General features: G+C 43.3%; 2 protein-coding genes across 2 annotated transcripts in view; both read right to left on the bottom strand.

Annotated features, from left to right (window-relative positions):
* Positions 1 to 33,937: 33,937 nt before the first annotated feature.
* Positions 33,938 to 55,033, bottom strand: FTCD (formimidoyltransferase cyclodeaminase). The gene is made up of 14 exons (XM_063430047.1): positions 54,769 to 55,033; positions 51,952 to 52,135; positions 48,501 to 48,629; positions 47,476 to 47,564; positions 46,720 to 46,899; positions 45,795 to 45,932; positions 45,524 to 45,655; positions 44,269 to 44,330; positions 42,776 to 42,905; positions 42,083 to 42,244; positions 41,824 to 41,867; positions 39,559 to 39,697; positions 38,898 to 38,993; positions 33,938 to 34,071 (listed from the first exon to the last, which is right to left on the bottom strand). The coding sequence occupies exons 1-14, from the start codon at positions 55,021 to 55,023 to the stop codon at positions 33,988 to 33,990; spliced, it is 1,824 nt and encodes a 607-aa protein (XP_063286117.1). The 5' UTR covers positions 55,024 to 55,033; the 3' UTR covers positions 33,938 to 33,987.
* A 13,607-nt stretch (positions 55,034 to 68,640) lies between these two features.
* Positions 68,641 to 72,089, bottom strand: part of LSS (lanosterol synthase) — a 24,648-nt gene continuing 21,199 nt past the window's right edge. The window contains exon 22 of the mRNA XM_063430043.1: positions 68,641 to 69,553. Within this exon, the coding sequence (XP_063286113.1) occupies positions 69,416 to 69,553 (138 nt within the window). The 3' untranslated portion in view covers positions 68,641 to 69,415. The remainder of the gene's footprint in view (positions 69,554 to 72,089) is intronic.

The raw sequence follows: 72,089 nt of genomic DNA, 5'->3' as shown, positions 1-72,089 counted from the left end.
TATTATGATTGTGATTATTTTATGTTATTTTGGTCCCTGAGGAAGTTCCATTCGGAACGAAACGCGTAGGACCGATTCTTTCTTTTATTTAACCCTATGCTTATGGTGATTGTTAACCTTTTTACAAAATAAAATTGCTGATTTTTTACCTTCATCCACTGGAGTCCTGTATTACATCTGCCATTTTGGAGTGAAGAGTGGGACAAATAGCCCCCCAACAACTTCGGGGGAGGCACCTTACAAGCGCTATATTCATCGCTATCTTGTGAGTGCACTTATGTGTGGCGCATAACTGATTGTATCTACTGTATTGCACCATATTTTTTTTATGTTCACTTTTTAAATTTGTCCAGCCGCATCCCATACATTTGTTTTGGTTTTCTATATATTGTTAAAAGGTCGTCCCTAGGGTTGCGATCTTGGGAGGCTGTTTTTTTTATTCTAAGCTAAGTATTATTTATACTTAATATTAACTACTTTTATTTGACACTGTGGTGATATATTGTTTGTATTGTACACTGGATGAATCTGAGTGCTATTTGGAAAACTTGAGTGTTCAGTTCCAGGCTATTCGGGGATGTAGTGCTTGTGGGAGTTCCTATCTGTTTTATGTTTATTTTGGGGTACATCCATGTTGGACCTCGAGTGCCTGGGAGATAATTAGTTTAAGCCAAAGCAAACTCACTTGTCTCCCAGACACAGAGACGCCTGGGTGGGTTTATTGCTGTATGAATAGGGACCCCATGCTGGGGGTCGTGTATATAAACAGGCAACGTGGTCTAAATAAAAACAGTTTTTTGTACCCTTCATCAAGTCTCGACTGATGTTTGGGAGAGCGCTATATTCACAAGAACCTTGCGGGAATTCAGGAGTTCTTTAGACGAATGTGCCATTCTGAGTACAGGCGGTTCGTTACACCACTAGGGCCCCACATGATAAAACTTCATGTACTTCGCTGACTGTTTGTTACAAGGCAGGTATCTTAGGCAAGCATGCAAACTCCCTCTATGATCTCAGCTAATAATAAAGTCCCAGTGTTACAGCAGGCACAGAAATTTCCGCTCTGCCAGCCCAAGGCCGTAGCATGAGCCCGAATCTTGTGCCCTCAGATCTAGTTCTCCTCCAAGCCAATATCAGAAGTCCCAAAGAAGACTGTCCCACCGAGTGTTGGGCGGCGATGTGATAGTTTGTCTCCTCAAGGCTCGAAGTCCAGGTAAGCAGCTGTGGAGATCGGTCCTGCCAGCCGGGTATGGGTGAGGGTTTTTTTTTTTTTTTTTTTTTATTCTTTATTTTTATTGTGCTAGAGTGGACAAGTCTTCTTGCACCGTCTCAATAACGAGTGCAAGAACATGCATTCAACACAATGAAGCAAAATACATACAATATGAACCTTCATAATCTAACACTTGCTTCGTTTCGCTGGTTCAGCACATTTTTTGTAATACATTATAAAACATATATGCTAAACGTTTCAGGGATATGTGATTGTACATCATGGAAGTTGGTCTGTCTATGCCTATAGGCCTGGTAACATTTGAAGGAACTAGTGATGAACGTTTAACAGTTGGGGGACTGTACTGCAACCTATTATTATGCCCGAAAGAGCAACCGGCAGACATGGCCACGCTGCCGAACGTGTTTTCGCGACATGTTGCCAGTGTGGCGTGATAGTGCATACAGCACTGTTGTAAATGAGGATACTTATAGGGGTAACCTGTCCGACCTCCTTAGTGAAATAAGTTAAGTGTTTGTGGCCCAGCGCTCTTATATGTAGTGTGGTTTCGTATGTAACTTCTCTTGTGATGTGAGTGTTGTACGTTGTACCTATTGGCTTATGTATTCGTTCGGCTCGGCGGTATTACCCCGTGTATGTGTCTGCTAGGTGTGTGGCTAATATTTATGAGCTATGTCAGTATCTGGAGTTCGTAGTAGCATTGTTGTGGGTGTCTTGGCCTTCCGCCATGTAAGTGTCGCTGTGCGATGTTAAGTGTCGCTGTACCTACATTGCCTGTTGTTGCCCAGGTTTGGTACCGCCGTGAGGTATACCCCGGTGGCCTGAGTATACATTTACTGCCAAGCTCGTTAAGGACGTCCCGGCTATAAGTCATATACCCCGGGGACACATGGGGTATGCAGAGTTGGGGCATAGTCATCACAGGGGGTGGGCTAACATGCCTTTAAGGCTACGGATTATGCATCGTAAAATCTGAAATAAACAATAGTGGCCTGAGACTCATTCTACTACGTAGGTGGTGCTTAAGCTAGGTTAGCCTTCCATTTTTCAGGCCAATGCTAGGGCTTATAGTGAAAGCAGATTAACAGTCTACTAATGTGAGGTTACTTTGAAAAACAAAAAGACAAACGGATTAACATAGCTTGAAAGAGAAGAATAAAACTAAAAGAAAAAGAAAAATTGTGGTGCTAAAAAGTGTCATTTGTGTGGCTATATTGCCAGTAGTGTTCAAACCGTTCATGTTGCCACTTTACGGCCTGGCGTGTTTTTAGAAGTGTGCCCCTGGGTTGAAGGCCTCTCCCGGGGGATAAACTCCGGGGCATTCATGGCATCTCTTCCTAGTGTGATTGTGCGGCCTGTTGGGCACGGCGTGGTTGTAAGCGAGTCTGTGGGTAAGTTGAGCAGGCCCAATATCGCCACCGCTTCTTGCATGTCCCTGATAATGTGTTTGGCTTCTCCTTTGTCAACGTGTATGGTGTGGCTGGGTCCCCAGCGGTATCTGATTTGATGAAGCCGAAGTAGGGCCGTGAATGCGTTCATAGATCTTCTCCACGCTAATGTCCCGCCAGAGAGGTCTGCAAAGAAGGAGAGGGTCATCCCCTCGAAGTGGTAGGTGGTTTGGTTTCTAGTGGCGTCCTGCACCGCTCTCTTGTCGTTGGCGGACTGAAATTGGACTATTAGGTCCCTCGGGGCAGTCGGCGGGGCCTTCAGAGGTTTTGGTGTGCGGAAGAGGCCCTCCAGGGTGATTGCTTTTGCCGCTTTGGGGGTCAGTAACTCTGCGAGGAGCCGTCTAACAAAGTGCGGGAGTTCTACGTCTGGCATAGAGTCGGTGACACCCCGGAGCTTTAAATTCTTTCTGCGGTTCTTGTCTTCCTGTGCTGAGATTTGTTGCTCATGCTGCCAGGATTTTTGCTGTAGCGCCCGGACTGCCGCTTGGAGGTCCGCTAGCTGGGTGGTGTGATCCGTGGAGGAGGCTTCCACCGCTTTCAGCCTCGTCGTTAGGCCCTGAATGTCACCTCTAATGAGGGCCACCTCGGCCGCAAGTTTCTCGTGGTGGGTCGCCATTAGGTCCCCGATCGCCTCCATGGTTACTGGAGTAGGGGTTTTCTTGTGAGTTGGCGCCTGTGTGGTCACTGGGGCAGGCTTAGCCACCACCGAGGTACTCCCTTCGTCGTCTGAGGAGCCCTCAGTGAAGTCGGAGCAGCCGCCATGTAAGTACGCCATCTTGGCCTCCGCCGCCTCGTGCGCTTGCCGCCACAGTTCCCCGATATCCCTGTTTTGGCGAGGGCTAGAGGTTTTTTTTTTTTAAAATATATCTTTTTTGAATTATATCTTTATGCATACTAGTGTCTTGGTATGACTATTTTCTATGTGCTTGTAGATATTAGTTTTAGATTAAACCTTCTCTTTATTCCTTGGCAGACATTCCCCTCCTTGGGGAAGGGACCTCTAGGTCCTCCTTCTCCCCCCCCCCCCCCCCTCCCCTCTTTGCAGGGGATGGGGGGACCTTGTATATTTTTGTATATATTTTGTATTTACATTTACTTTCTAAAACTTGTTTTGATGTAGGTGTTAGGCTTTTGGAATAGAAGACCTCATTTGTTCTTCTATGTGTCTGGTTGTGTAAAGCCTCTTATAATTACCTCTGCAAGCAACACTGAATTTTAGACCATGTTTGTTACTTTTTATTTATTTTAATTTATTTTGTATTATATTTAGTTTTATTTATTGTTTTGTATGTGCTTTGTTTAGATTATTTATTCACTCTCTGCTTACATCAGCATTCTTGAATAGAGTTATTTCTACCATTAAAGGGACACTATAGTCACCTGAACAACTTCAGCTTAATGAGGTTGTTCAGGTGAGTGCTACAGCTCCCTGCAGCCTTTTTCTTGTAAGCACTGTATTTTCTGAGAAAATGCAGTGTCTACATTGGAAGCTTGGAACACCTCTTGTTGCAGTCAATCAGACGGCCACCAGAGGGACTTCCGAGTTCAGAGGCCCTAAAAAGGCCTCACGTCCAGGGGTGGACTGACAGCCTTCTGGGCCCACAGACAAAATAAGGTCCAGGGCCCTTCGAAGACAAAATATTAAAGTAGCACTATAATATTAGAGTAGAGCCGGGCTCCCTCGGTTCTGGGGAATTCTCCTTCCTCTGCCGACGTCAGATTTGAATGCGCATTCGCGGCAAGAGCCACGCACGCATTCAAACCGCCCATAGGAAAGCATTACTAAATGCTTTCCTATGGACGTCCAGCTTGTCTTCTCACTGTGATTTTCACAGTGAGAATCGCGGAAGCACCTCTAACGAACTGTCAGTGAGACCGCCACTAGAAGCTGGATTAACCCTTAGTGAAACATAGCAGTTTCTCTGAAACTGCTATGTTTTCAGCTGCAGGGTTAAAACTAGAAGAACCTGGCACCCAGACCACTTCATTGAGCTGAAGTGGTCTGGGTGCCTATAGTGGTCCTTTAAGGACTAAGTAAATGTTAAAAAGAATTTTAAAGTAAGTAGTCAAACCGTTTGAGAACAGTTTGACAACTTACCTGGGGTCTGCTGGGACATGAGGCTGTAGTAGGACATAGGAGCAGTGGTGTGTGTGAGTGGTGCAGTGTGTGTGAAAGGTTCAGTGTGTGTGTGGGGGGGGGGGAGTGTAGTGAGTGAATGTGTAGGGTGGGTGTGTGTTTTGGCAGTGTATGTGTGTATGGGGGGCAGTGTGTGAATGTGTATGGTGTGGGGGCAGTGTGTGTATGGGGAGGGCAGTGTGTGGGGGCAATGTATGTATGTGTATGGTGTGTGTGGGGGCAGTGTATGTGTGGGCGGGCCGTGTGTGTGTATGGTGTATATATAGGTGGGCAGTGTGTGTGTATATATATATATATATATGGGTGGGCAGTGTGTGTGTGTATACATGGTTGGGCAGTGTGTGTGTGTATATATGGGTGGGCAGTGTATGTGTATATATGGGTGGGCAGTGTATGTGTATATATGGGTGGGCAATGTGTGTGTACATATGGGTGGGCAATGTGTGTGTACATATGGGTGGGCAGTGTATGCAGTGTGTGTGCATATATGGGTGGGTAGTGTATGCAGTGTGTGTATATGTGTGGGCAGCGTATGCAGTCGGTGTGTATATAACGGTGGGCAGTGTATGTAGTGTGTGTGTATATATTGGTGGGCAGTGTATGTAGTGTGTGTGTGTATATATCAATGGGTGGGCAGTGTCTGCAGTGTGTGTGTGTATATATATGGGTGGGCAGTGTGTGCGTGTATATATGCGTGGGCAGTGTATGCGTATATATATGTGGGCAGTGTATGTATATGGATGGGCAGTATATATATAGGTGGGAAGTGTATATATATAATATATATACCGTATATACTCGAGTATAAGACGAGTTTTTCAGCACATTTTTTGTGCTGAAAAACACTCACTCGTCTTATACTCGAGTCAGTTGTCTGTATTATGGCAATTTTCATTGCCATAATACAGACAAGGACCGGGGGCTGTCAGGAAGCTGTAACTTACCTTCACCGCAGCTCCTGTCAGCTCCCTTCTCTCTCCTCCGTCCGTGCAGCTCCCAGGTCAGCTTCCTCTGCAACTCTCGCGAGAGCTGCGGGGTCAGAGCGTTGCCACGGGTTACCGTGGCAACGCTCCGCGCGGCCGCGAGAGTTGCAGAGGAAGCTGACCTGGGAGCTGCACGGACGGAGGAGAGAGAAGGGAGCTGACAGGAGCTGCGGTGAAGGTAAGTTACAGCTACTTGACAGCCCCCCTCCTACAGTCCATCCACTGGACCACCAGGGAGTGAGAGCCCCCCTCCCTGGCCAGCTAACAAGCAGGGAGGGGGGACGAAAAAATAAATTTAAAAAATAATATTAAAAAAAAATAATAATAATAAAAAATAAATAATAACAACATTAAAAAATAAATATATAACACAGTAATAATTAAATAATAATGATTAATAAAATGCCCACCCCCACCAATGCTCTGCACTCACACACACACACACTGCACTCACACACACTGCATTCATACATACACACATACACACGGCACTCATACACACACTGCACTGCATTCATTATATACACACTGCACTCATATACACACACACTGCACTGCATTCATTATAAACACACTGCATACACACTGCCCTCATACACACACACTGCACTCATATACACACTGCACTCATATACACACACTGCACTCCATTCATTATATACACACTGCATTCATACACACACTGCACTCATATACACACACTGCACTGCATTCATTATATATACACACACACTGCACTCATACACACACACTGCACTCATATACACACTGCACTCATATACACACACTGCACTCCATTCATTATATACACACTGCATTCATACATACACACTGCACTAATACATACACACTGCATTCATTATATACACACTGCACTCACACACTGCACTCATATACACACACTGCACTGCACTCATACACACACTGCACTGCATTCATTATACACACACTGCACTCATATACACGCACTGCACTCATATACACGCACTGCACTCCATTCATTATATACACACTGCATACACACACAGCATTCATATACACACTGCATTCATACACACACACACACACACACACTGCATTCATTATAAACACACACTGTAAATAAATATTCAGTTAATATAACTTTTTTAGGATCTAATTTTATTTAGAAATTTACCAGTAGCTGCTGCATTTTCCACCCTAGTCTTATACTCGAGTCAATAAGTTTTCCCAGTTTTTTTGGGTAAAATCAGGGGCCTCGGCTTATATTCGGGTCGGCTTATACTCGAGTATATACGGTATATATGGGTGGGCAGTGTATATGTATATGGGTGGGCAGTGTATATGTATATGGGTGGGCAGTGTATGTATATGGGTGGGCAGTATATATGTATATATGGGTGGGCAGTGTGTGTATATGGGTGGGCAGTGTGTGTATATGGGTGGGCAGTGTATGTGTATGGGTGGGCAGTGTATGTGTATGGGGGGCAGTGTATGGGGGGGCAGTGTGTGTATGGGGGGGCAGTGTGTGTATGTGGGGGCAGTGTGTGTATGGGGGGAAGTGTGTGTATGTGGGGGCAGTGTGTGTATGGGGGGAAGTGTGTGTATATATGGTTGGGCAGTGTATGTATATGGGTGGGCAGTGTATGTATATGGGTGGGCAGTGTATGTATATGGGTGGGCAGTGTTTGTATGGGGGGGGCAGTGTGTGTATGGGGGGGCAGTGTGTGTATGGGGGGCAGTGTGTTTATGGGGGGGCAGTGTGTTTATGGGGGGGCGTGTGTTTATGGGGGGCAGTGTGTGTATGGGGGGGCAGTGTGTGTATGGGGGGGCAGTGTGTGTATATGGGGGGCAGTGTGTGTATGGGGGGGCAGTGTGTAAAAAAATTATCAATAAGGGGGGGACCTGCTGTCCCCTCCCGGCCCCACCCCTGTGCGGCGGGTGGGGGCCCTAAAATTAAAAATAAGGGGGGGACCTGCTGCCCCCCCCCCCCGGACCCCACCCCTGTGCGGCGGGTGGGGGCCCTAAAATAAAAAATAAGAGGGGGACCTACTGCCCCCCCCGGCCCCCACCCCTGTGCGGCGGGTGGGGGCCCTAAAATTATCAATAAGGGGGGGGACCTACTGTCCCCCCCCCCCAGCCCCCACCCTTGTGCGGCGGGTGGGGGCCCTAAAATTAAAAATAAGGGGGGGACCTACTGCCCCCCCGGCCCCCACCCCTGTGCGGCGGGTGGGGGCCCTAAAATTATCAATAAGGGGGGGGACCTACTGCCCCCCCTGGCCCCCACCCCTGTGCGGCGGGTGGGGGCCCTAAAACTATCAATAAGGGGGGGACCTACTGTCCCCCTCGGCCCCTACCCCTGAGCGGCGGGTGGGGGCCCTAAAATTATCAATAAGGGGGGGGGGACCTACTGTCCCCCCCGGCCCCCACCCCTGAGCGATGGGTGGGGGCCCTAAAACTAACAATAAGGGGGGGACCTACTGTGTTTATATTAACTTTCTTTAGTTGCTGCAGCACCTTGTCTTGAGTTAACCAATTACAATTTTTCTGCAAATTTTTAGCAGCAATCACTTGCACATCTAATGCCATGGGTTCTTCCTTAATATATACGGCGGAAAAATAGTAATTTAAAATTCCTGCCTTTTCCTGGTACCTACACTTTCATTTTTTGTTTTTTTTAGAATTTATGTACTTAAAGAATGCTTTTGGGTAGGTTTCGCTCTCTTTGGCTATCATTTTTTTCATTTTCAAATTTAGCGAATCTAATCGCCTTTTTGCACGCATTAGTGGTTTCCTTATATCTTTTATAGGATGCATCTGATTTGTCCGATTTAAATGCTTTAAATGCCCTTTTCTTATTTTGAATCTCTTGTTTTACTTCTCTACTAAGCCACATTGGTTTCAATGTGTTTCTTTTATATGTATTACCCAATGGTACATACTGAGAAATGTACCTTTCTAATATTTGTTGGAAGATTTTCCATTTATCCTCAGTGTTCTTTTTACTAGAGAGTTTATGCCAGTGTGTGTAGGGGTTGTAGAGTGTGTAGAGAATGTAGTATGCGTTTGCATACAAGGAATGTAGTGTCTGCATAGGGGATCCAGAGTTTGTTTGTCAGGAATGTAGTGCGTGTGTAGGGGATATAATGTGTGTGTGTATGCAAGGGTGTTGTTAGTGTATGGGGGGTGGTGGTGGTGTGTGTGTGTGTGCAAAACAGCACTGGCTACAAGACTTTGGGGTTAAACCATTTGCTAGCGCTTTAAGCCCTAAAAGTAAGCTGGTGCCAGGGAGCTCCTTCATAACAATAAAGTTGTTATGGTGCCATTAGTGTTCCTTTAAAGGGACACTCCAGGCACCCAGACCACTTCTGCTCATTGGAGTGGTCTGGGTGCCAACTCCCAATTCCCCTAACCCTGCAAGTGTAATTATTGCAGGTTTTTTTTTAAACTGCAATAATTACCTTGCAGGGTTAAGTCCTCCCCTAGTGGCTGTCTATTAGACAGCCACTAGAGGGAACTTCCTGGTCCCTAGCACAGGTTTTCTGTGCTAGAGCGTCGCTGGACGTCCTCACGCTGTGTGAGGACCTCCAGCGTCGCTCTATTCCCCATAGGGAAGCATTGAAATTAATTTTCAATGCTTTCCTATGGGGTGCGCTAATGCGCATGTGCGGCATTGCCGCGCATGCGCATTAGGTCTCCTCGGCCGGCGGGCGAGATCAGTCTCGCCCACTGACCGACGTAAGCAGAAGGAGGAGCAGCGGGGGAGGAGGAAGCAGCGACGTGGGACCTGTCGCTGCCTCTGGTAAGTCACTGAAGGGGTTTTCACCCCTTCAGCAACTGGGGATTGGGGGGTGGGAGGGAGAGGGACCCTCCAGTGCCAGGAAAACGGATCGTTTTCCTGGCACTGGAGTTTCCCTTTAATAAACGGATTACATCTAATAATGCTCATAGATACTATTATCTACAAAGAGCACCTATCAATGACCAAATCCAAAAATAAGTAATGTGTAACCAATTCAGTTAAAATGACAGTGTTCTTTATGTTTAACGGAAATGCTGTTGATTATACAAATATATTTATTATTTAAATCTCTCCATAGTGCTAGCATTTCAGTATTATTTCTGTACTACACTAACTAGTTACCTTTATAGAAAAATAATAGTTAATCTACTTTGCTTGGTTGATTTATTTAAAAGGACACTATAGTCACCTGAACAACTTTAGCTTAATGAAGCAGTTTTGGTGTATAGAACATGCCCCTGCAGCCTCACTGCTCAATCTTCTGCCATTTACGAGTTAAATCCCTTTGTTTATGAACCCTAGTCACACCTCCCTGCATGTGACTTGCACAGCCTTCCATAAACACTTCCTGTAAAGAGAGCCCTATTTAGGCTTTCTTTATTGCAAGTTCTGTTTAATTAAGATTTTCTTATCCCCTGCTATGTTAATAGCTTGCTAGACCCTGCCATTGCCTCCTGTATGTGATTAAAGTTCAATTTAGAGATTGAGATACAATTATTTAAGGTAAATTACATCTGTTTGAAAGTGAAACCAGTTTTTTTTTTCATGCAGGCTCTGTCAATCAAAGCCAGGGGAGGTGTGGCTAGGGCTGCATAAAAAGAAACAAAGTGATTTAACTCCTAAATGACAGTGAATTGAGCAGTGAAATTGCAGGGGAATGATCTATACACTAAAACTGCTTTATTTAGCTAAAGTAATTTAGGTGACTATAGTGTTCCTTTAAAATAGTAGTTTTAAAAAATCAACTATGTACCGTATATACTCGAGTATAAGCCGAGTTTATCAGCACATTTTTTGCATTTTTATACTCAAGTCAGTGTCTGTATTATGACAATTTACATTGCCATAATACAGACTGGGGGCTGGCAGCGAGCGCTTACCTCTCCTGCAGCTCCTGTCAGCTCCCTACTCCTCTGCGCCGGTCCTTTCAGCACCTCTGTCAGCTCCCAGTGTAAGTCTCGCGAGAGCCGCACTATGACCCCGCGGCTCTCGCGAGACTTACACTGTGAGCTGACAGAAGAGCTGCACGGACCGGCGCGGAGGAGAAGGGAGCTGACAGGAGCTGCAGGAGAGGTAAGTGCTTCCTGCCAGCCCCCCTCCTCCCCCACTGAACTGCCAATGCCACTGGACCACCAGGGAGTGAGAGCCCCCCTCCCTGCCATGTATCAAGCAGGGAGGGGGGACGAAAACAATAATAAACATATTAATAATAATAATAAAATAATAATAAAATAATAACAATTAAAAAAATTAATATAACAAAAAAACTATTAAAATAAAAAAATAATAAAAATGCCCACCCCCACCAAGGCTCTGCATCACACACTCAAACACTGCATTCATACACACTGCACTCATACACACACACTGCATTCATACACACTGCATCACACACACACGCACACACTGCACTCATACACACACACACTGCACTCATACACACACTGCACTCATACACACACAGTGCATTCATACACACTGCACTCATACACACATTGCACTCATACACACACACTGCACTCATACACACACACTGTAAATAAATATTCAATTAATATAATTTTGTTAGGATCTAATTTTATTTAGAGATTTACCAGTAGCTGCTGCATTTCTCACCCTAGTCTTATACTCGAGTCAATACGCTTTCCCCGTTTTTTGGGGTAAAATTAGGGGCCTCGGCTTATATTCGGGTCGTCTTATACTCGAGTATATACGGTAAAATAAAATTTGCACAGTCTTTCTAACAAAGTGAAATCAATCTACACAATTAAATCACTCATAACTATATCCCTCCAGTAGCCAAAGCCACTTCGCCACTGGGGTTTGGGACTACTTGCCAGCCTTTTACCCTGTGACTATGGCCCCTTTAATTGATTGTGGTTGAGAGACCCTATTTGTGCCTGTTGGGACTTTGAACAATGGTTCTTCGAACTTTCGAAGGAACCACCGAACAGCCGGACCACACGCAAGTGGAGTGTGCAGCCTATTTACCTTTCAGGCTGTTAGTTAACCGCAGCCAAATTGACGAACGGCTGGGTGGTCGCCATTTGTATAGTCGAACACGTGGTGGCGGCCTTGTTGTTTACCAGTGTTTTGTCGTCGAGTTCATGGAACTCAAATCGGACACACGATGGCACCAGGGCCGGATTTTCCTATAGGCTAACTAGGCTTCAGCCTAGGGCCTCAAGATCAAGAGGGGCATACATTCAAATTGATAGCAAAATTAAAATTACACTGTTCTAAAAACAGTGAACACTAAAACACTGAACTGAAAATAAGGAGAAATTCTACGCATATGATATGACCAGTGGCGTACTAAAGGGGGGGCGGTCCGCCCCGGGTGCCTCTTACTAGAGGGGTGCCCTGGGCAGACTGCAATGCCCCTCCTGCCACGATCGCCGAGACCGGCGGTCTGCAGCTCCGCAATGTGCAGAGCTGTAGACCATGGATCTCCCGTGCACTTCCCAATCAGAGCGTTGCCGTAGGTTACCACGGCAGCGCTCAGATTGGGTCTCGCGAGATCCATGGTCTGCAGCTCTGCGGAGCTGCAGACCGGAACTGAGGGCCACTGGACCACCAGGGACCCCACCGGACCACCAGGGACCCCACCGGACCACCAAGCAGCCCCCACTGGACCACCAGGGATTTAAGGTAATTTTGTTTAGTCACCCCCCCTCTCCTGATCACACCCCTCCCTCTCACAATCACCCCCCCTCTCCTCATCACCCCCTCCCTCTCACAATCACCCCCCTCTCCTCATCACCCCCTCCCTCTCACAATCACCCCCGCTCTCCTCATCACCCCCTCCCTCTCACAATCACCCCCGCTCTCCTCATCACCCCCTCCCTCTCACAATCAATCACCCCCCCTCCTCATCACCCCCCTCTCTCTCACAATCAACTCCCTCTCCTCATCTCGACTTTTTTTTAATTTATTTAATTTATTTATCCGTGCCACATTTTTTATAAAGGTTAGTACCAATCACAACATGTTTCATTTAACATATTGATATATATCACAGTAATGATGTATTTTATTGTCTCTCATGTAATTTACAAACTTAAAAATGGGAGGTGAAAGGGCCTCATAAGTGGAATAGCCTAGGGCCTCTTTTCATCTAAATCCGGCCCTGGATGGCACGAACACCGCTGAACAGTTACCTTCCATGGAACTTCAGCTATTCGAACGGGAGCCGAACGGCGTTCAGTGGGCAGAAACCCATGAACAAGGGACATATACAGACTACATTCACGAACAGCTACGTTTGGTAATTCGAACAGTCTGATTCTCTGGAACTGTTTTGGTCATGAAACCATGCGTGCGGTCGGTCGGTCGGTCAAAAAGAGACTTCCAGGAATTTCCTGAACCCCTGTTCTGATCTGGGTGGTTTTTGGATAGCCCTAGATCAGGGCTATCAGGGGATGTAACCTTTATGGGGATATGTTGTATTTTGGAGTACTTATGATACTTTATAAAAATGTGTGTTTTTCTGCCTGGAGATAATTAAGTTACATACAGGACTTGACTCAATTATCTCCTAGGCTGAGGGGAGGGATTGTGTGTAATGAGTGGTAGTAGAGTAAGTGATGAGAACCGCACTCAGTCCCAACGGCCAAGGGTGCTCCAGAGCAGGACTAGCAATCCCAGTACAATAATCCAAGAAGAAAAAAAAGAAAAAGACCTTTCCGGTCGAAACGTTGTGTTGCATTCTGTCATAATAAATCTGCCTGCGTCTTGAAGTTGGAGTGCCTGTGAGTTTTTTCTTCTTGGATTAATGAGTGGTAGTGTCACCTAGTGTACTGTATTACCATTGACTTGCAACAATTGTCATCCTGTTCCCCACAAAGTCCAGGTGGGTGTTCCCTTGCATGGGGACTTGCATATAAGGCCAGCTGTGGCATTATTAAAAGTGAGTCCTGCTTAACCTTCAACACATAGCTTGGTCTCGTGATTGGAGGGGAACTGCTCTAATTGGGGATTGCTATACTCCTTATACTCCCCTGGGTTCTAATCACTAGCATGAGCTGTTCCTGCTAGGTTCTCTGGAGTAGGATAGGTCTTTCTCACACGGTCCTGGATATCAGAGGTTGGTCCAGGGTGGGAGGATGACGGCAAGATCCCAGCTAAGCTACAGCGGTAGTGGAGTCTGCGGTGCTTGTGGTGTCCGGTGCAGTGCTAACAGTCCTCAGCGTCAGCCAGGCAGCATCTGTTGGCGGAGGTACCCAGTCGGGGTGCTAGGTGATCCATCACACCCCCCTCCCTTCTTACCTTTAGCCTGGGAGGACGGACCGTGCTGCTGCCATCCCTGGTGGTCCTAGTGGTAGCTAGAGTTCACTCGGGCTAGAGTTCACTGTCGCAAAAATCTGAGCGTTGCCGTGGCCCAAACCTTGAGCAGTGCTAGGTGCCCCAAAATTTCTGATGGCAGCCCTGCATAAACCCAATACAAACAGAACACTCAGTCACCACACACACACATAAACACTCCACCATCCAACAGGTCAGGACTCCAGGAGGGAGGCCCCATCTGGATCCTGCCTAGGGCCGCACGCAATCTCAGTTTGGCTCTGATGAGATGAAATCCCAATAACAGTTGTTTTACAGTGAAACTATCAGTCTTGGAACATTACAAATATTGTAACACAAAATAACTAAAAACAACAGTACCAGACTACCAACTGGTAGTCTAAAAAAAAAATGTAAAAAAAAATTAATGATATATATATATATTTACATTATTAGGATTTTATTTTTTTTCAGCTCATACGGTTAAATTTGGGTGAAATATAAGGAAACACACAAAAACCAAAATCTTATAAATACATTTATTGTATCTATAGGAATTTCCATACTATAGGAAATGAAAGTGAATTAAAGAATTAGTTCAAAGAGATACATAATATAAACTGTGCTTTCTTATTTAACCTTTCATATTACAGAGCATGGAAGTGAAGAGTTATATATATGTGGAAGATGATATTTCAATCCTGCCGTTGGTTTGTTAATCAGTCCGAGTCAGAGCTGGATCCACTGCCATGCTGTATAGAATAGGAAAGAAATGATGGTTAAGACAAAATATAGGCACATTAGCCTCAAAACATGCAGCTCGGGCAACACTCGATCAGTGTTCATTTTGGCGGCAAGTTTCAATTTAATTGTATTACATGACAGGATGCTTCGTATTTTGCATAACTCTTTTTACTAAACTCCATAGCAATAAAGAAAGGGATAGTAAGAACCAATCAATAAAACAGTAGGAGGTGTAGTATTCCCAGTGAACAGGCTCCTCCTCCTCTTTCTTTACTGCTCCATCAGCAGACAGGTCAGAATATTGAGCTCCTCATATTTATTCATTGTTTGGATATTTATTCTAGCTTATATTCCTTGTTATTTACTGTATAGCACTGCTTAAACCTTATTGTCTAACTGTCACTTCTATTCTGTCTCATTACCTTATTCTACTCAGGATTTTTTCCTGGGGCTCCTTTTTCAGCCTTTGTCTTTTGGCACTCTGCTTACCCCCCCTCCCCCCCGGTTTCTGTTTACACCAGGCGCCGTTTTTCTTTTCCCCCTTCCACCATTGGAAACTTAGCCCTGCAGAGCCCTTTCCACTCCCGGGCTCCTAACCGGGATGGCCGGATCTACTTTCCCACACTTTGAGTGTGACGGCGGCCATCTTGGATCTCGCGGCCAGCGAGACCCGCGGCTGCCACCTTGGAGCCATCTTGGAGCCTCAAACCCACTCGGTCTGCCTCTGCTGAGATCTACATCTGCTCTGCTTGGACCTCCTGGTCCTCTTGGTGCTTGGAACGGGACCTCGATCCACTTACAGCACCTGTTCCCACCATCCTGAACTTCCTGTCGTCGCTTTTTGCAACAGGGAAATCTTATAGAACTATTAACGTAGTTCGATCGGCGATCTCAGCGGCCCATATCCCTATCCAAGGGATTCTGGCGGGTAAGGATCCTATGGTATGTCGACTACTGAGGGGCATGCGACTCAAACGTCCTCCGGCCCCCAAATACACTCACCTATGAGATGTAGACCTCGTCCTCAACTTCTTAAGAGGATGGCCGCCTAACGACAGACTCTCGCTCCGCCAACTTTCAGCCAAAATGACGATGTTACTTTGCCTAGTTTCCTTTCGTTGGGTATCCTACGTTAGAGCCTTCGAAGTCAATGCTTTTTCGATAGGTCCTGAAGGGGGGAACCTTCCATGTCCCCCGACGCACCAAATCAAACTCTACCGCCATTTTTTACCCCTTTTTCGTCGCGGAGCCTTAATTATGCGTGGTCACAACCTTACGCAGCTACGTGACGGCTACCGCCTCTCTTCGGCCGACTCCCTCCGGTCAACTCCTGATTTCCTATGTCAAACCTCACAATCCAGTTTCCTCTACCACTCTCGCAAATGGGTACGCTGGATCTTGTCACTGGCAGGCGTGGACGCCACTTTCGGGGCTCATTCGGTGAGAGGTGCGGCTGCCTCTTCGGCCTACGCAGCCGGAGCATCACCATCAGATGTCCTACGCACGGCTGACTGGTCCCGCGAATCCACTTTTCGGACCCTCTACTTTAGACCGAACTCCTGCGCGCCCTTTTCCTTGTTACATCAACGTTAAAAATGCAAAATACAAAGCCTCCTGTCATGTAATAAAATTTAAGATTATGCTAGCTTTAGTGTACTAATAATCTTAATTTTAATAAAGACAGGAGGCGAGTATTTTCCCGCCCATACCCACCCTTTCGGTCTTCAAGTATTTCTATGCTGTTCCTTCTTCAAATTCCTCTATCCTTCTATAGGGAACTACGTCTCTACTCTCCCTTCATCATCCCGACTGTTCAACGTATTCTGTGTATATCGTATATGTCATGACTATTATACCTTGTTGTACCTTAGGGAGGAATGTATTTATTACCATTATATTGTTATTATAATACTATAGTCTTACGTAAATATGCTGTACGAATGACTCCCATATTTTTCAGGGTCTTTCGACTAGTACCTAACCTATTCCACATTCTCGTTTCAGCGTAAATCAACGTGGACCTACAGTTATCTCTATGTGGATTATCCCAAGTTTATCCTAATTGGTTTGGATTGATTCTCCCAAGTTTTCTCCTACACTCCACATGGATTATCCTAACTCGCTTGGATTGATTCTCCTGTTACAGACCCAAGACTGGTTTCGACTCAGCATTGTTTGAACTTTGCCCGTTTGCAATGTCGCTAGTTGAAAGAGGAGGAGGAGCCTGTTCACTGGGGATACTATACCTCCTACTGTTTTTTGATTGGTTCTTACTATCCCTTTCTTTACTGCTATGGAGTTTAGTAAAGAGAGTTATGTAAAATACTCGCCTCCTGTCTTTATTAAAATTAAGATTATTAGTACACTAAAGCTAGCATAATCTTCAATTTTAGTTTAGTCGTATTTTATTCATCTGAATTGTTTTAGTTTTAGTCTAGTTTTAGTCTCCACTAGATATTATTCGACAAAACCTCCAGTAGATTTTAGTCGACTAAATCTCCGGTAGATTTTAGTCAACACGACTAAAATCTAATGGGTTTAGTTAAAGCCTCTATCTGTCTCTTTTACCCCTTCCCTAGCCCCTCTGTGTATCTGTGTTCTCCCAGCCCCTCTAGGTTTCTCTCTCCCAAGCTCTGCTCTATCTCTTTTGCCCCTTCCACAGTCTCTCTGTGTAGTGTTAATTTTGGCTGCAAATTTCAATTTAGTTTTTGTCATAGTCTTTTGACTAAAAACAGCATTTTAGTTTTAGTCGTATTTTAGTCATCTGAATTGTTGTCGCTTTAGTCTAGTTTTAGTCGACTAAATTTCAAAAATTTTAGTCGACTAATATCTGTCTAAAATTGTTAGTCGACAAAATTAACACTGCATTGGATGCAAAATGAAATAAAGGCACCCAGGAGAACCGAACATATTTCCTACTTGTAGTTAGGTTGCCTCTCTCTTTTTTGTTTAGTTTTTTTTTTTTTTTAATCTTAGTAGTTGTTGTTTTGTAGAGATCTTACAGGGTGGGCAGAGCATTCCTTTCTCCCCTTTCTTTTACCTGCACATTGCTATCTTTTGCATAGACTATGTTTCTGGTTACGCTCTTTGTCTTTTAAGTCTACTGTTTACCACAATACAATATAACTCTGCTTATGATACTCTCTTGTTACGATGATTTTACACATTGTAACAAATGTATCTTTTATTGTCCTGTTATATTTCCCTGGAAAAATTCTACACATAAATAAAAAATATTTGCCTAAAAAAATTGTATTAAGAAACTCAACAACAGATTATAGAGTCTAAATGATTAATGCACTTATTGGATATTTCTGATAAGATTCAAATTGTAACGAAATTATACCCCAACTCGCAGGATTCAACTCAACAAAAGACAACACAGAGGAGAGATACGTCTACTGGAACTTAGAATGGCCGGACTCGACGTATATGAGAGGAGTACAGAGTCAGGAACGATCCGAGGTCAAGGGCACAAAGAGACAGCGTAAACTAGGACTAACCGAGGTCTGGTACACAGTAAACAGCAAGCCGGCAAACAGATAAGGATAAGGATAAAGAGATAATGTAGTCAGAAACAAAGCCAAGGTCAATACGAAGGAACACAACTGAACACAACAAGCGCTAAAGGGAACTGCAACAGAAACCACGATAGGGCAAGGACTAAGGGAAAAAGGTGAGTATAAGTACCTTATAAATTAATGTGATTGGCTCCTGTCATATCCACACCCCCAAAAGGTAAGTGTATGGGGAGCGTGGCATGACAGGGGCCAATGGGAGCCTTTTGCTAATTTAGGCTCCCACTGTTTCTTTAAGAACGCGCCCAAGACTCGCGGCGCGCTCTTAGATTTAGGCGGGACACGTGACCGCTTCTCGCGGTCACTGCCCGCCTTCCTGTTGCAGCTGCCGGATGAGCCGCGCGCGTCTCGTGCAGCAGCAGCACCGCGCGCGGCTCGAAGAGAGGACCGCAGCCGGCCCCTGGATAAGGCGAGTAATGCTACAGTAACCCCCCCTGAGGACACGCCCTCCGGGCGGGCAGGACCAGGTCTGGCAGGAAAACGAGAGTGGAAAGAACGCACAAGGCGAGGAGCGTGAACAGCATCAGCTGAAATCCAACTGCGCTCCTCAGACCCATAGCCCTTCCAATGCACCAAGTACTGAAGTCGACCCCTAAGGAAACGAGAGTCAAGAACAGCACAAACTTTTAATTCCTCATGACCCTCCACAGAGACAGGAGGGGGAGGGGGAGCATGCCGGGTATAGCGGTTGCATACGTAAGGCTTCAACAATGAGGTGTGAAAGACATTAGGAATACGCAAATTCTTACGAAGGCCCAAGGCATACGAAACAGGATTAACCTTATGCAGAATACGATAAGGACCAATGAAGCGGGGAGCCAATTTCATAGAAGGCACCCGAAGGCGAATATTCCGTGTGGAAAGCAAAACCCTGTCCCCCACAACATAAGAAGGAGCCGCCCTGCAATGCTTGTCAGCCTGAGCCTTCTGGCGAGCAGCGGAATCCACCAAAGAACGCTGAACCTGCTCCCAAATATTACGCAAACCAGCCAAATGCTCATTCAGAACTGGCATGCCCTGTGAGGAGAATGCAGCCGGAAGAACAACGGGATGCTGGCCATAGACAACGTAAAAAGGGCTTTTGCCGGAAGAATCATGAGTGGCAGTATTCCGAGCAAACTCAGCCCAAGGAAGAAGGTCAGACCAATTGTCCTAATGGTGGGACACAAAACAACGAAGGTACTGCTCCAGATACTGGTTGGCACGTTCTGCAGCTCCATTAGACTGGGGATGGTAAGCGGAAGAAAATGAGAGAGAAATACCCATTTCTGAACAAAAGGCTTTCCAGAACCTGGAAATAAATTGGCTACCCCTATCGGACACAATAGATAACCGGAATACCTCTCTAGCGAAGATAAGAGCTAGTTCCCTGGATGTGGGCAACTTGCGAAGAGGCACAAAGTGAGCCATTTTGGAAAACCGATCTACTATCATCAGGATAACTGTGTAACCATTCGAAGGGGGTAATTCAACAATAAAATCCATGGATAGGTTAGACCAAGGTCTCTCGGGAACGGGTAACGGATGCAGAAGCCCACAAGGAACTCTACGAGAAGATTTCATACAGGCACAAGTAGTACAAGCACCTATATAGTCAGTGACATCCTTGCGTAAGGAATCCCACCAAAAATACCGAGAAACAGCTGACATTGTTTTGGAAATACCAGGATGTCCAGCAGTCTTAGTATCATGATATAACGACAGAATATCCCGTCTCTCGGGACCATCAACGAACAATTTATCAATAGGCCTCTCGCTAGGTGCCATGCTTTGTTTCGCCTGTATGGCCTGCAAGAGGGCTGAAGAAATAGACAAAATAGTAGTAGCTATTATCCTGTCTGGGGGAATGACAGGAGTAACATCAATCTCTTGTTTGTCAGCAGTTTCGAATTGTCTGGACAGAGCGTCTGCTTTAACGTTACGATCACCTGGTCTATAGGTGATAATATAATTGAAACGGGACAAAAGCAGTGACCACCTAGCCTGCCTAGAAGATAATCTTTTAGCTTCACCAAGATATGATAGGTTCTTGTGATCCGTAAAAATGAGGATAGGATCCTTAGTTCCTTCTAACAAGTGTCTCCATTCTTTAAGAGCTAAGATAATAGCAAGGAGTTTGCGATTACCCACATCGTAATTCTTTTCAGCTTCGGACATTTGTCTAGAAAAGAAGCCACAAGGATGCAATGGCTTTTCAGGCGACTCTCTTTGGGACAAAACAGCACCTACCCCGATATCAGAAGCATCAACTTCAAGACTATAAGGCAGTGAGGGGATAGGATGCTGTAAAATAGGTGCAGAGGCGAATGTAGTTTTAAGAAATTCAAAAGCCTGAAGTGCCTCGGGAGACCAGACACGAGTATTACCACCCTTTTTTGTCATACGGGTGATAGGCACTACAATAGAAGAAAAACCCTTAATAAAGCGTCTATAATAGTTAGAGAAACCAAGAAAACGCTGAATGGCTTTCAAACCTTGTGGTAGAGGCCACTCTATGACAGCAGAAAGCTTCTGGGGATCCATACGAAAACCTTTAGCGGAAATCAAATACCCCAAAAACTGGACTTCGGATTGGTCAAATAAACATTTTCTAGTTTACAATAAAGACCATTAGCAAGAAGGTTTTTCAGGACTGTTGTAACATGTCTGTGATGAGTGTGTAAATCTGTAGAATATATTAGTATGTCGTCCAAGTACACGATTACAAATGTGTGAATAAAGTCATTAATAAATTCTTGAAATACTGCTGGGGCATTGCAAAGACCAAAATGGCATGACAGTATACTCGTAATGACCGGATCTAGTGTTGAATGCCGTCTTCCATTCGTGGTCTTTTTTAATACGTATTAAATTGTATGCACCTCTAAGGTCCAATTTAGTGAATACAGTAGCATGTTTCAGCCTGCCAAACAATTCTGTGATTAAAGGTATAGGGTATGCATTTTTGATAGTGATTTTATTTAGACCTCTATAATCGATACACGGTCTTAAATCACCTTCTTTCTTAGATACGAAGAAGAACCCCGCTCCAGCCGGATTAGAGGATCTCCTAATGAACCCCTTTTCTAGTGATTCCTTAACATACTCCTCAATGAGACGGTTTTCTTGAATAGATAAAGGGTACACCCTTCCCTTAGGAGGTATAGTGCCAGGCAATAAATCGATAGCACAATCATAGGGTCTCTGAGGCGGTAATTTATCAGCTTCCCTTTTATCGAATACAGTCTTGAGAAACAAGTACTGAGGAGGTATAACAGTAGACAAAGGAGGAGTAGTAGGAACATTAATAGTATTTAAAGGGGTGACTTTAATCATACAAGATTCGTGGCAGGCTTTGCTCCATGATTATAATTGTCCCGACTCCCAGTCGAAAATGGGATTGTGAGAACATAACCATGGGTACCCTAACACGATATGAGAAGAGGGAGAGGTGATAACCTGGAACTGAACAGTCTCAAAATGTAAAACCCCTGTGTACATGAATAATGGTACAGTTTCATGGGTAACGACTGACATAATCTTAAATTAGAGGGACAAAGGTTTAAAAATAATATCAGGAAGTATTACTTTACTGAGAGGGTAGTGGATGCATGGAATAGCCTTCCAGCTGAAGTGGTAGAGGTTAACACAGTAAAGGAGTTTAAGCATGCGTGGGATAGGCATAAGGCTATCCTAACTATAAGATAAGGCCAGGGACTAATGAAAGTATTTAGAAAACTGGGCAGACTAGATGGGCTGAATGGTTCTTATCTGTCGTCACATTCTATGTTTCTATGTTTCTATGTACTTAAAGGTCTACCATCTATGGCCTCAATGGCCAAGGGTATCTCCCTCTCTCTGATGTTGTGTTTTGTAACAAAACCAGAGTCTATGAAGTTCTCAGCAGCCCTGGAATCAACCAAGGCTAGTATGCTTTCAGCCATACAATTCTCTCCCATATGAAGAGAAACAGGGAGAAGCAAACGGTTAGGAGGCAATTTAGGAGAGGTAGATATCACACCCAAGGCCAGTCCCCTATAAGGTCTTAGGTGTGAGTTTCCCGGAAGCACGGGACCTTCTTTTATCAAATGGTCTCTCCCACCACAGTATAGGCAGAGTCCTTCCTTTCTCCTATGCAATTTTTCAGTATCAGAGAGTTTGGCAACCCCTAATTGCATGGGTTCCTCCTCTGATACTTTGACAATCTCAGGTTTATCAACTCTGGGGTTAATAGGTGTAACCAAACGTCTATTCCTGTTTTTACTATAGAGCCTATCACGAATCCTATTATCTATATCAATGAGGTAGTCAATAAGGTCCTCTAATGCAATAGGAAGCTCCCTAGCTGCTACCTCATCCAATATAGTGTCCGATAAACCTTCCATGAATGCAGTAGTCAGCCCATTGTTGGTCCAATCTACCTGTGAAGCAAGGGTACGAAACTGAATGGCATAGTCAGCAACAGACCTAGAACCCTGTTTAATTCTCATTAATGTTCTAGCGGCATTCTTTGACCTTTTAGTTGTGTCAAAAGTTCTACAAAAAGCCGTAAGGAAACTATTGAAATTATGCACCATAGGTCCATTAGCCTCCCAAATAGGATTTGCCCACTCAAGTGCTTTATCGGTAAGTTGGTGCATAAGGAACCCCACTTAAGACCTATCTGTGGGAAAGGAACGTGGATACATCGCAAAGTGGAATTCTATTTGATTAATGAAACCTCTGCATGTCTTAGATTCCCCTCCATACATAGGAGGAGGTGTTAAATGGGCCGAAGTATTAGGCAAAGTAGATACTTCAGGAGGAAGGGGTGTAGGAGGGTTAGGTGTGGTTGCTGGAATAGTTCTAGATAAGAATGTCTGGAGAGCCTGGGCTATCTGATCCATACGGTGATCCTGCTCTAAAAATCTAGCCTCATGAGAAGCCATCTGCTGAGCTAAATCTGCGGGGTCCATGGCCCTATCGTAATGTAACGAAAATATACCCCAACTCGCAGGATTCAACTCAACAAAAGACAACACAGAGGAGAGATACGTCTACCGGACCTTAGAATGGCCGGACTCGACGTATAGGAGAGGAGACAGAGTCAGGAACGATCCGAGGTCAAGGGCACAAAGAGACAGCGTAAACTAGGACTAGCCGGGGTCTGGTACACAGTAAACAGCAAGCCGGCAAAAAGAACAGATAAGGTTAAAGAGATAACGTAGTCAGAAACAAAGCCAAGGTCAATACGAAGGAACACAACAAGCGCTAAAGGGAACTGCAACAGAAACCACGATAGGGCAAGGACTAAGGGAAAAAGGTGAGTATAAGTACCTTATAAATTAATGTGATTGGCTCCTGTCATATCCACACCCCCAAAAGGTAAGTGAATGGGGAGCGTGGCATGACAGGGGCCAATGGGAGCCTTTTGCTATTTTAGGCTCCCACTGTTTCTTTAAGAGCACGCCCAAAACTCGCGGCGCACTCTTAGATTCAGGCGAGACACTTGACCGCTTCTCGCGGTCACTGCCCGCCTTCCTGTTGCAGCCGTCGGATGAGCCGCGCGCGGCTCGTGCAGCAGCAGGACCGAGCGCGGCTCGAAGAGAGGACCGCAGCCGGCCCCTGGATAAGGTAAGTAACGCTACACAAATAAACTCATTGTGTTAGACACACTGACCTGCAATTAATTTTGCAACCCATGGAAAAGGTCCAGTTTCACAATCTCTCTAACTATCAGAGTCCATACAGATGTTCAAACAGCTACTAGATGCATACTTGCAAAAACAGAATATTCAAGGATATAATCTTTCAATGTAGGGTAAGAACTGCTTGTTTCAAGGATAAATCTGACTGCCATTCTGGGTCAAGAAGGAATTTTTTTTCCTAGCTTGTTGCAAAATTTTGCTTCAAACTGGGGGTTTTGCCTTCTTTTGGATCAACAGCAAAAAACAAATGTGAGGAAGGCTGAACTTGATGGACGCAAGTCTCTTTTCAGCTATGTTACTATGTAACTACATTAAGCAAATTCCGATTCTGAAGAAGGTATAGAACCATGAATTCTCCTTATCAATCCAAGTTTCTCCTGCAGTTCCTAAATTGCCCAAGAACAGTGATCGGAAGAATTTAGTTGTTGAGATACAAAGTCCATTGGCATTCTGCTTGAAACAGCCAGCCTATGGATGTTGCCTACACCAGTTTTAAAAGATAAAAGATCACAAATGGCGAGCATTGTGCCAACTGTTGAACAGGTTAGCTACGTCAGGATGAAGGCTAGTATGCAGGCTTCCTCTTTCCAAAGGAAATTCAGATAATAATCTATATTTATAAATCCAGAAAAGATGATTTGAAAACTTCCTGTGGGATTTTATTGGATTATATGTTGCAAGAAATGGACTTTAAGTACAGTGTAGTACATTGTTTTGTGCAGTCATTGTTCTGCATCGTACTTTTATATCATTTTCAGGATAGGCTCTATCTAGTGTATGCTGTTTTAATCAAGTAAAATCATGCTCACCTTTCCATGGCCATGTTTATGCTGCTTATGTTTCTTGTGTTTTCCATGGGGGCCACAGCCACCACCTGCATGCTGAGGACCGAAGCCGGGCTGGCCATGAGCATGGTGTCCATGAGGACCATGATGACCATGAGGTCCTTGATGTCCAGGCCCATAAGGTGGTGCATATCCACCTGGATATCCACCTGGATATCCACCTGTTGGAGGAGGGGGAGCTTGGCCTGGGTATCCTGGGGGGTATCCTGCTGGGTTTTGTCCAGGGTAGGTCCCCGGTTGAGGAGGATAGCCAGGTTGTCCATATGGGGGCTGACCAAAAGGATCTAAAAATAAATATAATAAGGATGAGTGGAAACCAAAGACAATGATGATCACTTTTATACAATTGCAGCTATGTGGTGAATTGTGTCATGCTGGTGTGAAATAAGAAATAGTTATATTTTGTTGACTTAAATGTAATTCTGAACGGAGATGCTCATATTAGCATAGTGTAATTTCCTTGTTGTAGTTTAAGAGATAATCCTTGGTTATTGCCCCATGTCTTCTTTTCCAATCTATTGGCTTACAGCCAGTGGATCTCCTTGGCCCTTACTTGGATTAGTTATATTATAGAGATCCATATCCTGGACTAGGTCCTTGGATTATTAGCTCACCTACAACTAAAATATAAGCACAAGACCAGGCCAGAAGAGTGTGCCTATCTTAGTTTTAATTTCTCATAATTTTCCCCAGCGGGGATCCCCACCTTGAAATGTTCTTCTCCCCTATTTTAGTGATGGGGCTATATGTTCTGAAAGAACCTTCACCCAAACCAGAGAAAACTCTAAATTTCACATTTTACTTGTGAGGTCGATATATTCACATGTGTAAAAATGTCACTTTGGGAGATAGACTGTGAAGTATAAAATGGGAATTAGATAGACTTGTAAAACTGAAGGAAATGTATGTAGGAATTGGATCTCTCTAAATTGTTGCTAAAATATGGGTGATAATGACATTTACAATGAGTGGGTGTCAGAGCACTCCTGCTGCCATAACCACTACAGTGTGCTGTAGTGGTAATGGTACTTGCAGTGTTCATTTAAGGCTCTGGAATTGAGCACATGAGTTAAATATTAACAGAAGGAAAATAAACAAGGATTTTGTCCACTGGTATATAGTAAACATGACGAGTGATGGTGTATGTGACAAAGGTAGAGATCCTCTATTATCAATATGTGTAATTTTTCCTGAAATTAATGTCACTTGCTTGGCCTAGCAGTCAAGCAAAGTTTTCAGGATCAGTATTGATTAAATCCAGTAGGAGTAACTTACTTTGGTTTGGATAAGACATGATGAAGAGTCTAGAAAAACAAAAATAAATTAAAAACATAAATATACTATTCAAGACCCATATATACATTTGTTTAAGCACAATTAGAAAAAAAAAATAGAGATACAAGTGACATTGCCCTATTTCTGTGGTAGTCTAAACGAATACCCTAGGTTGGCCACCACAGTGCACATATAATATGACCATGTCCCATTAAATTCTACCATGATCTAAACCCACAGGATTTTTGGTCTTCAGTGAATTTGTTGTCTAGAACATAGGTTGATCTCCCTACTGTAAATTATTTTTTGATGTATTCCAGTTTTGTAGACCTGCTCAAGTTGAAAATGCCAAAGACTGCAGTTTATGCTTCATCTACCCGGTTATTCAATGTGACTTGTTGGGAATTCAAAATTAATTTGAAGTGTGTTTTAGGCCACAATAACCTAATTGAAAAAATTCTTTAAGTCATCTATGTTTTCCATACTTTATTGGCCTAAAATGTACAATTCCATTAAAATTACCCAAAAATCATACTTTACTAAACAACCCTAATAGCTTAAATAAAGATAAAAGCTATGCCAAAATTCAGGTTAAAATAACTAAGGAGTGGGGGCAAAGCCTGACAGCAGAGCTAGCCGGACGCACATGCTGAGAGCTCTGGCCCAAACGAGCCTAAAAGCGACCAATACAAACCGTAACTGGGGTTCCAGCAGCCTAACTCAAGGATGGCTCATGGCACAAGCGTGTGGGAACCCGAGGAGACCAGCTCCGAGTCTTTCCGCCGAGCCATAAAGCATCCCACACTGAGGCCTAGCGCGGCATTCAATTAGTGACATTCATTACAACAAAATATATGTATTGCAGTTACGATTCTGCATATGAATGCCCAGTAATATTTGGTCCAGTTACCAGGTTCGCCTCATCTTAGGCATACACATAATGCCTTTTAAACTTGCAAATACGGGATCTCTCTGCATCAACTAAGCCCTATCACTTGTTTGACTTTGTATATTCATAGAAGTCTGACACTCCCTTAGCTGGGACATATCGTAAGCAAAAAAACTGATGTCAAGAATGCAGATTTTCTTGTTATCCAATATGTAGGGAGTGTCCATGGCTGTTCTAAACCCACACCGACAATTCTTCTATTATTTTACGTACACACACACATAGACACTAATGCACACCCGCTCCTATGTCTATCTCTGTTGTAAAATAAATAATTAATTCTTCTTACAGATGCATGCATTAAAACCTGAAGGGGCATTTAATAATCAGATTTGTATTTTAATTTACGATAATTGGACCTTGTTAACACAACCCAAAAACGTGCATTTAAATGTATTCATTGCTTACAATGCATGGCAGAAACTCTACATAGAAGCAGGTAAACAGTACGACACATTACCATTTATGATATTGGTATAAAACCAACCCACTTTGTGACAAATTTATGCGTATAGGAACAAGAGAAAAGACAAGATTCCTGCTCAAACAAGCTTAGAATCCAAGATGAGGAGGGGTGTACAAACATAAACAATACAATTGCAATATGCCCCTAAGGGGAAAATAGATTGCCAGGTGTACAATCTGTATCCAACTGCTCAAAAAGTCTTAAAAACAGACAGTGGGTGTAGCGCTTGAATGTGTAAAGCACAAGAACTGGCAAAGTTCCAAGAGGTGAAAAAGATGTAAGATAAGATATCTGTAGAAGAGGAGTAAATCTGAAGCATCTAAGAAGTTAGTGTCAGCCTTGTCACGGGTGCCAAACATAGAAAAAAGGACAAAAATAGTACGGTAGCGTTCACTGTGAGCTTTAGGAGGCAAGAGGGTACATGTGCAGTCACGAATGGTTTAGTATAGTCAAGTTAGTAGAAGATAGATTTGTGATAGTTTAAATTATATTTGGGTAAAGAAAATATTTAGCCATTAGGTGGCTTTGGTTTCATTTATAAAATGCTCAGGTTTGGCCTGTTTTTTTTGTTTTTGTTTTTTTATATTTCTTAAAAACAATTACTGGAAAAGTACATTAAAAAGAATAAGATGCACAGTGCTCTGGGGTTCTTCGTTTCTATAGATGAAAAGAGAGAAAAGAGAAAAAAGTTCATAGTGCAAACTTTAATGTAACAATAGTAAAAATCTAAATAAAATATAGCACTCACAAACAATATGGCACAATTGAAATATCTCAATATGTGCATTAAAGCTGTAGCCTCTAAATGGGCTTAATCCCCGGGTGTACCAGTAGTATTCTTCCCCCCCCCCCCCATAGTATTCTCCACCCCCTCCCATAGTGTTCCCCCCCCTCATCCCATAGTGTTCCCCCCCTTTCCATAGTATTCTCCACCCCCACCTTGACATATTAAGGAAAGTTTCATAATTGAACTGAAATTTTGAATGTATGCTATTGCACAGCAGTAAAAAAAATGACGTTATCTTGCTAATTTTGAAGTAACAAGAGTGTGCTCTTCATTTTGGCTGACAACTGGATGATCTCAGTCAACACCAGCGTCAATGCATCTCTATCGGGAGCATTCAGCGCCTCCATGCAGAGCGTGGAGATGCATTTGCACATTGTGCAGCACTGGACTAGGAAGCAGCTCCAGTGGCCATCTGAGTGACTGTCACTAGAGATGTTCCTAGGCAGCAATGTAAACACTGCCTTTTCTCTGAAAAGGTAGCATTTACAGTGCTCCGCATACAGGGACAGGCTATAGACACCAGAACTACTACAATAAACTGTAGAAGTTCTGGTGACTATAGTGTCCCTTTAATATGAAGTCTCTCTCTCACTGGTCGACTCGAAATTACAGGGAGAGCAGGAGACACAAGTGAAGATGCATTTTGTTTGTGTCTTTCTCCTCCAAGCACCTTTCATGTGTCTCTTAGCCCCAGCCCCTTCGTTGGTCTCTTTGCCAGGATGCAGCACTTCTGTGTGTCTCTTTCCCCAAAGCTCCTCTGTGTGTCTAATTCTCCCAGCCCCTCTGTGTGTCTCCTGGTTCCCTTTCTCAGCCCCTCTGTCTCTTTCTCCTCAGACCCCTCCGTGTTTTTTTTTTCTCCCCAGCTTCTCCGTGTGTCTTTTTTACTCCTCTGCCCCTCCATGTGTGTCATTCCACCCCCTCCATCCTTACATGTGTATCATTACCCCCACCACCACTCCATGCTTCTAAATCCATCACCCCAGACATCCACGTGTCTCAATCCATCCCCCCAGACCTCATGCATCTCATTAGCTCCCTCAGCCCCTTCATGTGCCTTATTAGCCCCCCCATGTGTCCCTAGAGCCCCCCTCCCAGCCCTCCATGTGTCTCATTCCACCCCCTCCAGCCTTACATGTCTCATTAGCCCCCATCCCTCCATGTTTCTCAATCCATCCCTCAAGTCCACTGTCTCAATCTATTCCCCCCAGCCCTCCATGTGTCTCATTATCCCCCCAGACCTCCATGTGCCTTATTATCTCCCTCAGTTCCTCCATAGGTCCCTATAGCCCCTCCCAGCCCTCCATGCATTCCTATACCCCTTATTATCTCCCTCAGTTCCTCCATAGGTCCCTATAGCCCCTCCCAGCCCTCCATGCATTCCTATACCCCGTATTATATCCCTCAGTTCCTCCATAGGTCCCTATAGCCCCTCCCAGCCCTCCATGCATTCCTATACCCCTTCCCAGCCCGTCATGTGTCCCAATAGCCCCTCCCACAGCCCCCATGTGTCCCATTAGTTCCCAGCCCCCAGGTGTCCCATTAGTTCCCCCCAGGTGACCTACTAGTCCCCCCCCCCCCCCCCCAGCTCTCCCTGTACCTTGCTGTAGCATGGCCGAGCAGGCAAACCGCGTGGAGGAGCTCCTGTTTACTGTACCCGGTCTGACAGGAAGCAGTCATGTGCTCTCTGTGAGCATTTCCTCACAGACCGGGTAGGGGAACAGGAGCTCCTCCATGCAGTCTGCCTGCTCGGCCACGCTACATTCTGTGACCGGCAGGAGTGGAGCGCATCCCCTCCTGCTGGTTACTCCAATAGTGTGTAGGCCCACTGGGAAATTTCCCGATATCCTGGTGCGCCAATCCGGCCCTGCCTGCATATAATGATTATACTCAGCAGAGCAACTACATTAAGCTGTAGTTGTTCTGGTGAGTATTGTGTCACTAATTAATGGTAAAAAAAATTATAACTTTGGATAAAGAGAATATATAGTTTCTGGGTATGGCCATTATTCTGCAGAGATTTCCATGTATGGGTGCAGACCTGTGGCAGACATGGACATGAACATCTTGGGGCCAGGTAGCCAGTTGCAGTACCAAAACTAAAAGTTGGCAGAATTGTGGGAACATCACCGCAAAGAGTGGGAACCCCACAACCTGGAGAATAAGCGATGCCTGGCAATATTCAGTAGAAACAATACGTATCGCTCAATAGGTTTTGACTTGTACTACCTCACTCTTTAAAAGATGAGCTACTGATGAAACCTAAAATGCTGAAGACTCCCAGAGAACTAGATATTGAGTCAGTGGCTAGACATGTAGAATATGCCCTTGGGCAGAGGCAAGTCAACTGACATGGGCCCCAGGCTAGTGTCTAAATGTAAGTAGGGCTAGTCTCAGGAAGTACTTTTCACTTTGACAGATTATGTTATCTAGGGAAGTGCTCCTTTTATCTACCTGAAGTTCTATGTAGTCTGAGATCTTAATGTGGTATAGGCACAATGGATATTTCTCAGTATTACAACAGTATTTGTATTTTACGGGTACATGCAGTAATCACATAGATCCCAGAAGTTGTTTAATCTTGGTATCCACAAATGTTTAGCTGCTTAGATTATATAATGCACATTGCCTGGCTCCTAAATATTTAGCTGTGTCTGGGACTTTTTTTGGTTTTGTTTTGAGGCAGTACTTCATGTGGATTTTATTACCACAATGTCTAGGATAAGAAAACATGCACAGTGTAGGCATGTCTTTATAACCAGTGACTCTAAATAAAGCCTAGCCCCCAACAATGGTGGGAGAGTTGAAGAAAAAGTTACATCTCAATATTTTATTGTTCTACATCTATGTAAATTCTTTAGAGTGGGCAAACTCTGTGTAAACTCACACATCAACAATTCAATTATCTTTATTCACATATTGTGTATATGTTGTGGTGAAAATTACCTCGCCACTGGGTTTTGGAGACACCTGCTTGACCCTTTCTTGAAGCCTTGACTCATGCTTGGGGGAGGGGATAACCACACTATACTTCCCAGAGTAAGCTCTTGTAAGAGCTGTTGTTCCTGCTATGCTTTCTGGATTAGGAGAGGTCTACCCACTGGGAGCTGGATCCTGCTCTTGGGTCCAGGGTGGGTGGAGGACGGCAAGACCCTGGCGCAGCTGCATCGCTGGAAGTGGGGTCTACAGTACTTATGGTGTCTGGTGGAGTGCTTGGAGTCCTCGGCAAGCACTAGGAACATCGATTGGCGGAGTTATGCGGTCGGGGTGCCAGGCGGTCCATCACATATGTAATGCAGCAGAGAATTATATCCTGTCTAGCTATTAACTTGTAATGCAAGCAGTAAATATTCCCTCTGAATACCCCCAATGTTAATTTTACCCTCATTGGTACATGTATCTTATCCTTTAAATTTATGTTTGCAATTAGGGATGGCGCTTGTTAATGTGAGTGCACTGGTGGGTGGAGTGCATATACAAATAAAGATTTTGTAATGACTTTGTGAACACTCTCTAGGGGTCAAATTGTTGTTCTGACTTGGCACGTTCTGACTACTGTACCAGGATTAACTTCAGATTTTTAGATAATATTCTAATACCTAACTGTACCTGTAAACAGGGCTTTGTTACAACAGGAGCACCTGTAGCCACAAAATTCTCAAGCAAAGCACTGCTTTTCAAAAAGAAAAACAGAGAGTATAGGTCTGCGTCAGAGTGTGTATATGTATCTATGGGAGTATGTTTGGATGTGGTATTGTGTGTAACAGTGTGGGTAGGTGTAGCAGAATGTGGTCATGTATGCCTCTCAATTCTTCAGCTTTTGGCAGGATAGCCCCTATTTTGGTGTCCTGTCCCCCATACAGGGACACCAGTAATTAATCTCCAGGCTGTACAGTGAGAGTGCATCATTAGATGCTCTCGTGCTGTGGGTTTTAGGTCCGTGTATTACTATGCATGGTCCTCTATGCAGAGGGCAGGGCAGGAGGCTGTGTGTGTGCACGCGCGTGCACACAAAATAGTGTGGATGCAGGTACGGGTGTGTGCATGCACTTGCCATGCTTTGAGGTAGCCATTCCAGCCCTAGTCCTCTCCTATGGAGATTACAGTGTTCAGTATGCACTGATCAGGCTCCCTCAGACAAAACACAATCTCATTGGCCTGCAGCCTCAGGATCTGCCTCCATCCCAACATTGGAGGTATGCAATTGACAGATTGCCTTCAATAAACAGGACAATGTGCAGCGTGGTTTAAGTGCTCTCTGCATGGCCCTGCTACTTGCTGCACAGACAGTTCCCTGATGCACACATGTTCCAATGCCTTGGATTGGGTAGAATAGAAAAAGGTTTATACTTAGAAATATATTTTATTTCCATGTAGCTGTTTCGAGATATTATATGATCTCTATGAATTGGAATGTGTTGGGACTTGATAGAAAAGAAACAAAGATTATGTAATCTGTATAATAGGTTAGATCTATTTTTATTTAAGCATTTTAATCTCCACTTGGATGTGCACGGGATTCAGCAGAACCAAAAAAAATTAAAAATAAAAAATTATATAAAAGGAAAGCTTGGCACTCACCTCTAAAGTTCAAAGGTTGAATTTTTTACCCCGGTCCAAATCCGGGTAAATTAAAATAATCCCAAAAAAAATAAAGAGAGGATGCACTCCAAGGGATTGTGAAAAGTTGCGTTGCTTTTAATGCATACAAGCAAACATACCCTACATCTTGAAAAAAAAAAACCCTTGTAGGGGTTGAAACGTCGATCAGAGATCCCATGTACATGTAATGTTCAATTAGTTAAGTTAGTTAAGTTATGCATGCAAACCCCTGTTTGAAGATTCTAAAACTTTAAGGAAAAAAAAAAACACATTCAGGTATATAAAAATGAAAAATAAAAACCCACACCACGGGATTGGTTTATCTACTGCAGTTCTAAATTAACATTTGGTTAATTCTGTGCAAATCACAGATAAAACCTTTGTTACCCCTAAAATGGAGAGACATTTGCAAGTATGGTGACAAGAAAGTTAAATTTCTCCCATCTATGGCCATTGCAATATTTATTGCACAGAATACATATATATTTCATAGGATCGTATTTATGAAGAATAAAAATTGCAATTTCACAATATACAGAGACCTAACAAGTCCAATGACTGGTTGAAATACTGGAGAAGAAACCATCAGAAAATACACGGATAGAAGCATTTTGTATACATACCAGACACTGAAGCCTTGCAAGGAAGATTCAGCAAATGCCCTGGAAGTAGCTCTGCTACATATATAGGTAAGAAAAAGTGGACAAGCAGGTAGGACTAGTGACAGATAGGGAGGACAAAGGCAGGCAAAGGGGCTGGGCAGTGAACAGATATTCAGGTATATAAGATGTAAAAGTCACCTGTCAGTCTGCGTCAACAGAAAACCGGTTTCAGAACTTTCCCTCCCACTAAAGCGAAGTCTACAGAAGCAAAATGAAAGTACAAAAACAACCCTAAGCAAACACGTAACAAAGTAAAAGAAAATGTAAAAAGACCAAGACATCATTAACAAGAGGTTTTAAGTTTATTTTATGCTCATTATCAACATGATCTCAGACTCGGGCCTCGCACTCTCGTAGCACAGACTCCATGCAGCTCTTTGCTTCATCCAATAGCTGTGAGACTTTATTCCGGGTCTGAATAGGGGAGGAAAAAACATGTAGATTAAACCAGGAGTACATTGTACCTTTTATAGCATCATGGAGAGACTGCATTTAGCAAGAGCCCCCCTTCCCTTCACTTGATGTAGTGGCTGGGGCCAGCCATCACATAATTAACCATTGTGCTCCTGAGAGGTTTTTAACTATTTACCCGCTGGCTGCTATCACTGCAAATAATCCAGATTTCAATAAGTTCTATGATAAATAGCAAGTGAATGCATTTACCCCCCGATTTGACAAACAAGATCCAGTTTGAAAATGGGATTCCTATTATATAGGATTATATACTTTTATATAGGATTTGCATCCAAAAAAAAAATAAATAAATAAATAAAACACTACACAGAAATGTCTATTGCAGGGATAGGCAACCTTCGGCACTTCAGATGTTTTGGACTACACCTCCCATGATGCTTTGCCAGCATTATAGCTCTAAGAGCATTGTGGGAGATGTAGTCCACAACATCCTAAGTGCCGAAGGTTGCCTACCCCTGGTCTATTGCTATATGCAGTCTATCCACAATCTTACAAAAGGTAAAATGGACTTCAAGTTGTTATATATTATTTATTTATTTTTAAATTAAACAGTAAGCAGTCAGCAGTGGGGCTAAACCGTAATAATTGGGGTAAACATGTCATTGTGACTCCACCTATGGGCTGCATAAACAATACAAGCAAAGGGAAAGTGTCAGTAGTCCCCTCCACTCCCACTCATGGGTTAAAGGCAGAGGCCTAAATTGCCACATCCAAATGCATCAAAGGTTACTTCTGCAACGAGGGAGAGTGGATAAGACACTAGGCCCAGGGCCGGATTAAGAGCCCAGTGGGCCTGGTGCTGACAATTATGATGGGCCTATTTACAGAATCATATCGACCAAAAACACTAAAACGGTCATACCTCCCAAGCGTCATGTATCTGATGGAGATGGTGTTGAGGGAAACTCATAGGATGTGGCTATAAGAATACACATACTCTATGCTAATCTCTCTCTAATTTATGCTTTCATCTTTCAAGTAAATCCATACCCCCTAACAGCAGTGTCCAGTGAAGCAGGAAGTCAATGGGCGGGGTAAAAGGGTGGGCCACTGGTGCGAATCACGTCACCAGACCTGCCAAAAGGGGAGAACATGCCCAAAAAGGTGGCATGTTTGTCCAAAGAATTTGAAGGACAGCCTGGCATGAATGCATGTCAGGCTGCCCGCCAATCCTGCAGGCTGGCCAACTAAGGTCATACTATGCAGGCAGCACCCTGAGCTTTACATAAATGCGTCTAATGATGCACTCACTCCATGCTTTCTAAGGACTGTCCCCTAGCACTCACTGGTCCACTTGTCTCCTTACTTTCTTACTAGCAGGCAGAAGTTCCTGGTATACAGTCTGAGACAGAGAAAAGGTGTATGTAGTGAGTGTAGAAGAAAGGAGGGGACATACCACAGTGTTAGAGAGACCAACAGCATTACCTAAACTAATTTTATTTTCAGCCAGTCCACACAGGTTTTGTTCCCATACATCCCTCTTAAGCTTCCAAACTTAAAGGGACACTATAGTCACCAGAACAACTACAGCTTATTGTATTTGTTCTGGTAAGTAGAATCATTCCATTCAGGCCTTTTGCAGTAAACACTGTCTTTTCAGAGAAAATAACTCCACTGCCACTCCTTAGATGGCTGCTAGAGGTGCTTCCTGGGGCAGTACTGCCTAGTGAGCAGCACTGCCATTCAGTGTCTCCACCATCTGCATGCAGACACTGAACTTTCCTCATAGAGATGCATTGATTCAATGTATCTTTATGAGGAGATGCTGATTGGCCAGGGCTATGTTGGACTTGTGCTGGCTCTGCCCCTGATCTGCCTAGTTAACAGTCTCAGCCAATCCTATGGGCAAGTATTGTAATTTGCTCAGACCACCACTTCTGATGATGTCAGCAGACAGTCAGTTCAGAGGCAGAGCCAGCAGCTGCAGACGTGAATACAAGTTATATTTTACTATACTTAGGGAGGCAAGAAAGGGCCAGGGTGGTGGTTTTAACATAATAGGGTCAGAAATACATGATTGTGTTCCTGACCCTGTAGTGCTCCTTTAAGCAAGAGTATGTGAAGAGTAGTTAGGGTTGCCACCTTTCTTGGGAAAAAATACCAGCCTTAATCAGTTGTATAATCACAAGGAGTGACATCAGAGACAATTCTGTAAAATCACCAACAAACTACTCACAGTTTGATTCTGCTGTATAGATGGATTGCTCCCAATGTCTCCCAGTGTCTCAGTCTCGCAAGTCACCCAGTGTCAGTGTCCCTATGTATCAAAGTGTCAGTGTCCCCATGTCACCCAGTCCCCTGGTCTCCCAGTGTCTCAGTGTCCCCATTTCTCCCAGCGTCCCAATGTCTCAGTGTGTCCCCATGTCACTAGGATACTGGGGACACAGTGAGACCCAGAGACACTGAGAGACATGGGGACACTGAGAGACCCGGGAACACACAGACATGGGGACACTGGGAGACACTGAGACATTTAGGGAAACTGGGAGAAATGGGGACACTGAGACACTAGGGACACAGACACTGAGACATGGGGACACTGAAACATTTGGGGACACTAAGACACTAGGGACACAGAGACATGGGAACACAGACACTGGGAGACTAAGGGACACTGGCTGGGAGACAGACACTTGGGGACACTGGGAGACATGGGGGCACTGGGCACACTGAGAGACATGGGACACAGACACTGGGAGACTTGGGGACACTGAGACACTAGGGACACTGGCTGGGCGACATGGGGACACTGGGAGAAATGGGGACATAGTGTCCCAGCGTCCCCATGTGTCTCAGCATCCCCATGTGTCTCAGCATCCCCATGTTTTCCTGTGTCCCCATGTTTTCCTGTGTCCCCAAGTGTCTGTGTTCCCAGGTCGCCCAGTGTCTGTGTCCCCATATGTCCTAGTGTCTCAGTGTCCCCTAGTGTCTGTGTCCCCTAGTGTCTGAGTGTCCCCATATGTCCCCTAGTGTCTCAGTGTCCCCATATGTCCCCTAGTGTCTCAGTGTCCCCATGTGTCCCCTAGTGTCTCAGTGTCCCCATGTGTCCCCTAGTGTCTCAGTGTCCCCATGTGTCCCTACTATCTTTCCCCCCATCCCTCACTTACTGTAGAGCTTTTGTCTGGACTCTGTGCTGTGTTGCTGCTCCCTCATGGATCAGTGAGTAGTAGAGAGGCAGGGATATGCTGTAACTTCCTATACCTGCCTCTCTCCACACACATTGACCCCTACTGGCCGGTGCTGATATTGCAGAGTAATCTCCATTTATTCTGAGAAAAATACCTGCATTTGTATTGCTGGTATTAATGCAATACCGGCACGGCCAGGCAGCCTCAAATACCGGCTGTGCCAGTAAAATACCAGTCAGGTGGCAAACCTAAGAGTAGTGTGTAAAAAAATAAAAAAAAATAAAAAATTTTTTTTTTTTTTTAAATGGGCCTATTCCATGGGCCTGGGCCTGGAGCTGCAGCTCCATCAGCACCTATGTTAATCCGGCCCTGACTAGGCCAGCCAGTCATACCGCTTGGACAGGCAAGTCTTGCGAATAATGCTATAGTCCAGTGGCTTTTCTAAACCCAGTCTTTTTCACAGCTGGGCAGTGGGGAAGGGGAGGGAAATAGAGAGGCTTATTCTAATAGGCCATCTTACGGCCCAGGGGATGGAGATTTAACATTTGAGGAGCACCAAGCCACTAATTGTTTAGTAGATATGCCCCTGCCCCTAGCATGAAATCCTTTAGTAATATTTCATTTATAATCACCCCCATATGCATTTTCCACATACACACACTTTACAGAGATGGCTGGCTAAAAAGAGTTAATCCTCAGGTTTGGAAGCTATTTTTTATCCATTTACCTGCTGGCTGCTAGCACTGTTGGAGTATTTTTGCAAGCAGATGCTCACGTGATGGGATACACAGCTCTCTCATTGGGAACAATGGTAGAATCAGGATTGATTAAAAAGGCACACTATAGTGTTACGAATACAAAGCAGTGTTCCTCTGCCCCCGCAACAATCAGAGGGTTCAAACCCTTTTTAAACCTTTCCTGATTCCAGTACCAAGATCCCTCAGTGCTGGCTCTCTCTCTACCTCAATCAACGTCAGTGCATGCGCACCAAGTGCCGCTCGTGTATTCGGCCTTCTTTATAAGAAAGCATTGAAACAATGATTTCCTATGGGGGTTAGCCAGATGCTACCTGTCCTCCTGTACAGCTAGCAAAGTTAAACTCTGCTGGGTCAGGAAGCGCCTCTAGTGGCTGACTGGGAGGCAGCCACAAGAGGCAGGCTCTCTAAAACCGCAGTGTTTTCAGCTGCAGGATTAAGGGGATATGGTCACTGCACTCAGACCACTTCAATAAGATGATATGGTCTGGGTTCCTATAGTGTAAGAGATAAGAGGTAAGTCAACATTTCTTGGTCAAACATCCCTGCAGCTGAGCCAAAAGACAAATATTGAGAGGACCTGATTATAAGTTTATTTTTTAATTATTATTCTAAATATCCAACACAATAAAAAGGGAACGGGACAAGATGTATTTTACGCACATATAACAATTTATTTAACAACACATTGCTGCCGTGTCACACAGTCTCTGCATAGGACACACAACTTTCCATCCTGGTCACCTCTGATGCACTGGTAGGACACATCCCCTCAGTGGACAACCACATTGTATCACATGTCCACTGCTGGCTCTGCCTATGCCAACTACCTCCCTCACCTGATATTAAGACCTGCTAAAATTGGCAGGACTGACAACTGTACCTGCATCTTGAACTCTGCATCGCCGATTTCCTTCAGATTGATCAGAACGTTAAAATAAGCCCCAGAAACTCCAGTTTCTAGAGCTTTAGCTGCAACCTGAGCAAGAGGAGTGAAAGACCAATTAGTGCGTGCAGACTAAGCATAGGAAACAGAAAGTCACTGGATAATTAACATGCAGGGCATGAAGCATTTCTTATGCAGTAATATTGAAACAGTCAGAGTGCCCACTATGCCCCTGCAAGCATGATAAAAGCTTGCCACGTGAGCAGCACAGTGAGAAGGAATAAAGAGCCCCCCCTTTGGGTGGTTCAGTCCTCCTCTTAGATCTTAACTTACAAAGCAGAAGAGAATTGAATTGGGATGGTTCTCTTGTTTTACCGGTCACTCAACTCTGATTAGACCCACACAGCTCTAATGCTGAGAATTGATTGACAGACAGGGTGCAACAAAATATAATGGGTATTAAATTAAAAAGACTTTATACTTGCTACCATTTCTGCACTTCAGATTAAACCCAAGTTGTGTGTACCAGGACAAGAACCAATATAGAGGAATTGCCCTGCCAGCAAAACACGTAATCAATTGGAAAATAAGGCACAGCCCTAGTTCCAGCGGACACAAATGAGAATTTACAGGTATGTGTATAATATAACAGATATACCTGCAAGTCAGATATACATGCAATGTTCCCATGTTTCGACAAATCCAGTAAAGGTTGCCACAAAGTATTAATCTTCTCAGCCAGGCGAAGAGGCACGCCAATGGCTTCCTTCAGTCCTTCTTGTAGCGCAGAAGACCTCCTGTATTAGAGAAGACAGCCATTGAGATACAGTGTACACATATATTATCATTGTTTGTGTGCATATTCTCTTGCCTTGCGCAAGGCAGAAGGGCAGAACAACAATCCCAAGGAGTCACTGGTAGCCTTGCATGCAGATGGGAGTCTTCCCCTTGTACAGCACTGTGATTGGATTCCTAACTTTGCCATTACTCAATATGGACTTTGAAGTCAGATAAACATTCATGCTGGATTCTAGACATGTGCAATTAGTTTCGGTCCGAATATGAATTCGGACGAATTTCGGGCAATTCGGACATTCGGAAGTATCCGAATGTCCAAATTGCTGAAGTGCCAAAGTCCCGAAATTACCGAATTTCCGAAGTGCCAAAGTCCCGAAATTGCCGAAGTCCCGAAGTGCCGTATTTCCCAAGTACTAATATACTTACCCAGTGAGAGAAGAAAAATGTTACATTGTATACAATTTTAAATAAAAAGTATACAAACATTGCCAGGATTCAGCTGTAAGCATTTGCAACACTTACAACAATCAAGTAACATACATTCATATACAATGTAAGTTACTTAGCCAGTCGATGTAATGACAGGAATGAATTAGTAGATAGCTCCCATATACCGTGGGAATTAGGGAGTTATCTACTAAAAGACTGAAAGACCTAAATTGGTCTTTCAGCCAGATTTACTAATACTAAGTAAAGATTACTTAGTATTAGTAAATTATGCCCCTGCTCGCTATACCGTGAGTAGGGGCATGTCTATTAAACAGTGAGCAGCCTGCTCACTGTTAAGAAAAAATAAAAAAGTCCCCCTTCCCGAGCCCCCACCCCTGAGCGGCGGGTGGGGGCCCTAAATTATAATAAGGGGGGGGGACCTAATGTCCTCCCCCCTGGCCCCCACCCCTGTGCGGCAGGTGGGGGCCCTAAATACTAACCTTTGGTATTTAGGACCCTCACCCACCGCTCAGGGTTGGGGGCCGGGGGGGGGAGGACATTAGGTCCCCCCCTTATTAGTATTTAGGGCCCTCACCCACCACTCAGGGTTGGGGGCCAGGGGGGGGGGGAGGACATTAGGTCCCCCCCTTATTAGTATTTAGGGCCCTCACCCACCGCTCAGGGTTGGGGGCCAGGGGGGGGGGAGGACATTAGGTCCCCCCCTTATTAGTATTTAGGGCCCTCACCCACCGCTCAGGGTTGGGGGCCAGGGGGGGGGGATGACATTAGGTCCCCCCCTTATTAGTATTTAGGGCCCCCACCAACCGCTCAGGGGTGGGAGGACATTAGGTCCCCCCCCCTATTCCAATTTAGGGCCCCCACCCGCTGCTCAGGGGTGGGGGCCAGGGGAGAGGACATTAGGTTCCCCCCCCCCCTCCCTATTCCAATTTAGGGTCCCCACCCGCTGCTCAGGGGTGGGGGCCAGGGGAGAGGACATTAGCCCCCCCCCCCTCATTAGTATTTAGGGCCCCCAACCGCCGCTCGGGGGGGGGGACATTGGGTCCCCCCCTCATTCTAATTTAGGGCCCCCACCCACCGTTCAGGGGTGGGGGCAATAGGTGTGTGTGTGTCATCGTCCCCCTTCAGGTTAGGGGGGGGGGGGGGGGAGACTTTTTTTGGTTTGTGTTTTTTTTTATTACAGTGAGCAGCCACAGGCTCACTGTTTACTAGACATGCCCCTATTCGCGGTATAGCGAGTAGGGGCAAAATGTACCAATACCAAGTAATTTTTACTTAGTATTCGTAAATTTGTCTGAAAGACCAATTTAGGTATTTCAGCCTTTTGGTAGATGACTCCCTAATACCGTGGGAATTAGGGAGTTATCTACTAAGCGACTGCAATAGAAGTTCTGAAATGCCGAAGTTCCGAAGTCCCAAATTGCGAAAATTCCGAATCGAAAATTTTCCCCATGCACATGCCTACTGGATTCCTTGAGGACTAATTCATCTCAGTCCCCTAATTCACAAAACATGCAATGTCAGAATCAGACAGTATTTTCTCGTTTTTGTTTATTGTTCTGCACAATGACCTTCCAAACTTGTACAATGCCAGGAGAAGGCTTATATTAAAACCTAGCCCTTCATTGACTTTGTATTAATGTTTTTCTTGTGTTTAAACCAGTGTCGAGACACTCACTTTTGCTGTTCTTCTGCAGTACGTTTGGGGAGCTTCAGGGCTGCCTGAAAAGCATAACTCGATTAATAAGTTTGTAGAATCGCAACGTAAAACTGTTTTACGTAGAAGTGGGATCACTCATTAGGATGGATGGAGAGTAGTGAATCACAGAAGGAAAGTGGTAACACAGGATGCACACAGAAGAGGACAAGATGAATGTATAAAATGGTGTGGGTGGGGGGGGGAGGGGGGGGTCAAGGGATTGGTTTTTAAGCTTTACCATGTAGCTTCCAAATGCATTGGAATCAGCATCTACTGCGCAGAGAAGATGGTCAACTGCAGTATGGAATGGGGGAATCAGCTCCCGCATAACTCCATCCAAAGATTCAAACTGACGTTTCCCATAAGTCATCTGTCCCACCATACAGCCCAGGGCAGCCCCCTGTAAGAAAATAAAAAGAGAGTCCCATAAAGCCCAAAGAGTGGATGAGTTAGTAGGGGGGAGGGGGAAGGAATGATAATAAATAAATGTGCCTAAAATCACTAGAACAAAATAATGGAAGCCACCCCTGTACTATAAACAAACAGTTCTCATATGTAACCATAAGGAGCGCTGTAAAGAAAATGAAGATAAAACCGGTATTGTTTTGCACACATTTATAGAAATCCTATATGGCAACTAAAGGCAAAACCTGCAAGCTACAGCAGAATTCAGTTTTAGGCAATAAACATAAGATCATGTTACAGAGGGCAGTTGATATAAAGCAGTATCCTGAAGGAGTGTATATATCAGGGATTGACCATTTTGGGCACTCCAGATGTTGTGCACTACACCTTCCCTGATGCATTATGGGAGATTAAGTCCACAACATCTGGAGTGCTGTACGTTGACATACATGAAGTTCTATGACTGACACACACACAAACAATTTCTTTATGCAGAAAGGGGATAACATAGAAATTATATTCTCACCATGGCAGCTACAGCAGCTGACACGGAGCCTCCTCCAGGGGTGGCAGAGCGAGCTCTTACACTATGCACAAACGTTTCCACAGTCTGCTTCACAAGAGCACGTTCAGAGCAGTCATCCTGGACCAAGTACCTAAAAAGTAAGAATGATGTTAAAGAATAAAAGCCAGAGTATCACCAAGTCATTTGTACAAATTAATTTTCAGTGAGAGCTCTCCATCGCCATCTCTATTCTGAAAATTAATTTGTACAAATGACTTGGTGATACTCTGGTGATACTCGTCGAGAGCGCGCGATTTATTAAAAGAGTGCAGTACAAAGCAAGCACAAGTAAAAGAAAAGCAATTATCTCAATACACCATTGAATCATTCTACATTAAAGGGACACCAAGCACCACAACAACTTTAGCTTAATTAAGTAATCTTGGGATCTACATGATAGTTTAAAGTCAAAATAGCGGATTGGAAAATTCCTCTAAGTTAGCCATGTCTACTTTGGCTTAAAATTTGAAAATCACTTTGAATTCTCATTTTAATGAATAACCCTGATAGAAATAGTCTTACTGCTCAATTCTCTGACATTTAGCAGTTAAATCACTGTAACTTTATTTTTTACTAATGCTCTTTTGAAAGTTTCTGTCTATACATTGCACTAGCATGTGAAAATTTTGAAATAAAAATCCTATTTAAAAATTGTTTTTTCTCCAATTCTTCAGGATTGTCAAATAATTAATAGATAAATGTAAATGAAAGTACAATGGACCTCCCACAGGCAGTCCTACTGCTCTCCACCCATAGCAACCACAGTGCATGTGCAAAGTAGACTGCGGGAGAAGCAGAGGACGGACCACAGGTAGATGTTACATAAAGAGTAACACCCATGAAGACAAGAAAATGGCTGTTGCAATGAGGTATGGTGAGTAAATCTCAGCATTTTACATTGTATACACCATATATCATATATATTTATACACACACACACACGACATATTCAATGTATTTGTGGTTGATCTAGAGGTTCACTTTAAACGGTTTATGGAGCGCCATCCAAACCTCCCCAGGTTGATACTCTCAACCTTGCAACACACTTCCTGTATAAAGATATCCATTGTTTAAACTTCCTTTATTGCACAGTGTATTTAGAAGTTAGAATTTCTAATCTCCTGCTCTGAGAATAGCCTGTTAGAGCCTGAAAGAGTATCATGTGTGTGATTAAAGTTCAGTGTAGAGCAGATGGTAAGAACATTTAACATACAAACACTGATGCAAGATCTGATTGAAAATTAAAAAGTGAGAATCACAGCCAAAGGATAAGAGAGCAGAACAATTTAAATAATATGTGGTTTACTCCCTCAAGTACCACATATTTGTAGAAAAAAAAAAAATAGAATGTTATCGAAAACACCAAAATAAAGGCTACAAATAATCACATTTACTGCAGTCACCCTGTTTTATATTAGGTGAACAAGTGGCTAGATGCAAAACCTCCCACTTACTCAATAATTCTTTTCCGAGGTTCAAAAGGAGACAAAGAGTCCAAACCAAGTCTGTTAATGGCCTACAATTAAAAAGAGAAATGTATCATTGCACATGACAGAAGAGATTAGAAATATTATATTAAACTAGTAGTTTAGATTATACTAGATTAAATAATTAGAGACAGGTAGATTTGCAGTTTTGTTTTGACAAAATGTCAAGATGAAAAAGTTGTTGAACAAGGCGGATAAAATGTAGAAGTGTAACAAGGGTCTGTTTCTTGGTGAAGTAGGACTTACCAGTCAGTCCGTCCTAGTTTAAGTTGTGTAACAAATATCAACCAGTGAACGGAACATGTTATCTTAACCCCTTAAGGACCAAACTTCTGGAATAAAATGGAATCATGACGTGTCACACACGTCATGTGTCCTTAAGGGGTTAAGGAGATTTGGTGTATCCTTGCATAATGACTCCAGCAAGCAAAAGAGTATAAGAATATTTTTAAGTTTATGGGAAAGTATAGAATAGCCAAACTTTTGTAGAAAATGACAGAGGATATAGAAATTAAAAAAAAAAAAATTAAAACTCAACGCACAACATGCTATTAAAATATTTTTCAAAAAACGCTGCCAGGAATGATTAGAGCACAGGATTGCGGAGTGTCACAGGATTCCAACACCTACACATGATTTCTGCAGGCGGAAAAGCCTTAGCACTGTAAATACTGTCCTTTCAGAGAAAAAAAAAACATTGCTAACATTACTGCCTACCACCACCTCTGTTGGCACTCACCAAAACGGCCACTAGAGGGGCTTCCTGGGTCAGTGCTGCATGGAGGCACTGTACGTTCCCCATAAAAATGCATTGATTCAAGGCATCTGTATGACGACATGCTGATTTGCGCAACGCAGCGTTTGCACAATCGCCTCCCAATACTTTCCTATGAGAAAGCATTGGATTGGCTGAGATCAAAATTAAATTGTCTCAGCTACGAAGGCAGGGCCAACCACAGCAAGACCGGCGCAGTGTGGGAGAAAAGGAGAGTAAAATCACCTCTAATCTCTAGCGAGGAGGCCAGGGACCTAATGCAGCACTATAGGGTCATGAATATAGGTTTGCATTCTTGACACTATATTGGGTTTTTTCCCCATTTATCCAAGTTTGAACATTAAGAGGCTCAGTATGATCTTTTAAATCTGCAAATAAACTTGGTTTTGTATAATAAGGAGTAAAGAAACAAATGGAAGGGTTGGTGAATAGAATAGTAGATCTCACCAATCGGAGTTTGTGTTCCTCCTCTAGTATAAATAAGTTCTCTTGTTTGATGTAAAACTCGGCAGAATCCATCAGAGCTCGGAGGGGAATAAGGCCCACAAGTTGAGAACCAAGCACAGGAAGGTTCAACTCCTTAGAAAAAAAAAAAAAAAAATTGTAATACTACAAGGTATTTATGAATAAATGATACAGGAAATACAATATATGATTAAGGCTGCAGGCAGACAGAAAATCATAATAATAATAATAATGTTAGAGGAATTTTTGGTACCTTGGCATCCTTGCAGATCTCTTCATAGACCATGTGCAGAGAACTTATCTCATAATCCAGTAGATTTGCAGATACTTGAGCTAAATTTTCCTCCTCCAGGAACCACCCAAGAGCCTGGACCTTTTTAAGACTTCCAGGCTTCAAAGAGAAAATAAAACCAAATGTAACAAATTAAGGATGGGGGTGCACAGTAGGTCAATGATGCAAGCATGATAGAGATAGATATAGATATATATATATATATATATATATATATTAAATAAAACAAATTATTACAGCTCTTCATGCTAGGGAGTCATGGGGCTGGTGAAAGTGGTTTTAAATATTGAATCGCTCTAGTACTCTAACGACTCTCTTACTGAGCAATCCAGTATTCCCAACAGTGCTTGTCACTACCTTTCTTCCACATATCATTATGCAGTATTTTGCTTTTCCTTTTCCATTATCGACCCTTTAACTTTTTCTACTACTTACTTCATTCTTTGAATCTTTACACACAAAGCCTAGTATTACACTTCTACAAGACGTTGTTCTACCATCCACGTTATACAACACCCAACGCATTTCATAAGCGCTATGGTCCATTTCATGTAGGTATCAGGTTAGACAGTAGTTTGCGTGTGTTTACATTATATTTATGTTAACTTCACTGTATTTATATAACTTGCTCTTTCCTGGATTACCCCTCTAGTGAATATTCAAAGTGTATTGTGTGGTCCAGAGACTAAGGATTTAATATTCCTAGGTTTGAAATAGTTAGCATTTTGAAATACACTACCCATGTTCCTATACAAGTTGTTTGGCACAACCAGATTATCTGTTGGCCCTTTTACCACCTGCCTACTTGTTTCTTGAATTCTTTCCAGCCTTTTCACTTTCAACTCTCCCCCCCCACCAGGTCTTTTTTTCTCCCCTTATCTCTCACCTGTTCCTTTCCACGACCTCCTTCTCGAATATTCAAGGCAATGCGATGTGCCAACTCTTTAGTGGTCAGCAAATTAACATTATAAGCTATTAGAAATTTACGAGCTCCACAAACACTGGCTCCCCAGCTAGGAATAAAGATAGGCTTTCCATAATCTGGAGCCCATTCTGGACTCTGTAACTAAGAAAAACAGTAAAAAATAAAAAAAATAAAAAAAAGTATAGATTACATATTCCACAATGTATGCAAGGAAAATAAATGAATTACGAGTGACAGAAAGGAATATATATTCACCTCTAATTTCCAGTAGTATTTAGGTCTCTCTATGCATTTTTAATTTTATCATTTAAAATCCTGTATTCTTTTCACCATATTACAAATTAGAATAAATCAAATACACAGGACAAGAATGCATTCAATATTCACAAGGCTATTGTTTACCAAATCTTTTTGCAACTATTTGAAGACCTACCAAGACCTATTACAACAAAGTTGTGATACAGCCAAGGTAGAACACCAAAAGGCAATTTCTAAAACTTTAATAAAAAATTTGAAAAGAAGGCTTCAACATAGATATTGAATCAATGCAATGACGGCAAATAGAATCATTTGTTGAGGGTTGGAGACATTTAGAAAGATTATATGAAACCAAATCTAACTAGATAGTTCTTACACAGAATACAGCATGCTCCTCACACAACAAAATGTTTTGTTCTCCATGAAAAGGCATTTTATAAACTAAATATACTGTAGTACCTTGGTATGAAGACCTTCATACTCTCCAGCCCTCACAGCAGGTAGGGATCTTCTGCTCTCGCTCCGAGCAGCTTCACCATACAGGTATACTAAAATGAAGGTCACAAAAGTATTAGGATTTCATGGGAGATGGTGAATCCTTTTGTCGCTGATCTTGACTCAGCACCACAAGTTCAAATGCTCAAAGCCTGTTTTCAGCCCATGTTATAAGATTTCAACATATTTACAGTCTGTTTTGTAATTAGCAAGGAAATGGGTATCATTAGGAGATTATTCTCAACCATTATGGTCAGGGTAGAGTCAAGTCAGTACATCAGAAAGAGCAGTTGGTGAATTTCATTGTCAATTATTTCTGCCATGACTATACTTGTAAGTTGAATTTCAGAAGAATCTCACCAAAAACAGGAGTTAGTAGACTGAAAACTTCTCAGGATTCAGCTTCTTTGGAAAAGTGTTCTGCGCAGATCAGCTACATTCGGATTTGATTTACTCTCTTTTTGTATTACAAAGCTGCATCAATGCAGTGTTTCAGTTCATGGCTTGAGCCAAGTCACACGTTTAATCCATGGAGTGACATTTTTAAGATCTCATTTAATCAGTTATAAAATTTGGATAGGATGCAGAGCCATGTGGAAAATATTTCCTGAAAAAGCCCATAGGAACTAAATTATGTCACAGTTTGTGGCCAGCTCCCCATAGAATTCTGCAGGGTATGTACCCCTCCATATTAAGATTTTAGACATCATTCCTCAAAACCTGGTTAACCTATCCCTCAACAAACTGTTAGATGCACGGCGGGCTCCTTCTAACAGTGCTCTAGAGACACCACCCATGCATGGTCTAAAATTAGGTTAACATTGCTCACATGAGGACACCTGCACTACTGGAGGTATTTTGGGAACAACATTTAAAAACTTTGGTCATTATAGCAAATGTGCTTAGTTTGCTCTTTGACAGCAAGACCTTTTTTTGGAGAGCAGAATAACACACAAACTATTGATATTCTAATTTAATGAGTCTCAGACCTGGAACATGAAGTTCTTCAGAAAGTCTCTCTGCGAAGCGATTAGCACAGGTCACACACTCTTCCATAGTCACATTTCGGACAGGAATAAAGGGACAGACATCAAGAGCTCCCATCCGAGGATGCTCACCTGTGCAAAAGAGAATGACTTCAAATAAAATAAGCCACATAGAGGTTAACAAGCCTGGCCCTACATCCAGGACACCTTTACTGATACAAGCTTACACGAGGTCCCTTCTATCAGCTACTGGCAAAACATTTTACAGAAACATAAAAACACGTGAGCTAAAATGAGAATTCAGAGTTAATTTCTGTAAGAAATATGAATATGGATATGTTAAAGGGACACTATAGTCACCAGAACAACTACAGCTTATTGAATTTGTTCTGGTGAGTAGAATCATTACCTTCAGGCTTTTTGCAGTAAACACTGTCTTTTTAGAGAAAATGTGGTGTTTACATTACAGCCTAGTGATAACTTCACTGGCCACTCCTCAGATGGCTGTTAGAGATCCTTCCTGGGTCATGGCTGCCTAAAATGCATCCAAACATTCAGTGTCTCCTCCCTCTGCATGCAGACACTGAACTTTCCTCACAGAGATTCATTGATTCAGTTCATCTCTATGAGGAGATGCTGATTGGCCAGGGCTGTGTTTGAATCATGCTGGCTCTGCCCCTGATCTGCCTCCTTGTCAGTCTCAGCCAATCCCAATGGGGAAGCTCTGTGATTGGATCAGGCTACCACATGTCAGCAGACTGCTTGTTTTTCTGAGTCTAACAGCTTCAGGCTTGAATACAGTAAGATTTTTACTATATTTATGGAGGCATTAAGGGCCCAAGGGGGCTAGATGGTGGTGTTAACACTATAGGGTCAGGAATACGTGTTTGTGTTCCTGACCCTACAGTGATCCTTTAAGGGTGATTGGAATATATTTTATGTATACATCTCCAATTTAAAATGCAAGTACAAAATAGTCAAACTTTAAGCAGGAGGTATGCAGATTGGGAGAGATGTGCAGGCCTAAGAGGGGGTGTCACTATTGGCAACTCATGTCACTGGCAATGCCCATAATGGGCAGGACCAATTGGAAATAAAGGCTTGTCTGGCAAAGCACTCTGCAGCATCCTATTGTACGTGCACAGCGCAAATTGATCTAATGATGCGCTGTGCTGCCCAAGGACAGTTCCTTGATGTCCCCAGATATGGGACACCAGGAAACAAAGTCAGTATGGCAGGACAGGACCTTCTTAAAGAAATCTAAACTGCTGGTGTGCTTGAAGCTGACTTATTACCTTAAAAATGTAATTCATTCTTATTAATAAGTATTGGGAGAACTGCCTATATGGTATGCCAGCAGATTTATTGAACAAAAAAATTAAAATAAATATGTCCACAGACAAATACTGTGCCCCAAATAAGAAATTGCTTCTCATCATTTAGTTTGAATTTCTGTGGAATCCTTTTAAGTATTGTAGCAGCACAATTATCAGGACAATGGCAGGGTCCCATCACCAGTTTAACGTGCAGCTTAGAAGAATGAATAATGCAGCATGATATAGATGTTAAATAAGTCTACAGCTAAATGGATAAAATAAGCAAAGGAATTAATGAATTCCAAAAACCCAGTTAAAACAAAGCATTATCTCAAAACAATCTTCCACCACCAGCCCACTGAAGCTCTTACGGGGACAGAACTGTCTTATGTTGCAAAATGGTTTAAAGGGACACCGGAATAACTACAGCTTAATGTAGTTGTTTTGGTGTCTACTGCCTGTCTCTGCAGACTCTTCAATGTAAACGCTGCCTTTTCCAAGAAAACTCATTGTTTACATTACTGCATAGTAACACCTCTAGTGGCAGGCAGATGGCCACTAGATATGCTTCCTGGGTCAGTGCTGCACAATGTGTTTCCTCTGCATGGAAGCGCTGAATGTTCCCTAGAGAGAAACATTAATTCAATGCATCTCTATGCTGTGCATGCACGATAGCCTAAAGCATTAGATTGGCTGAGATCATCAAGTTTCATCTCAGCCAAGGGGGTGCAGCGGGATGGAGCCAGCTGTGAGGAGACCCAGGCGACAGTGAAAAAAAATAAAATAAATAAAAAGAGTAAAATCAATTGCAAAATTGTTTAATCCCTGAAGGTAAGATAGCGCATGGGCATTCCTCTTCCCATAATTCCTTCAATGAGCTTAAGTTGTTATGGGGGTGAGACGGTTTCTTCTTAACCAAGCACTCCAAGCACCATAACCACTGCAGGCCAGTGCTGTAGTTATGGGTCTTGGAGTAGCTCTGTAGTAATGGTGCTCGGAGTGTTCCTTTAAGGTACTCGTAAAGAGAAGAAAAGAGAGAGAAAGAACATGGATGAGAAACCAGCAATGTACAATGGGCCCACATGACCATGAATGAGCTAAGCAGACTAACAAGGCTAGATAAACCCACCATTTTCAAAATAGAGCTGCACAGTGCTAGTGATGCATGGTGTCACCTATGTGGTGGAATCTCGGTAAAAAAAAAATTTAGTAGGCCGAGATTACCACGTGGCATGTGTACGTGCATATACTGGTGTATCGGTCGGTTGGTTGCACATGGCAAAGATACGATCAGTAGTGTACGGAGCATGTGCGAGAATACCGGATATAGTATTCCCCTCCTCCATTATGCTGGACAAGTCATGCGGTCAAGCAGGAAGTTAGTTCTTGTTCGTTTTGATTGGTTAAGAGAATGTGTGGGTGGAGCTTATTATGGGAGGAGTTATGTGCCTATATAAGGAGCCTACACTATTGTCCGGGGCTCAGAACTTGTTGTATTTTGGTGACATTAGTCCCTCTGAGTCCCGATCGGTGAACCGAATAAAGAATCTCTTCCTTCCTGAAGAAACCTGTGTCCATCTCTCTGTGCTTGGCTTCCGTCAGTTTCTCCGGTATCACCTACATAATGCGAGAATGGCCCACAGAGGCTGGATGTTGCACTGTGGGTATGGTGCAGTTGCCAGTAAACGGTCTCTCTAACCAGTCCTACAACCTTCAGTGTGTCCTATGATGCCTCACTGCAGAAAAAAAATAAAAGGGGGGGATATGGCCTGTGGTCCAGCGCTTTGGTGGACAGAAGGCACTGCGTGAATCCACATCCACTAGTCAAGCAAGATTTGTAGGGGTTTCTGGAAAAATGTTACTTTTATCTATTTATAAAAGTTTCTTAAAAAGCTGCAAATCAGATATTTCTCTGCTTTCAGATGGCGTGTAGAACTGTGTTATTGGACACTGCATGCCAGGAGGGAGAAACAGAAAGGAAATTGTATGCAGATATACTAGCCAACAAGGAATGAAAATTTCAGAAGTCCAGAGGTGGGACACAGGAGGCAGGTTAAGATGTACTGTTCACAGTAAAACTGGACATGTAGAAGAAAGAAGAAATTCTGCTACAATCTGACCAGCATGTTTTATCGCACCTTTGTGCTTTCGCATGTCAATCATTTGAAAGGCCACACGTGCTGCATTTAGAGCGCCTTCAATAACAGCCTCCGGGTTCCCAACAAAAGTAAACACTGTGCGGTTTGTAGAAGGTCCAGGGTCAACATCCAGCAAGCGGCATCCCCCAGTCTGAGAAATAGCTGCAGCAAGGGCATCTATAGTCTGCAAAACATAGCATGGGACCAAATTAACGTATTTGTGTCTCGGTTAGGATATTTACTATTGTGTCATTGTGCAAGAGTCAAAATCCACATTTTTTCTAAAGTGGCCTTGTTACATAAAATCTGCAATCATATGCCAGACTCCTTATGCAAGTCTACCAGCAATGTAATTTCTAAATTCATGATAGCAAGGGAAGTGTCTAGCCATTAAATTAATCATTAGACATCAACTGTACATAATGCCCTCTAGTAGTTGCACACTGACAAATGCCAACTAGAAAAACTGCTCTTCCGTGTGTGTGTGTGTGTGTGTGTGTGTGTGTGTGTGTGTGTGTGTGTATGTGTGTGTTGCTGCTTTCTTTTAACTATATCTCCCCCTCCCCCCCCCACCCCAACTCTTTTACCGTTAATATCTGCAATTATTTGGAGTGAGTTGTTAGCCATAATCTAGTACTATTTCCTTATGATGCCCCACTAAGAGGCTAAACTAGTTGTGTTACAAGATCTCTCCTACCAAGGTGATGAAATTCCCCGCTTAGTAGATAGGTGCCTACCTCATCACTACACCAGTCGGTTTGGCTGCTATATTTTCAAACGTGCTGTGGTTATTTTGAATCAGCAAATATTTGAAGCACAATTTCAGTCCTGATTTACCATCTTCTTCCAGTGCTCCACTATTAGGCTATATGAGTTTGGTTTTTTGTCCCCCCAACCCCTTCTTTTAATCACTAGATGATACAATCCACCATTTAGCAGATAGGTGAGACCAAAGCACACCAGCAATCAGCTTAATTACTTCATATTGGTAAATCAGCTGTGGGCAAGTAATTATTTGTGGTTCTGTTTAGACATCTCTGTTTTTGACCAGATACTTATTGTTTGTTTACCTTTGTATATCTATTAAAATTCTAAGTTTACTTGTTTCACTTGAGTCATCATTACAGGACCTAATAATATTGATCCCTGTATTGAGAACTCTAGCTTACACTTTTCTATATTTGGCAGCATATGTTTCTTAATTTATTGAAACATTGTCATTTTTTGGCTGTAAGACTTTTAGAGGTAATCAACCATCCGCAACATCTCTATACGTCTGTAAAGTGGACTAATTTATATAAATTTCAATGTCATTTAAACTGCTATGCCAATTATTTTATCATAAATGTCTAGATTTTATTATTTTAAATATTTATGCCAATAAAAGTTAAAGGACCATTACACACCTCAAAAAGCCTTCCGTTTGCTAAAATGCATTATGGGTGAGGAGTATGCTAGCTTAACCCCACTTTCTAAAAGTTTTGCTTTGTTTCAGATATCTTAATTTTTATAAATGAAACTACGGAACGCCTCCTTGGCTGTCAAACTGGCTTCCTTCCTACTTCCATTAGCTCCCTTGAACCAACAGAATAACAAGCGCATTCCACTGAAGTCCGCCTGCCTCATCCCCACAGATCATCTCGTCTAGCACCCCCAGACCTGCTGACGCGCAGGTTATTTCCCTGTAGAGAAGTCTCTTCCTCAGAAAAAAGGGGAGGGCTTGCTAAGGCTGCATGTATTCATTGGGAGTATATCTACAAACAGTGACTTTCTTTTGCCCATTATGTTTTAGATTGAGTCTACTATCGCTAGGAAATTGTTAATAATGCATCTTATTCTATTAGGGTTACTCCCCTCTGCTGCCTTTATTTTCTTGAGTCCTAAAAGATTAGCACTTTACAAGAATCAGTATGAGCTAGTGGGTATATACAAATACTTCCCCAGTGTCCAAATTTAGGAGGGGGCACCACGAAATTCTGCACGTACAGACTCCTACCTGTGTAAATAAGATACATTGTTCTTCTAAATGTCATTCTAGTGTATATATTTTTACAAGTAAGTCACCTGGAATTTCCCAGAACAACACTGCCCCTGGCCACACACCCACAATTAAAAGAATCTTGCTTTGCCCATTTGAAATGTTTAGAGGTATGTATAGGTGGAGAAAAAACATTGAGGATCTGACTGCTCTATTCTGCTCACATGTTTATAGAAGGTGTGTGTGTGTGTGTGTGCGCGCGCGCACACACACACACACACACACACACATCTGCTCATGAGATAAACACCATTTTAGTCTACAATTAAAACCATGCTGCTCTTAGGACAATTTAGAGGTATTCATTCAATTAATTTACTCCAGGTCTATTCCCGGTTTAGTACATATGGTTGTTTATTCACAAAACAATTTAATCATTTACAAAATTCAGTCTAATGCAGCCAAGCAAAGATGGATTTATTTTTTACAAATAAGTCATTTTTTGTCTACATGTAATTCAGTTTTCTATTCAACAATAACCGGTTTATTCACTTAAGTATGAATTGCTGTAAATTAAAAGATTTCCAACTATAGGCCAAAATAGCCAGATTTGGTTAAGACTGAAAACATAGCTTGGATAATTTTTCATTTCAATGTTTACATTTATAAATCTTTATAATGGTTACGGTTTGTCACCTGAAAGCCCTGTCTGAACTTCCATTATAAACCCAAATCCAACAAGTTAATATGTGATTTAGTTATAATAGTGACTATATATATATATACATACACATTTTTTTAAAAATGATTATATTTTTAATTAGCAATAATTGTCTCACCTCTTTGTTCCTGCCCTCTGAGAAATTTGGCACACATTCCACTAGTTTGGACATGTTGGCAAAAACAGGCACAGCTTGCTCAATGTAAACTCCACACTCATCCGTTGTATTTAATGGCTTTTTTTTTTTTTCCTTTATACCTTCCCAGGTGCCATCAATCAGGAAGGAGACAATTGGAAGAGAATATGTGAAGTTGTGGTTTGGAAATTGAGGCAGGTTGAATTGGTATATGCAATGCCCAGGACATGTGGACATAGCAGCTGTATTGGGGGAGGTGGGGAAAGGGGGTCTGTTTTGTTTCTTTTTAATCTTTAACTTGTTGTAGGACAAACAGCAAAAAGCAAATAGCAGTTAAAAGATTAATCCAGTTCGGGGGGTGGAGGAAAGAATTTCAACAGCTCAGTCCTGTCCGTAAACATTGCTATGTTTTTCCAAATGATTAATTTTAAGTTTATGTGTAGGTATGGAGGATACATAATGGTGAAAATATATTAGGGAAAAATAATGGCATTAAGGAGTTTTGGAGACCAAGAAAAAAGAGACTGTAGGTGGAATGGTTTATGAATATCTCCAAAACTTAAATATTTTTTTTTCAAATATATGAGTCATTGTCTTTTATATTATTTTAGTTCCTTTAAACTCCCAGAAGCAATTAAACATACACGTGACACTCTGTGGCAGCGTATGTTTTTTGTGTCTCTTTCAGCTTTTCTAATATGATATACTGGGAGAGAAGCTGGGGATACAGTATTTTACTCAGGATTATTCAAGTGTGAGATATTGTTGGGTATTCAAAGTGAATTTAAATGTATACTCAGGATGACTTTATTACTTTAGCCAGGGTTAACTGCCCCCCCCCCCCCCCCTTCCTTGTCCCAATTACTAACGGTGCATATTAAAGGAGCACTATAGGGTCAGGAACAAAAACATATATTCCTGACCCTATAGTGTTAAAACCACTATCTAGACCACTTTGCCTCCCTAAAGATAGTAAAATATTACTTGTAATCAAGTCTGAAGCTTCTGCCTCTGCCTGTGAACTTCCTCTGACATAATCAGAAGTGGTGGCCTAATCCAATCGCAATGCTTCCCCATAGGATTGTCTGAGACTGACAAAGAGGCAGATCAGGGGCAGAGACAGCACAATTCAAACACAGCCCTGGCCAATCAGCATCTCATAGAGATGAATTGAATCAATGAATCTCTATGAGGAAAGTTCAGTGTCTGCATGCAGAGGGAGGAGACACTGAATGTTTGGATGCATTTTAGGCAGCCATGACCCAGGAAAGATCTCTAACGGCCATCTGAGGAGTGGCCAGTGAAGTTATCACTAGGCTGTAATGTAAACACTGCATTTTCTCTGAAAAGACAGTGTTTACAGCAAAAAGCCTTAAGGTAATGATTCTACTCACCAGAACAAATTCAATAAACTGTAGTTGTTCTGGTGACTATAGTGTCCCTTTAACCACCAAACTAACAGCAAGGAGGGCTTCCTGATTCACTCTGCTTGAAGGAGCGTACCAGAAGAAGTGATACCTTCTATAGGAAAGCATTCATCTAAGGCAGTGTTAAATGTATATTAATATAGTTGCTGTTATTTCAAGATCATATGTTTTTCTCTGCACCAGACTCCCCTGCTTCTTCTGTGCCCCAGACTCCCTCTGCTTTTCCTCTGCCCCAGGCTCTCCCTGATTCTCTTCTGCCCCTGCTTCATTTCTGACCCAGGCACATCCTGCTTCTCATCTGCTCCAGGCTCTCCTACTCGACTTCTGCCTCAGGCTGCCCCTGATTCTTCAGGCATCCCCTGCTTCTCACAGTGCAGAAAGACACACAGATACAAACACCGACACACATACAGATACAGACAAGTAAAATCACACAGAGACACAGATGCAAACTCTGATACACATGCAGATGCACAGACACACAAATACAAACAATAACACACACACAAATGCAGAGATACAGATACACACAGTGACACACATGCAGATACATAAATGCACAGATACAAACACTGACACATACAGATACAGACAGTTGCAATCAATGACACACATGCAGATACACAGGCACACAGATACAAACACTGACAGACATGCATATACAGACACAGATACACATACTGACACACACAGATACATAGACACAAAGATACAATCACTGACACACACATATATAAACACTGATACATATACAGATACAAACAGTGACACACATGCAGATAAACAGATACACTGACACACATACAGATATACAGACACACAGATACAACCACTGATACACATACAGATACAGACACAAACACTGACATACATGCAGATACACAGATGCTCACTGACACACATGCAGATACACAGATGCTCACTGACACACATGCAGATACACAGATGCTCACTCACACACATGCAGATAAACAGATACACTGACACATATACAGACACACAGATACAAACACTGACACACTCACAGATACATAGACATACAGATACAAACAATGACTCGCATACATACAGATACAAACACTACATACAGATATCCAAAACACAGATACAGATCAAGCTGTTAGCCACCCTCCAGTTTCTTACCCAATTCCCACCTTAGCTAGTCATCAGGGTGGTTTCTGCTGACTAGGACTGGTGGGAGTTGGGATCTTGCTTCTCTCCTGCGCAGCTGTGTCTGAGTGAGCCGGGATGAAATGCACGGCACTCCCGCACTTCCTCCCAGCAGATAAGAAGGGGCAGGTCACACTATTTAAGTGCCACAGTGCACTACTGGGCCCCTCAGAGCACAAGTCCATTGGTTGACCCTAAGTGCATGGCCACCCAATAGAAAGTGCATGGGCCACCCAATAGAGCCACTCATGATAAGGTTCCCAGCCCATGCAGTGCAGTTGCACTGCAGCCATTAACAATTTTGTTTCTGCATACCCCCAGGGGCACTTAAAGGGAAACTCCAGTGCCAGGAAAACGATCCGTTTTCCTGGCACTGGAGGGTCCCTCTCCCTCCCACCCCCCAATCCCCAGTTGCTGAAGGGGTGAAAACCCCTTCAGTGACTTACCAGAGGCAGCGACATGTCCCACGTCGCTGCTTCCTCCTCCCCCGCCACTCCTCCTTCTGCTTACGTCGGCCGGTGGGTGAGACTGATCCCGCCCGCCGGCCGAGGAGACCTAATGCCGCGCATGCGCATTAGCGCACCCCATAGGAAAGCATTGAAAATTAATTTCAATGCTTCCCTATGGAGGAATAGAGCGACGCTGGAGGTCCTCACACAGCGTGAGGACGTCCAGCGACGCTCTAGCACAGAAAACCTGTGCTATAGAGCAGGAAGTTCCCTCTAGTGGCTGTCTAATAGACAGCCACTAGGGGAGGACTTAACCCTGCAAGGTAATTATTGCAGTTTTAAAAAAACGGCAATAATTACACTTGCAGGGTTAAGGGTAGTGGGAGTTGGCACCCAGACCACTCCAATGAGCAGAAGTGGTCTGGGTGCCTGGAGTGTCCCTTTAATTGTACCACTGGGGGTACTTGTACCATGGGTTGGGAACCCCTGATCTAATGCAACGCTATGAGAAGCATTCTGTGGGGGGAGGAGGCACATCTAGAACGTAAAAGATTACAGCAACACAAAAAATAAAACCAGAAATCTGATTGAAGTGTTGAAGGGTGTGGGTGCCCTGGGCGTAGGGTTGTCACCTGTTTTGGAAAAAAATACTGGCCATGCTAATTTGCATAATTAATTATATATGTGTGACATCACAGGACACGGCATACATAAAAGACTGAGAACATTTGGAAGGAGACAATTCTCTAAATCACTAATAAACTACTTACAATGTTTGTACTTTGACTGTGCATATAGCATTGTGTATGTGAGGCAGTATGTGTATAGTAGTGTGTTGTTGTCTAAATGTGTTTAACATTGTGTGAATATTGTTGTCTGAGTGAGTTTGCTATGTTTTGTATTATGTGTATAGTATATAACAATGCATGTACATGCCATTGATCAACAGAGATGGTTATTCTCTTTCTCTCCCTATTCTCCCATCTGATTGCTGAATACATACACACAGAGGCGTAACTAGAATCCAACGGACCCGGGCTAAATTTCCCTGGGGCCCCTCCTCCTTGATGTCTCATTCACTCAATCCCCTCCACCCCCATATCACCTCAGCCTCTCCATGTGTCCCATTCCCTCTCCCCTTCATGTGTCCCATACCCTCCTCCCCCCTCCCCCCTCCTTGATGTCTCATTCACTCAATCCCCTCCACCCCCATATCACCTCAGCCTCTCCATGTGTCCCATTCCCTCTCCCCTTCATGTGTCCCATACCCTCCTCCCCCCTCCCCCCTCCTTGTGTCCCATTTCCTCTCCCCTCAGCCCCTCTGTTTCCCATACTCTCCTCCTGCCCAGCCCCATCCATGTGTCCTATTGTACCCTTTCTCCCCCCTCCCCTCCCTGTGTCGTATTCCTACCCCTCTCTCTCTCTCTCCCTTCCAGGACCAACATTTCTCTGCAGCTGTTCCCGGTCTGACAGGAAGAGCTCTGTCAGTGAGCATTTCCTGTCAGACCGCTCGACCACGCTACACACAGGCAGGAGCAGCACAGCTCTCGCCTCCTGCCAGCATCGGGAACCGCGGCTGTGCACCGGCCCATAAGCTACCCAGGCGCCCCCCGGTGAGGGGCCCGGTCGCAGCTGCAACCCCTGCAACCGTGGTTGGTACGCCACTGCATACACACGCTGCTAAATAGAAACACACACACGGACTGATGTATACACACACAGACTGCTAAATACACACACACATACACAGATACAAACACACACATACAGACAGCCTGACACTACACACCATTGTGGCCAGTGCTGGTATTTTAGAACCTTCTACTCACTGAAAAATACCGGCATTTGCATTGTTGGTATATTTGCAATACCGGCACCGGCCACAGACTCAAATACTCAAAACAAAGCCGAAGTAAAATACCAGAAAATCAAGATCAGGAACGCACTCTCGGATAACCATAGGCATGAAACCACGACAGGGCAATGAGCAAGAGGAGAGTTGGGTTTGAATACCCCTACTGTGGATCCGATTGGCTGTAACCCGCCTTTGACCCCAAAGGCAATTACCAGGTGTGCCTTTGTTGTCAGGGTCCTGAGTCTATTATCGATCTGCATCACATAGGTAATAAAGTAATTTAACCCCTTAGGTAGGTCTTTGGCAGCAATTTTATCAAGTATAACTTCAGATAATCCTTGTTTAAAAGCAGCGATTAATCCGTTGTTAGTCCAGTCTACCTCAGATGCCAAGGTACGAAATTCTATGGCATAATCCGAGATAGATCGGTTCCCTTGTTTGATATGCATTAGGGCAGTGGAGGCGTCTTCCTCTCAGCCTAATGGTTCAAACGTCAGTTTGAATTCCGCCAGGAATTCCTGGTAACAATGAGCGATACCCCTATTACTTTCACACAATGGATTAGCCCAGGTTAAGGGCTTTAACCCCTTAAGGACCAAACTTCTGGAATAAAAGGGAATCCTGACATGTCACACACGTCATGTGTCCTTAAGGGGTTAAATTTAAGTTGGTTTATCAGATGCCCAATCTTAGCTCTATCTGAAGGAAATGAACCAGGTGAGGCATCAAAGTGGTACTCAATCTGATTGAGAAATCCCCTACATTCCTGGATATTACCAGAAAAATGCAGGGGAGTAGATAAGGAGATTGTAGGTGCCTTATATATTATAGGTGGAGGTACATTAGACAGTGGTGACATAATTGGAGAAGCCTCAGTTGGTAAATGAGCCGTTCTAGTAAGGAGTGTGCTAAAAGCCTGGGCAAAATGATCCATACAGTCAGTGGCGACACACAACCCATGGGGCCCCGGTGCGAAAACTGATTCTTGGGCCCCCTCCCCCCGCATGCTTACTCTGCACGGGCTGGGGCCGCAACACATGGCGGCGGGCACCTGGTCACAGGGCTGCGACCGCGGTATGTATGCCAGTGCATTAAGATACACATACACTTAAAGGACCACTACAGACACCCAGATCACATCAGCTCAATGAAGTGGTCTGGGTGCCAGGTCCCTCTAGTTTTAACCCTGCAGCTGAAAACATAGCAGTTCCAGAGAGACTGCTATGTTTCACTGAGGGATTAATCCAGCCTCTAGTGGCTGTCTCACTGATCCCATGCTATAGCGACCAGATGGGTGATATCTGGTCCCATCCTGCAGTACTGGGGAGCTCCAATGCGCTCCTCCTTGCTGCCGAAATCACTGACCTCCTCCAGTGCCTCCCACAGCAGACCAGGGCCATCATAGTCATAACCCTCTGGACCATCACTCTCATCCATCCAAGGGCACCTCTGCACCGAGTACCATCGTAGTGCCCGGTACGCCTCGTCCAGCCATGTTTCTTCTTGATCAGCCACTGGAATTCTATAATCAACTCTTCCCAGGGCAGAAACTGCAGTAAAGGCAGCCTCAGCAGTGCTTGCTTCTGCCTGCGCTGTTCTGAACTGGGAAGGCTCTCTCCCCCTTGAGCTTGAGACTGCTCCAGAGCCTCGTGCCAGAGATCTTGCCTTATCCCATCTCTCAAAGCCAGCTCCTCCACGGTTGAAATAGGGTCATACTCCTGGGCCAGTGCGCCTTGTAGTCTTCTCTGGAACTCCTCCTCACATGGGGATGCTGCCTGGGGCTAGCTCGCTCCATCTCGCTGAGTTCCTTCGCAACCATGGTCGCTGCACGACTGCTAGCATTGTTCTTAATTATAAATCCATACAATACCGGTGTCTCCAGGATGCTTTTATACTCCTAGGAAGCCATCCCACTTCTGCCACCAATGTGACAGACCGCCTGGCACCCCAACCAGGTACCTCTATCAATCGCTGCTTCCTAGTAATCCTTAAGTACCATAAGCACCGCACCAGACACCATACCCACCGTAAACCCCACAGCTGGGGGTTACAGCCTTAATTACGTTGATAAAAAGCAAAGAAAGATGATGTAACATGCATTGCTATACTCTGTATAATCCCCTGGATGCTAATCACTAGCTCTTCTAAGAGCAGTTCCTGCTTCGCTCTCTAAAGGAAGAGAGGTTCTCCCACTGGAGCCTGGAGCCTTATCATAGGTCCAGGGTGGGTAGGAGACGGCAAGACCCCAACAAAGCTGTGGCGGTTAGTGGGGTCTGCAGTGCTTATGGTGTCTGGTGCGGTGCTGATGGTCCTTGGTAAGCACTAGGAGCATCGATTGATGGAGGGTCCGTCACAGCTACACATAAATTACAAATTTTAGAGAGACACTCACAGACAAGTTTCAATTTTATCAGTATTTTTTTTTCTTAAATGTTTCTGTCACTTTAAAGTTGGTTCTTCTGTTGTATGTTCAGGACACCTGTACAAATATAGATTGCAACATCAACTTATTTATGGTTACTTTGGCAAAAAGGCACAAATCAGCATTAGTGATGGTACTGAATTATTTCACAAAGTTTAATTTAATTGTGTAAATGGTTATATCTGGTATTCACAAGAAAAGATTGAAAACATAAGTGTGTCATATTTACTGTACAATTGTATGGCCGGCAATCTCAACTGTCACTGGCCAAATGTTTTATTGAGGAAGTGTCCAGTGGTGTGTTGTAATGCAACAGGTTTATCCATTAAATGTAAAGAAACGATATCCGTATAAATTTGTGTATTCCCACAACACTAGTCTTAACATACCTATAGGTAATTGCACTGTATAAAATTGTAACAGTCTTTACACTGTTAAATTTGTATTTGTTTAAGTAGCATGTTTCTTTAATAAATTACCTCTTATCCAGTGCATAAGATGTTTTCAAGACACCATCTTGTCCTAGATTAATGTGACAACAATTCAAGGCCTTGCCTACTTCAACCTTACGTTTTAGTCCAAATAAAGATTAAAGATGTCTAGGTCATGGCAATAGACTGATAAGGATGTTTTTTCTTTTAATTTTCACATAAGACCTGCTATTAACCCAAAGATGTATAATTAACCCATAAATACCTGTTGTAATTAGAAATGCTATACTGAAAATAAGACATCCCCTGAAAATAAGCCCTAGCTTATTGTCGGGGGATGCTTGTAATATATGCCCTACCCCGGAAATAAGCCCTAGTCGCTAGTTCGCTAATCTATGTTCGGGGAATTGCCCCAAATGTATACCTGCTTTCTAGCGCATACTACCTACTGTTTTCCCCCGAAATAAGACATCCGCCGACAATAAGCCCTAGTGCATTTTTCAGGGGAAAAATTATTATAAGACCCGGTCTTATTTTGGGGGAAAGACAGTATACCTGCTTGACTAATGATAGACAAGACTTTGTGACCAACTCTGGAGCAGACATATACTGAGAGATTACCTGTACAATCAGGAAGGGTATGATCTACTAGAAACATAGAATGTGACGGCAGATAAGAACCATTTGGCCCATCTAGTTTGCCCAATTTTCTAAATACTTTCATTAGTCCCTGGCCTTATCTTATAGTTAGGATAGCCTTATGCCTATCCCACGCATGTTTAAACTCCTTTACTGTGTTAACCTCTACCACTTTAGCTGGAAGGCTATTCCATGCATCCACTACCCTCTAGTGGTAGTTTTTCTTCTTTTTTTTTTTTTTTTTTAATTCTTTATTTTTGAACATGCATGAGGTTACATTGCATCCACAACAGCAAATGCGATGACTTGTGGTACATTCAATGATACATGTAAGATGACTTTGAGGGCTATTAGAACTAATACTTGCATCATTTAGTAAAACAGCATGACATTTTATATTATAGTAAACGATTAAGCTAACAACAAGTTTGTAGGTACAGCATGAGTTAGTCGAGCTATTGTTGTTGATTAAACTAGTGGCTCGTTTTTAAGTTAGATAGTTTGCAGGCTATACAGGCTAGACAATATGAAGCTGGAGTAACTAAAACAACCAGTGTGAGGGAGTAGCTAAGCTTGGTCCCATATCTGGTTTTGTGGGCAGCAATTTAACCCCTTAAGGACCAAACTTCTGGAATAAAAGGGAATCATGACGTGTCACACACGTCATGTGTCCTTAAGGGGTTAAACAAGGCATCTTACAGTTAAGAAATGGATATATCGTTAGTTATGCACAATGCTAAGATTAACAGCGCTAAATTATGCTATAGTTGCTGTGTGTTTGCTGTGTTGTGGCTAAGTCCTGCTTAACCCTTGCCAGTCCTGGGTGTGATAATGCCTTGAGGTGTAGCTGGTGTCCAGGGAGCCCACAGCTGTGGCATGGAGAGGTGAGAAGGGTGCTCAGGTCGCTCTTTGGATGGTGAGGCCGAGTATTGTCGTTGCAGTCTGAGGTTTCCGGGTATCCACCCTGGATTTGGCCCCTTTCTCTGGGTACATGGTGGCTGGCTATAAGGCCTCTGGGTAACTGCTGATGGGGCAGAGTGGAGCTTTAGGGCAGGTCTTGGTCGTTTGGCTTTTTGGAGGTGTGAGGTTGGGCTACAGGAGTGTAGTGGTACCTGGCGTTTCAATGTCCACAGTGTCCCCTGGTATGTCGGGCGGCAGGGTAGGCGCGCCATCTTGTTGGGCTCTGGCCTCACGCCGGGTCTGCGGGCTTTTTCATCTGCCGGCTTCTCTTGTGCTGTAGGTGGGTTGCTGTGGGGAGGTCTGCACTCCAGGCGTCTCCAAAATTCTTGGCATATGCAGTCAAAGTTGGCGTTGAATCGCTTCCTCCAGGCTTCTGGGTTCTCCTGGGACCTCGGAGGTAGTGGCTCGGCGGCCATCTTAGATGTAGCGTGCGGCCCACACTTAGGCTGAGTACTCCCCCGTTGCTGGTGCGAGAGTCTCTCTCCAGCTGGGACCGGGATGACCCCCGCCGGTCCATAGGGGGGGGAAGCAGGGCGTCGGGATGGTAGCCGCTTGGCGCGGTCCCCACGGCGTGAGAGCGGCCGTCTCTCCCAGCCATTAGGCCGCCGTCCGCGCTAGGCCTCAATGCGGGTTGCTTCATGCCTCGGCGGAAAAACTCCGAGTTGATCTTCTCTATTTCCCACCCGTTTGTGCCGTGAGCCATCATTGAATTGGGCTACTGGAACCCCGGTTACAGGTTAAATTTGTTGCTTTTAGGCTCGTTTGGGTCCGAGCTCTCAGCCTGTGCGTCTGGCTAGCTTGGCTGTCAGGCCCCGCCCCCCTAGTTTTTCTTCTTTTAAATATAGTCTCCTCCTTTACTGTGTTGATTCCCTTTATGTATTTAAATGCTTCTATCATATCCCCCCTGTCTCGTCTTTCCTCCAAGCTATACATGCTAAGATCCTTTAACCTTTCCTGGTAAGTTTTATCCTGCAATCCATGAACCAGTTTAGTAGCTCTTCTCTGAACTCTCTCTAAGATATCAATACCCTTCTGAAGATACGGTCTCCAGTACTGCGCACAATACTCCAAGTGAGGTCTCACCAGTGTTCTGTACAATGGCATGAGCACTTCCCTCTTTCTACTGCTAATACCTCTCCCTATACAACCAAGCATTCTGCTAGCATTTCCTGCTGCTCTATTACATTGTCTGCCTACCTTTAAGTCATCTGAAATAATTACCCCTAAATCCCTTTCCTCAGATGTTGAGGATAGGACTCTATCAAATATTCTATACTCTGCCCTTGGGTTTTTACGTCCAAGATGCATTATCTTGTACTTATCCACATTAAATGTCAGTTGGCACAACTCTGACCATTTTTCTAGTTTACCTAAATCCTTTGCCATTTGGCTTATCCCTCCTGGAACATCAACCCTGTTACATATCTTAGTATCATCAGCAAAAATACATCCCTTACCATCAAGACCTCTGCAATATCACTAATAAAAATATTAAAGAGAATGGGTCCAAGCACAAATCCCTGAGGTTCCCCACTGGTGACAAGACCATGCTTTGAATATTCATTCAATATTTCATTGACCACAACCCTATGTTGGTTGCCTATGATTCAGCCACTGCCTAACCCATTCAACTATATTGGAATCCAAACGTAAAGATTGCAGTTTATTGATAAGCCTTCTATGTGCAACAGTGCCAAAAGTCTTATTGAAATCTAGGTAAGCAATGTCTACTTTATATTGCAAGCATATATTCATTTAATTCTGCATACTCTGCTTTATAACACATTAATGGATTATTACGGTTTTCTATGTCTATATTCATTTATATTCAGCCTACCGGACAGCCACTAGGGGCGCTTCCGCAATGTTACTTTTGGTCTGCTGACACTGTACGTCCTTACGCTCTGCATGAGGACACCCAATGTCAGCTATTTCCCCGTAGGAAAGCATTGATTCAATGCATTCCTATGGGGAGGTCTAATGTGCATTAGTGCCCCTTCATTAAGGGACATCAGAGGAGGCGAATCTGCGCCTGAGCACAATCAGGTAAATAAAGGGTTTAATCACACTGTGGCTTTTTCCTGGCACTATAGTATCCCTTTAAGTCAAATTATTTGTTGGTTTTTCATCTACCTACTAGGTTGGTGCATCATCCTTATGTACCACTTGTGTTTGACAATGGAACTTCTACCAGAGACCCATTTATTAACCAAATGACATGGTAGGCTATCCTACACTTCACATAGCAGTGCTTCCAACAGTCCCAGATTTGGGTCCTTGTTCCACTGGAACCCCAATCTGCAGCAAGAACACTGTGGCAACTGTACTCAGTGCAGAAGGTTTACATTTTGCTAGGCACGCTGTCTAAACTGTGCTCCTCTATTTATAGACAACTTTGAGTAGGTCTGGCAAGCAAATTTAATGTTCTAGCACTAATCATGGACAAATCCCATAATAAATCTTTAAATACAGACCCATAATCCCATATGACTGTTAGAAATAGTAAACGATTATGGATTAAATGGTGAGTTTATTCCAGCAAATGTTTTTATCTTTCTGCTTTTTTAAAGCTGCCACAATGAAAACAAAGCACAGGGCAAACAGGTCTGATCAGTTGATCCTGTGAAATACAAGTGCAGAGTTGCAGCTGTAGACTTGAACTAATGACATGTTTAACACAGGACTCTGGTGTGGAAAGCAGCAAGTTATTTTGCAGATATCAAAAGGTTTTTGTTTTTTTAATTATTAAAAATATATTTAAAAAAAAAAAACCTTTAACTTCCAGTACGAATAGATGTACCAATGGAAAAATATCAAACATTTTATTTCTGCTTTAATTATTGGTTTGTTTACAGAGATGTGTGCCACCTCTGGCAGCTCTAGCTTTGGCAGAGCTAGAGTGGATCCTGTCCCTGGGGTCCCGTTTGGGGCCTGTGTAATATTTGTGCTCTTCCAGCACTGCTCCCTCGCGCACCGTTTACTGATCCTGGGACTGGAGTGACATCATAGCCTGGATCAATGCAGGACATGCGAAGGAGCAGTGCTGGAAGATAATGAAGATTAGAGCTTCCTTTATGCCTCCATTCTCCCCACGGACATATTTGGGCAGAGTAGGCACCTGCCGCCTGGGTAAGCAAGTTCCTATTATGCCTTAGCACACAGCCAGACGCCTCGTAGGGGGGCTCTAAGGTGGCAGCTCTTTGTATACCATCTTTAGTTTGCATACTCCTTGGGTATATTTATGTGTGTGCTGTTCCTTAATCTGTATTATATATACACTTGTATACATACATAGTGGTAGAGGTAATGTCACTGCGTTAGTTAGTACAGTGCCCCAAGTCGACATAACAGCAGATAGAAGAGAGATGATCATAAAAAAGCTAGCAGTCCTTGATTATCTAACAAGACTACTGGAAAACTGCCTGCAGACGATACGTTAGTAGTGGTTAATGAGGTACTTTCTACAATCTCAGCCAACACAAGCAAAGAAACCAACAAGTTCATATATGACACATATATACTGAACGAACATCTGGGAGAAAAGAGCATCACGCATCACCAATGCCCAGTGAAACAGGAACAGGTCACAATCACAGTAGGAGATATCCAACAACAAGGAGCCCATGTACAGCTGGCCAGCCCCAGGACCTGACATGATCCACACCTATTGGATAAAGAATCTAACAACACAGTTTTCGGAAATTGCAGGACTGAAAGATAGCACTGGGGCACTAATCCTAGCAGCACAGGCTATCTGCACCAGATCAACATAAACAGACACACCAGACAGGACCAGAGGTGCAGATTGTACAAAGAGGGATTTGAGACAATCCAGCACATAGTATCCAAGTGCAAGATGTTAGGAGGGACATCATACACTGAGAGGCACAACCATGTTTCTGGGATTGTGTACTGAATAATCTGCACAGAATATGGGCTGGGCTTGCCTAAATTCATATGAGAGGTGCCACAAAGGGTAGATGGCAATGATATTTGGGAATCCTGTGGGAATCCTAAGATCCTGTGGGAATTTCAGATCCAAACAGATAAGCGCATACTGAAAATTTAACTGAAAAATGTGTAAAGTGAAGAGACTTCTCTAGCTGAAAAATCAAACGGACAAAGTTTATGTTAAGGTTCTAAAAGCTTATTACATCGTTTTCAAACGTGTCTTGCTTTATTTTAGTTACCGTACTATATTTGTGTTTAAATGTTTTTTGCGTGTTGAAAAAAATGATGTTGTCAATTGAGTTATGTCCCTTTAATTAAATGCCCTTTTACCTTTCTTTATATTGCATGTGTCACAACACACAGAAAATGGGCTACAATCAGAACATTATTAGTGTGGAAGAGTAGAGGTACAGCAGTGATTGGGCTAGTCTTCATTGGAGACCACTCATTAAATTATGAGTAAGTATAATAGTTACAGACTAAAACTTTGACTTTCTGGGATTTTCCAAATGGCCAATTTGTCGTCGTCACTATTTACACAACATTTACCCTCATTCTTATTAAAATTTAATTTCTCACATCGTGACACACCATGTTTTTAAACTGGAACTTCAGATCATTTTCAGCAATAGAGAACCAACTAATGTATTATTTACAAATTACAAAACAGCTCATGTTTTGCACAGATCCGCACAGGAGAATTATATAAAACCAAAACACAATCAGTACATCTGGCTAGTAGAAAATGTTATTGCAGAAGCAATTAACCCAACTTGAATTTGAATATATTAAAACAAGATTAACGATGACAAACTATATCTACAGATATAATGCTGTTCAATTACTTGCAAGACACTTGAAGACATTTTCACAAGAAATATAATTGCACTTATTATCTTGATTTGATATTTGTATTCTCTTAAAACTGTGTCTCAGATTGTATGGATATGTAGGTCGTTTAATATAGAAAGCTTGAAATAGTGATTATGGTGCCAACAGTCCCTGAGTGCAGTCGTTTAGTCAAGTCTTTTCACTGGTTTTACATTAGCCATTGTTGTGCTGGAATCCAAAGTCTGGTCCCTCTGCTGCTCTAAAAGTACTTGACAAAGATTGCAGCAAAAAACTATTTGCAACATAACCAACACACAAATCTGTAATAGGTAATAGTTATGAAGCTTAGAATATCTCTTTTAGCATTGATGAGATGGGAATGGCCACGTCAGTGGCATAATGGTGGCTCAAATTAGCAAATGCTGAAATAAATTAATGTTGGGGAGGCAAGAGGTAGTATGGTGTGATAACCAGGTGTATAGGCCTGTTCAGAGTCAGTTCTTGAGTACTCCTGCCAATGGGCTATCTGGATGCAGCCTGGAGAAACGACCTAGTGTCCAAATTGGAAACACATTTCGATATGACGTGTAACTGATTGCACAGCTCTTGTTAAACACACCTGATATATTCTCCTGTGAAACAGAGATAAAGAAAGAGTTAGCATGAGTAAACCAGTGCTGTGAAATCTCAAAGTCAAGCAGTGCTGTTTAACTATTTAGAAACAAGTGAATGTCTAGATAATTTTCTTTACTTCCAAATGCAACCATATGCAGTGACCTTCTTTAGATTTTATGCAATGGAATAACACATGAAAATGTCCTATAACTTGTGGTATAAGTGGCTAGGGCTGCATAAACAAAGTGATTTAACTCCAAAATAACAGTGAATGTCCCACGTCGCTGCTTCTTCCTCCGCCGCCGCTCCTCCCAGTGATTGCGTCGGCCGGTGGGCAAGACTGATCCCGCCCACCGGCCGGGGAGAACTAATGCTTTTCAATGCTTTCCTATGGCGAAATGAGCGACGCTAGAGGTCCTCACACAGCGTGAGGACGTCCAGCGACGCTGTGGCACAGGTTTCCTGTGCTAGAAACCAGGAAGTGCCCTCTAGTGGCTGTCTAGTAGACAGCCACTAGAGGTGGAGTTAACCCTGCAAGGTAATTATTGCAGTTTATAAAAAACTGCAATAATTACAGTTGCAGGGTTAAGAGTAGTGGGAGTTGGCACCCAGACCACTCCAATGGGCAGAAGTGGTCTGGGTGCCTGGAGTGTCCCTTTAATATAGCCAACGTTATTTTGGTGCTTAGAGTATCCCTTTAAATTTAGGCATTAGTAAAATAATATTAAAAAATCTTGGGAAGTTGATATCAATACAGAATTTACTGCTAATTACAGAGTTGTTAATGAATACACTTAATAGCACTTTACATATAGCAAATAATGCAAACTGGAAGAGAGGCTAAAAAGGCTAATGATTTATTGAATTCAATATGTGATGGGTTTTATATTATATCTGTTTTATCAAAATAAAATAGTTGGGTAAAAGTCAATGTAACACTTGGGAAATACAGTTATGCTCAAACGTTTGCATGCCCTTCATTCATGGAGAATTGGTAATATATGTATCATTTTTAAAGAAAACATGAGTGAGCAGGCTAAACACATTTATTTTACTTATTATGGGATTCATATTCAACTGTAGGTTAGAACAGAATGACAAAATCATAAAACAAAACATGGCCACAAATAAATAAATGAAATAACCTGTGTTCAAAAGTCTGCATACCCTTAGTTCTTAATACTGTATATTGTCTCCTTTAGCATCAATGACAGCATGCAGTATTTTGTAATCGTTGTCTATGAGGCCCCTAATGCTTGCAGGTGGTATAATTGCCCATTCATCCTGGCAAAATGTTTCCAGGTCATGCAAAGTCTTTGGTCGCCTTGCATGAACCGCACATTTGAGATCTCCCCAGAGTGGCTTGATGATATTAAGGTCAGGAGACTGTGATGGCCACTCCAGAATCTTCACCTTTTTTTCTGCTGTAACCACTGGAGGGCCAACTTGGCCTTGTGTTTAGGGTCATTGTCATGCTTGGAAGCCCAAGAGCGTCCCATGTGCAGCCTTCGTGCAGAGTAATGCAAATTGTCTGTCAGTATTTTCTGATACCATGCTGCATTCATCTTGCCATCAATTTTCACAAGATTCCTGGTGCCTTTAGAGCTCTTGCCTCCCCTCTCCCCCCCCCCCTCCCAAAATGTCAGTGAGGATGGTATTCTTTTCACTATTGGCCTTGTTGACCCCTCTCCAAACATAGCGCTTATTTTTGTTACCATAAAGCTCTATTTTGGTCTTGTCACTCCAAATTACAGTGTGCCAGAAGCTGTAAGGAGTGTCACGGTGTTGTCAAGCATTTTGTAACCAGGATTTTTGTGGCTAATTTATTATTCAAGTATTGTGCTCCTTGAAACAACCACACCGTCTTTTTCCAGAGCAGCCTGTATTTTTCCTGAGATTACCTGAACAATTCTTCTGGTAGGTGTGGCTGAAATCTTTCTTGGTCCACCTGTATTTTGCACTTTTGGGCGCGGTTTACCACCTTTCTTATTCTACATATTACACTGCAAGCAGGTATTGGGAAATCCTGCTGGTTTACTGCTGCCCTACAACTTTTATGGTTATATAGAGAGCGCCTAATCTATCCTATATTTTACTTCTGGTAGGTGTGGCTGAAATCTTTCTTGGTCCACCTGAACTTGGCTTGGTATCAAGAGCTCCCTGAATTCTCCACTTCTTAAAGGGACACTATAGTCACCAGAACAACTACAGCTTATTGAATTTGTTCTGGTGAGTAGAATCATTACCTTCAGGCTTTTTGCTGTAAACACTGTCTTTTTAGAGAAAATGTGGTGTTTACATTACAGCCTAGTGATAACTTCACTGGCCACTCCTTAGATGGCTATTAGAGGGGCTTCCTGGGTCATGGCTGCTTAAAATGCATCCAAACATTCAGTGTCTCCTCCCTCTGCATGCAGACACTGAACTTTCTTCATAGAGATTCATTGATTCAATTAATCTCTATGGGGAGATGCTGATTGGCCAGGGCTGTGTTTGAATTGTGCTGGCTCTGCCCCTGATCTGCCTCCTTGTCAGTCTCAGACAATCCTATGG

The sequence above is a fragment of the Pelobates fuscus genome, chromosome 8, assembly GCF_036172605.1.
Source record: "Pelobates fuscus isolate aPelFus1 chromosome 8, aPelFus1.pri, whole genome shotgun sequence".
NCBI lineage: Eukaryota > Metazoa > Chordata > Amphibia > Anura > Pelobatidae > Pelobates > Pelobates fuscus.
This window is presented reverse-complemented; position numbering and strand designations above follow the sequence as displayed.

Coding starts and splice junctions, on each gene's coding strand:
- FTCD (XM_063430047.1), bottom strand. CDS start 55,023: ATGTCCACATGTCCTGGGCATTGCATATACCAATTCAACCTGCCTCAA. Junction 52,136..54,768: donor CAGAGGGCAGGAACAAAGAG/GTGAGACAATTA, acceptor TATGTTTTGCAG/ACTATAGATGCCCTTGCTGC. Junction 42,906..44,268: donor CCTCGGAAAAGAATTATTGA/GTAAGTGGGAGG, acceptor CTTACTTTTTAG/GTACTTGGTCCAGGATGACT.